At 38.8% G+C, this 72,089-nt stretch overlaps 1 pseudogene; it reads left to right on the top strand.

Annotated features, from left to right (window-relative positions):
• The first annotated feature begins 48,501 nt into the window (after positions 1 to 48,501).
• Positions 48,502 to 48,975, top strand: LOC149309395 (nucleoside diphosphate kinase pseudogene; annotated as a pseudogene).
• The last annotated feature ends 23,114 nt before the right edge of the window (positions 48,976 to 72,089 follow it).

The raw sequence follows: 72,089 nt of genomic DNA, 5'->3' as shown, positions 1-72,089 counted from the left end.
AAAAATGCAGACGTGAGGATGCAGCACATCTCCTATTCATTTCTGCTGTTTTAAGAATCTGTCATATTCAAATAATGCCTATGCCATTTCTTACCTCTGAAATGGTCCCATTTTATCCCCCCTCCCCCCAAATCTGGATTATAAAACCTCTTGGTCTATATGTCTATAATTCATACTAACTCTAATTCAAGTGGACGGGAACATCCTTTCTATACTGGGCATTCTACCATCAGCTATATCAGGGGTAGGCAACCCTTTTGAGCCGGGGGCCGGGTTGCTGTCCCTCAGACAACTGGGGGGCCGAAGCCAAAAAACAAATAATTAAATAATTTTTTTAAAATTAAATAAATAAATAAACCAGGACAAATGTAGGAGAAAATTTTCAAATGGAGGGCACTTTTTAAATAAAAAATGGAGGACACGCGAAAAAATTGCTGATTTTTAAAAAAATGTTAAGATAAATGCATGTTTCTGAGGCTTCTATAGACAATTGCTCCATCATGCCCCTCGCGCAAGACGCCAAAGGCCCCGGCGGCAGGACTGGGCTGGGGCCGGTTCCAAGGCCTCGCCGGGCCGCATCCGGCCCGCGGGCCGCAGGTTGCCTACCCCTGAGCTATATGATGGGACCTTCGCTATACTGTAAAAACAAGGAGAAAAGCTGCCTCCGATGCAGGGGGGAGAGCTGCAGCTGGTGCACGTCAGTATTTGGACAAGCCAGGACAGAGTGCATGATTATCCATCCCCTACAGCATGCTGGAAGTAGGATTCTGTGGGGTGAAGAAAAAAGTCAGTTGTTGAGATAGCAAGGGCAAGTGATACGTGGACCCTCCTTTCCACAGAGGTACCAGTACCATAAAGCAATTAAGCTGGTCATGTGCCTAATGGTGAATGGAGTGGGCAAAGGAAAGCAGCTCACCCATAGTAATACGGTTGCTGGTAGGAAAAAGAATATGTTAAAGGAAATAGAGGAGACTAGATTTCATCAGCTGCATTACTAAAACAAAAAAGTATTCATCGTGAAGGATGCTTTGGATTTGAGACTGAATAAGGTCAGACTGCAATGCACCACTATCTGCAATGGGCCTGATTTATGTCATAGGAGTTTATAGCTTTTTGTTTTTTAAAGCAACTTACCCCTTCCATCTTACAGTTGCTTATGGGATGCAGCCAGGAATTATCGTGTGAAAAATGTCGCTGACACCACCGCTGCCCAACTGCATCCTGCCTAAATCCCAGCTCCCAGCCACACTCACCTGGCTGATTTGCAAAGTCAGGAGCTTTCTGATTTTGAAAAGCAGTGGGCTAAGGGTGGCTAGGAACCCAGATTTAGGAGGGATGCAGTAGGTGAAAGAGTGTACGCTATCCAATATATAAGACTCGAAGATGATGGAGACTATTTTGAGTGACAACAGCTGTATGAGATAGCAATGCCTATTAATGAAAAAGGGGAGACCCAGGAGGCAGATGGCCAACTCGGGAAAAGAAGGATGAAGGTCTTACTCTTTCTCAGAGCAGTGACAGATCTCTTTATTAAAGATATTCTAGGTCTGTCCTTGAAGGGGATAACTGAGGTTGAAGAATGGAGATTATCATACAGCAAAGTACTGCTGGGATAGACATGGGATCTAAAATGCAAAGATGGATATATTGCATTTTTCCGTGGCCAGGCAGTAGGCAGCCCCGTATGCAATCCAGGCCTCTCCAGGCATCTCCTGCAGCTTTTCAAAAATTGGATTTCTCTGTTTTTTAAAAGTTACATGAGAAGCCTGGAAAAGCCTGGGTTGCATAGAGGCTGCCAACTGCCTGGCCACAGAGCAATGTGATATAAACCATGTTTGAATTTTAGATCCCACATCTATCCCAGAAATATGTTGGGGCATGTAGAGTCAGGTTTAAACATGCTACATGCAGAAGACATGCACATGGAACAGGAACGCCACTGGAAAGTCTCTGCTGTCTCTGTGCAGACTGCAAAGGAAAAATCCTCCCACGCAAAAGCTGCCGGCCAGATAAAGAACTGCTGAACTGCTGAGTTCTCACAAAGAGGAATTAATCTTTGGTTCTGGTATTTACAAACAGACTATCAAAGTGCTTTGCCAGATTCCTATATACAACACCACCACATTGAGCATTCAGCTCACTCTCTTATGTACAGTTTCCCTCCTGGGGTTTTGAGTCCTTCCCCCTCCTAGGATGTCACCCAGTTTCCTGTCACCCGACAACTGTGACTACAGAATTGAAGCCTGCTGGTTTTACCTCCTGCCTCTTTGTTATCAGCTTCCTGTGACTCAAAACTCTCCAAATGTTGAGTCATCATGTCTGCCACCTAAGCTTAGGATACCTTGTCACCTTTGTCTCAGTTCCAGGCTATAGCCACATCTCTGACATTTTCTGTCCAGAGTGCTCTCTAGTGTTTGAGCCAGAGCTCTGGAGTCTATGGTGGAACTGAGAGGTGGTAAAACTCCTGTTTATCTAGAGTTCAGGAAATCCACTGTAGATTTCTACTATTGTAGATGTTGCTGTTACTGTTACTACTGCAACTTTCTGGAATATTGAGCAGCCAAGCCAGGTGAAGCATGATCTGATCATGATAATCACACATCTGTTTTCTTGTCCACCAGCTACTGTCCCAAGTGACATGTTGTTTTCAGTTGTTTTCAAGTAATGCTGTCACACCTCCCTGCAGCTGTTTGGAGGTTGGGTTTGTAGATCAGATTGTCTTTCTGAAAGTCAGCCTCCATCTCATGTGCTTTCTCACCTTGACCAATGCCTCTGGATGAGTAAGCCTCATTCATGCTTTGTCACTGCCACTCCCTCTTTGATGCTATTCTTAAATATCTTGATTTTAAGTTATATTTTAGTTATATTTGCTTTGCTCCACTTTTGCAATTCAACTTTGAGGAATTAACCCCACCCCTGTAGAAATCAGATCATTCCAGATTTTGTCCCTGTCTTGGAGAGCCAGGGAACATTTTGTTCATCCCAGAATATTTTGTCTCAGGTCCCAGTAAGATCACATACTTGTTGTACAGTTTCCCAGATCAGTTTATTTTAAACCAGTATTTTCTGGGATGAAATAGATTGTTTAACTGGCTATTTGTTTGTCTTGAAGCTCTTTCCCATTAGATTTTAAGGCATGTGCATATCTTTTCCAGTGGAAGGGGGTATGGGGAAATACACAAGGGAGGGAGGAAATATGGAGATCAAGGAGAACATGCCCACAGACAAGCCAAGCACAATCCTATAAGAAAAAGAGGGAGTGTGAGTGAAAAGTGAAACATCAGTGTGGATCTGTGTGGGAAAAGCTGCCACTTTGAAACAGAAAACCCAAGATATCTCAAGAAATGTTTGGATGTGGGAGCAGTGATATATAGGAACAACAGAAACAAAAAATCCAGGAAACTCTTGATACTTTCAGTCAGCCTGGAGAGGCTCTATATTTCCCTTTCTAGAGCATGGCATATGTCTCAAATGGTAGCCTAAAATTTCCAGATACTTTAATTCTGTTTTTGAGACTTATTTAAGCATAGTCAGATCTACCATACTCATCTATTTAGCTTACTGATTTAATTATGTTTGTATATACTATTTCCATCATAGCCTTATTAATAGTGTTATTTATTTACACCTAGTTTAACAAATTAGAATTAAAATACACTCTCTGCAAAATTGTTTAACACACCCATGAGCAACATCTATAACATTTACTGAAAAGTCTTTCACACAGCAGTTGTTTGGTTAACAGTGGCAAGGTAATTAAAACCTGCTCTGGTAAGCATCATGTCACATTGTTTTTGATGGTGAGAGAACAATACCTGAAGGTGTAATTGCCCTTACGTTTTATGGATTCTTTTAAGATCAAAGCCATCAATTACAAGACATTTCAACAATAAACCAGCTCATCAAGCAAAGTCAAGCAAAGAGAGATCTAAAAGTACTTCAGCTTGAAAGGTGGTGATGGGAAGGGGAACAGATTTTCATTAAAAAGTTTATTTTTCCCCCCTTGGTATGCTGCCTTTACAGATCTATAAATGCCTGCAACATGGCTTGTATGTGTGAATAAGCCATAATAAATCAAATGCCGTACCAGATGGAATTTCAGTAGTATAACACAACACTTTAAGACGACTATACTTTTCAGTGGATTCACACATTCAGTGTTCACACAGATTCACACGTTCAGTGAATTCACACATTCAGCTGCCAGTTATCAAGGTCTGATACATATTGTTGTGAACCTGAGGGTTTGGGCAGAAATTTCTGTTAGGGGGATTGCTGATCCTCCCAATTGGAAGGAAGGAGCTAGAAAATCATGTTCTGTATGCTTCTCCCACTTTTATAGATCAGGATTGTGTTTGCTCTCTATCACTCTCTCATCCCTTCCGTGTGTGTGTGTGTGTGTGTGTGTGTGTGTGAGAGAGAGAGAGAGAGAGAGAGAGAAAGAAAGAAAGAAAGAAAGAAAGAAAGAAAGAAAGAAAGAAAGAAGGGGGGGTCGCTGTAGGTGCGGGGATAAAAGAAAACTATTTTGAATATTGAGTGGGGCATAGTTGAAGAACAAGCCAGCTATGTTTATGGATCAGAAAGGGTAAGCAAACACCAGGTGAATATCATCTCTCCCAAGATCCTGGTCACAAATTCAGGCTCTACAAACTAACAAGTATCCTTTATCACTGGACAAAGAAGAATCAAAGCATAGCACTGGCTCTTTAACAACCATAGAATCTAAATCAGAACTAAACAACTGTGGAATCCAAATCAGAACTGAACAACTGTGGAATCCAAATCAGAATTTCTTTATCTGCAAAATGTCATGCCAATTGGCTGTATAAGGCTATTAAATAATATACATTCTTTTCTTGTACATCAGGGCACAATAGCCCTTTGAACACCGAAATAAAATTGGATGCTTCTTTTTCCACCACTACTACCACATAGAAGGGCTTTACATGGATCCATATCCATCGATGATCAGGCTTGTTCCATATTTCCCAGCAGTGTTAATCTAAAAACTGTGCCATTTATTTCATCACGATCAGTGCCATAGAAAATGATAGTAGTTTGGCTCTACTCTGTGGGAGGCAATGATCAGTATTAATGATGTCTACTGTCCGTGATATTTTCCCATTCTACTAGGGCTTGAACAGAATTGCCAATGAAGCAGTAAGCCCCTAAGATCCTTAAGAAAAACCACTGGTTCCATCAGCATTTTGAGGTAGACACAGAGTTCTAAGTTCAGAGTTGCTCTGAGTCCCAGCGAGTCTAAGGCGGGTTATAGACCGCCGCTTTGAGGCGGTCTGCTGCCGCCGCTGCCATTTGCTCCGTAAGGGAGCCGTCGCAGCCACACCGCACGGCTCCCTTACGGAGCAAAAAAGAAGCTCCAAAATGGAGCTTCTTTCTGCGGCGCCTCTGTGACGTCACGAGGCACCGCGACACGTTCGGACGCACAGTGTCCGATACGTAAAGATGGCGCCGGCCGTGTGGAACGGCCGGCGCCATATTGTACGGACAGAGTCCGTATTAGACCCAGGGGCGTCTAGAAGAGTCGCCCCTTTTTTAAAATGGGACGTCCTGTGGACGTCCCAAGTGCCGGTTTGTAACCGGCCTAAATTTCTCCAGTTGGTAATCCATTGATGACAACAGAACTAGAGTTCCTACTTGCAGAGATCACCATTATTCCACTCAGCACAGGAAAAAAAAGTTCAGTATGTGCTCTGTAGGATGGCTGAGGCTAGATACTACCTTTCACAGGAAGTTTCAGCATGAATATGGAATTCACGCAGTACAACAAAACTAGCGATTCTAGCTACATCCCTGAGATTACCTTGGTTAGATCAGGAAGAGAAACCTCCCTATTCTGCCACTATTACATGTATATGTGTGTATTGGCTTCAAGTTGTCTGTCACCTGAAATTTATAGTAGTTTCTCATATACATAATTAAAACTGGGTGACTGGGAGAGAAGGAGCCAATACAGTCATGACAGACCACTGTGATCCCTCTCTCCCTGCCACACACAGAAATGCAGGCAGATATACTGTATATATGTGACTATAAGTCAACCTCATATATAAGTCAAGGGCAAGATTTGGAGCCAAAATTATGAATTTTTATAAGACCCGTGGATAAGTCAAGGGTAAAATTTAGGGGCGTATAGCAAAGGATCTAAAGGTTGAAGCAAAGGAAAATAATGTCAAAGAACATACAAAATTCCAGTAGCCATAACTCTTTGTGTTCACTCTTAAGGATGGATGGATGGATTGATGAAAGAGTAGAGAGGGTCACTGCTTCCAAAATAGTTTATAGTCTTGCCTTCCACAAGAGGATGGTTCTTTCTTTTAAATAAGAGTTAAAATACAGTACTTATATTGGCCCGTGGATAAGTTGGCTCAGTTTTTTGGGGTCAATCTTTTGACCTAAATTTCAAGACTTATACATGAGTATATACAGTATTTACCCTCCCTTCTTCCTCCAACCAGGTCTTTACAATAAAAGCAAGATCAGAATGCTCATTTAGGATCATGTCTTAGATAACTGTTGTTTTTCTATTCACTGACCTTGTATACTGTAGCACCATTTTCAACCTAGGAACCCTGTCATCAAGGTTACCCAAGCTGATATGAGATATATGTTATTAAGAACTGACTCTTCAAATTGTGCTTGGAAACAGCCTGCAGAGTAGTCAGATGAGCCTTTGTCAATTGACCACTTGCTGTCCCATGTATTATACAGAGGGCCCTTGGTATCTGCTGCGGTTTGGTTGTAGGACCCCCTGTGGTAGGGAATGAGAGCTACAATTTCTCTTCAGACCTTCCCTGTTAAGATGGAGGAACTGGGGGTAGAGGGTTAATACTGACATGTTCTCCTATGGCCTTTCAATATGTATGATTTTCGAATGACTGAATGGGGCTTGAGCCATTAGTTTTATGCTGTACAAACACTACTAATATAAAAATCATTGTTTGAAGTAATGGAGAAGGACTGTGATCACATCAGGTGTCTCTTCAAAACTTTTCCTTGGCAAGAAGCACTTCGATGTCAGATTGTCATATGGTGGTTGTAAAAAAACAGTTGCAAGTAGCAACATCTAGAAAGGCTCAACCAAATAGATGTAAAGGGAACCATCTTTCCTACTACACAATTACAGCATGTTGATACCCCTTTTAATTGCTATGGCTCCATCCTGGAACTCATGGGATTTGTATTTTTATGGGGTATTTAGAATTCACAGGCAAAGAGCTCTAGTACCACACCAAACAACAAATCCAAGCATTCCATATGATGCAGCCATGGTAGCTACAGCGGGATCAAACTGCTATATTTGTGGGGTGTGAAATGATTGTTTATCCATGACATTGAAAATGCAATTGGGCAGAGTATAAATGAAATGAATAAATAAATAATATATTTCTCTTTTCCCCCAAGGTCTGAGTTTATAATCAGCAAACCAGAATGTGAAAACACATCCTATAGCTATTCTTCCTTCTTGGGAGAGCAGGAACAAGACTATGTGTTCAAAAGGCAAACTGGCCATTGCCAGTACTTGCTATTATTGCATAACCACTACAACTGTGGCTGAAATACCATTTCGCAGGTTTGCTGAGAATGCCTGACATTCACAGCTTTATGAGCAAAATGTATTATGGGGCTGATGAGAAGACTGCGGGAGAAAACACAGCACACAGAAAATGCAGGAGCTCTTTCTCTTTCTAAAAGGTCAGGGCAGCTCTTAAACTGCTTGTTAGAAATGTTGCATACCATGAATTTGATTTTTAGAAATGTTTTGTTCCATGAATTTGTTTTACTGCAGTTTTATATGGAGTGGCTTATGTGGAAATAAAAATCAAAGTCACGCAAATGCTTTCACTGGAGTTGAAGTGATTTGATTCAGTTTTATTGATATAAATGTTTGTTTATTGTTTCTTAGTCCATCAGAGCCCACAAGGTGATGTTGAACAGATAAAATACTCCTGAAAACTTTAAATATAAACAGATAAAACAGACACAAACATTCTTTAAAAGCACACTAGGATAATTTCTATTAAAATAGAACAAAACCAGTCAGGAATAGTTTTGCAATTAGGAAAGACTGTCTCAAGAGAATTCTCTGCAAGGAAAATTAAAAGCATTAATATGTACATCAAGAATAATTTTAATAGCTACCAACAAAGCATGGCAACTACATTACTGTAGAGAGGTGATTAGACTCTGGTGGAAAACGTGTCATCCTAGAGCAATATACATCTCAAGGCTGTTTTTGCAGCACTCAGTCCCTCTAGACTACCCCTTTCCTGCCCCCTCTCCAAGTATCTATATGAATTGCTACTCCTGAAGTCTGCAGGAACATCATTTCAACTTTTCAGTATGATTGTGTGACAGGCAGGGGCAGTCCCTTATTCCTTCTTAGGCTGGCTCTCAGTCTCAAAAAGCCCTGGTCCTGTCTTTTCCTTGTTATCTGCTGCCTACCCCCATCAGACATCCCCTTTGTGTCAGAGGTCTAGGATTGCCCAAATAGGTTGGTGTAGTCAGTAGTGTATTTATGAATAATATACCACACAGACAGTCTTAGAGTCTTATCACATTAGAAAACAAAGTCAACACATAGCAATAGAGAAGCTTCTTTCTGTGTGTTTCTTCATATTACGTCAAAGCACGTTCATTGTCTTCTGGTCATAAAACTGTCCCTTTTGTCATGCTGAAAAAATCTGTTTGGCAAAAGGAATGACTATATGTCCCTCTTCCATGCTTTTATGACACAGAGAAGCAAACAGAAAGATTCTTCTCTGTCACCACATATTGGGTTTGTTTTGTAATGACATAAGGCTCTTAGGAGTTTATCCTATTGGCTTTGCTCCCATGGTAGATGTGGGATGTAACTTTAAGATGATGGATTTTATCACATTTCCCCATTGCTGGGAAATAAACAGCCTGTTTGCAACTGGGCTTATGCCACATCTTTTCAAGAACAGGAAAATCCCATTCTTGAAAAGATGTGGGAGGAAACCGGAGAGGCCTGGCTTTCATACGGACTGTGTACTCCCCAGTGATGGGTAAATGCAAGAAGATCTACCTTCTTAAAGTTACATCCCATGTCTATTGTGGGAGCAAAAACCAATGTGATAAACTCCTTAGTGATTATATGAACTGTAACGTTTATTGTAGTAACAACTATAAGATGTCTTCATCAAATTCCAGTTCAATAACAATTTTGTTATATTAGGTGTGGCCAATTATATAACACATAGTTCCTCTTCAGATACCACTTCCTCTGAGTCTTTTTCCACATTACCACACACAACCCTTCTGAAGGTGCTGTCTGTGACCTTACTTAAAACTTCTCTCTGAGGTTCCTCTCTGCTAACTCTCCTCCCTCTTTAAAATGACCCATTTGTCCATCCTCTTCTTAGAGTCCTTATACCTCCCATACACTTCCATTGTGATAGGCTGGGCACTTAGGGGTTGGACAGACCAGCACTTTGTGCTGGCCTGGGCCCAAACTAGGGCAGTTGGAGGGTGGAGCATTCACACAGTCCCAAGAAGCATGACACATGAGGGGTGTCATAATGCCATGCTGAGGCAGTTATAGTGCTTGTTCTGCAGTGCAAAAAGAAGCCCTTTTTCTGGGCTTCTTTTTGAGCTATGCACAGGTCACGGCGTATGGTTGCCGCAGCCTGCTTCCAGGGCAGAAAGGGGCGGCATCTCACTGACCCTTTCTGCCATTCTTTCCAGCCCCTACGTATGCAAATGTACTCATGTCAAGTTTGATTACAGTTCCTTAGGCAGATCTTCCAAAGAGGTCTCTGTGAGAGAATGATACATTGCAAAGCATAAGGAGCACCTTGAGATTAGATCTGCTAGATCCCAAGAAGGAAAACACAGATGTATTTATTTATTTGATTTTTATGCCACCTTTCTCCCAAAAGGGACCCAAGCTGGCTCACAAGATAAAAACACGTTAAACACAATTAAAAAAAAAACTCCCACACACAATTAAAAAAACCCTAGTTTAAACAGTATAAAATTAACATTAAAAACATACAAAAGTTAAAAATATAACTGAAACACACACCCCATATAAAAGCCACCCTATCATGATTTTAAAAAGCCTTCTTGAACGATTTTTTTTTAAAACTTGGGAACAAAAGGAAATCTAGGAGAGCCCCAGCCTAGCCTTCCGCAGATGGGAGTTCGAGAGGGTGGGAGCAGCCACTAGAAGGCCCTCTCTCATGTCTTTACCAAGCCATCCTGTGATGGTGGCAGGACCAAGAAAAAGCCTTCTCCTGAAGGTCTTAGGGCTCTAGAATCTGCTATATTGAATTTTTGTTATCCATGTGCGCCTGCTGTCTTGGCATGTGTGCATGCTCAGACTGAGCCAAACAGTTGTTTTTTTCTTCCAGTGGCCACATCATTTAGTGAGGGTTATAAACAAGTGGAAGGAAAACAATTCCAGTAATTTTATTTGATTTTGTTGCAGCTAAGAAGAAATGCATGGATCGTTTTTCAATTTAGTGGACCTTGCCAGTTAAGAGCTGCACATACCAAGGCCTTGCAGTGGATCTCAGTAAATTCACAGCTGCTTATTGTATAGATGTCTCAACAATAAAGTTGTTCACTTCCCCCATCTCACTTCCCCCATCTCTTACTGAAAAGACAAAATTGAAACTGTGTTGGAGAAAGTTTGCTGTTTCTTTCAGCACCGAGAATGGTCTTAATTTTAATGTTAATTGGATGCCACCAAGCAAATGTTAAGCATGCTTCAAACCATTTGAAATCAATTCAATTTAAGCCTCATTCCCAAAAATGTAGCCACAGATCAATGGAACTTCCTTTGAAATTTATAAGCTTAAAAATGGAGTGGCGGGTCTTAATTGCTTCAAGTCCAGTCCTATAGTATTTATACTCTTGTGAGTGCTCTGATCTGTTCCATAGACTTGTTCCCAGGTAAATGGATATAGGCTTGCAGAATTCTGGTTTTGTTGAAATTCCATTGATTTCAGGGTGGTAAACATAGTTTTATGTCTTTTTTAATGCTATGCAAACATGGTGCAGTGGTTTGAGCTTTGGAGTAGAACTCTGGAGACCAGGGTTTTAATCTCTGCTCACCATAGAAACCCACTGGGTGTCCTTGGGCAAATCACACACTCTCAACCTCCAAGGAATGCAAAGGCAAGGCACTATAAACAAATCTTACCAAGAAAACTCTGTGATAGATTCTGAGAGTGTGTGACTTGCCCAGGATCACCCAGTAGGTTTCCATGGCTGAGCAGGCATTCAAACCCTGGTCTCCAGAGTCATAGTTCAACACTCAAACCACTATGTCAGGTATCACACTTTTCTTTCTTTTTTCAGGAGGTAACAAACTGGCAACCTTATAAAGGTGGCATAGGGACATTCCATGGGGTAGAGTACTATTTCTTTTCATACTCTCTTAAAGGGCTATGTCTGCATTACAGAATATATTACTATAACCACTGATGTTTTAAAAAATAAAAATGAGAACCCAGTTTGGCAAGCATTTTTTTTAAAAAACAACAACAAGGAAGATTTAAAGCACAAAAGCAAGGGGCAAGAGAATCAATCAACATGATCCCTGCCTGGCATTTCTTTGCATTGAATCACTCTTTGAAAGTATTTCATTTGATCAGCCATGTAGTTGCCCCTCATAACTGAATAGCCTACTATTGGCTGAATAGCCTACTGTTTCTGAGGGCACATTGAGAAAGTGCAGAAAATGTTAGGAAATAGCTCTTGTGAAGTGAATTTTACTGACACTAAAACTTTTTTTGCCCATTTCCTGGATGTGAAGAACGTAAATTGTCTTCTTTCCGTTGGAATGTAGCATATGTACTGAAGAAGGCAAAAGGCCAACATTTTAAAATATTCACAGTACATTGCTTTATGTGTAACAAGGGACATGATTTCCATAGTCTTGTGGACGCTCATTTTCCATCTTTACCATTGGCATTATGCTTTGTTATATGTTAACACTGTGCTTTGCCTCTGGGAACTTTGGAATTTAAAACCAGTCTATTGGGATTAGCTAATTAACAAAGGTGTGGAAGATTTAAAAGGTTCCATTCCACTTACAAAAGGTGAAGTGTTTTCCCAGCCACAGAATCATGTTACTGCAGCAGTAAAATGTTCTGGGGGCATGGAGAGGCATTCTCATTCATATTTAATAGAACATTTCTCTAACTCTATTTGCAGTAAATTTGGTAACAAATACTAAATATGTGCACCACACACTCCCCTGTTATGTTTTAGATCATTTGCTCGTAGGTATATTGTGAATTTCAAACATTTTCTCAGCCTTATTCTGCATAACAGTGAAGAGACTTGGAATGAATTGGCCAGGAAAGCATTCCAAATTGGTGCTTTTGGAAACAAGAGGCAAAATTTTTTCCCTACTTACTTTTGGATGAAGAATTGGGTTGCTGGGATATCAAAACAAACTAATCTTAGGTATTGTAGAAAGTAGTGATGGATGAAAACAACAACAACAAGTGAGCTTGAAAAACTAAACTATACCCTGGCAAATATGATCTCAGTTAAATGAAAAGGGATAGGCCCTTTCCAGTGGCTATCCCTAGGGTATGGAACTCCTTTCTTATGGAGGTCCCATCCTTGCAGTCCATCATCAGCAAAAAAGAGAGGCTTTTTTCTCCTGTGAGGCTTTTGAAAACAGAAAGATTTTAAAGAAAGGGCTTGAAAGAGAGATGTTGTATTGTTTTTATTGTTTCAGCTGTAGTGTTCTTTTAAAATGATTTTTAAAACATTTTAATTGCATGATTTAAATTGTTTTTAAATGCTTCTGGTAGTTCAATTCTATTTTAATGTTTAATAAAAGTAACAAGAGCAACAGTATTATCAATCATAGACATTGCTCAGCACTCGCAATGATCCTAGAAGCCTTTTCCTTACACTTCCCACCAACCTATGTGACTGCTTCTCTAACAGTGTCAGGATGAGAAAGGAAGGCAAATGAGTCCCCTCCACCATCCATAAACAGAGGTACTATTGTAGGAGAAACCTGAGTGCCAGTAAAAGGTAAAGGTAAAAATTTCCCCTTTGACATGATTGTTTAGTTGTGTCCGACTGTAGAGAGTGATGTTCAACTCCGTTTTTAAGCCAATGGAGGCAGTGCACATCTCTGCTGCTAAGCTGAAGGTGCCAGCATTGTGAAAGATGACTACATGGACATGTGGCCAGCATGACTAAATGCCAAGGTGCACAGAACACTGGTAGCTTCCCACAGAAGTGATACCTATTTATGTACTTGCACTGTACATGTTTTTGAACTGCTAGGCTGGCAGAAGCTGGGACAAGTGATGGGAGCTCACTCTGCCATACATTGGGTCTTGAAATGCCAATCTGCTGACTTTACAGTTGTCAGAGTTGGTGTCTTTACCACGTCATGATGATGGTGATGAGTACCAATATTCCTATGAAAATTCCCATTTTCATTGGATACTGATTACCATGGGTGGATTGGAAAAGAAAATGACATTTTAAATGGGAAGAACATGTGTCATATAATTCTCTTTTACAAGGTTGCAGCTTTATCCTTATAGTAACTGTGAGGAGAATAAACCATATCCCACCAGAATATAACCAGAAATCAGGAGGACAATACATTCTGTCATTAACATTTTTAAAAAAGATGTCAGTGAAACTTGGAAGTGTAGAGCAGGCGGGTAGATTCATGAATGCTCCTTATCTGGATGAGATCCAGAGAGAAGTTTAAAGTTCAATAAGGGAAACTATTTGGAAACTATTAGTTGCGTGTTAGTTCAAGGGGAAAGTCTAGTGCACAGTAATAGTGCATCACATTCTTAGGTTTTTTTTGGTTAAATTAAAAACGTTGAGTATGTTGCACAAGCTCAGCACAAATCTATGTTGCCTAGCAACAGATTATAAAATAAGAGAAATACAGGCAAGGGAATAAGTGCTATTGCTTATATACTTACAATTTAGTCTTGGAAACAGCTGGCAACAGTTACTGTCAGAGCTAGTGAAATCTAAAATTGCACACAACCCCCACCAGGCAAGGAGAGATGTCTTCAAAATAAAGGGCACGCATTACACATCTATAGTTTAACTCACGTCTCGGAGGAGGATTGGGTCTGTTCCCAATTTAGCCCTTAGTAGGAGCAGTAGTTAATAGTGTCACCTCCTCCTCCATTTAGCTTTTTTTTTCCACATCAAAACTGCTGGGCCGTAGTGCTGCTGTTTGGCTTTTACCAGGCTCTGACCTCGTAATGGAATGAGACAACTGATGTCTTTGTAAGGGACTCAGAACTCAGTGATTCTACAAGGTGTGTGGCAGGTAGAAAGTTCAGCTTTACCTAGCTAGCTGATGAGGAAGCACCCTGTATTTGTGGATACTCTTGTGGTACCTCAGCTTTATAGAATCATAGAGCTGGAATGGAGCACAAGAGCCATCTAATCCAGCCCCTGTCTATGCAAGAAAACACAACAGCACCCCTGAAAGAAACTCATCCAGTCTCCATTCAAAGACCTTCAGTGGAGTCCACCACCTTCTGGGGTAGTCCATTCCATTCAATTGGCTCTTAACATTAGAAAATTCTTCCTAACATTTTATGGGGGGGGGGGGGGAGAAATCTTTTTTCTCACAAATTGAATCTACTGTTTTGTGTCATAGCCTCTGGTGAAACAGAAAGCAAGGTTTTACTATTTTTAACCTGACATTCATGCATGTCTTTAAAGATGGCTATAATGCCTCTACTCAGTTTTTTCTTCTCCAGGATAAATAGCTATATTCGTCATATGGCTTCATTTCCAGAATATTTACCTTTTTGGTCCCCTTCCTTTAGAAAGAGTTTAGCTTGTCAATAATCTTTTGGAACTGTGGTGTCCAGGGCTGGAGATATTATTTCAGGTGAGATCTGACCAAGGCAGAATGAAGTGTACTATTACTTCCTTCAGCCTGGACACTATGCTGTTGATGAAGCCTAGAACTGCATTGGCTTTTTGCCTTCCACATCACACCATTGACTCATGTGTATCTTGTGGTCTACTAAGTTCTCAAGATCATCTTGCCATGTACTATTCAAAGCAAGCCATTCTTACTGTAGTTGTATATTTCAATTTTCCTGCCTAACTGTAGTACCTTATATTGAAACTGACGCTTTCAAATTCATTTTGTTAGATTTGGTCCAGCTTTCCAAATTGTAAAAGTTAAGCAAAAAACAAAAAACAACCACCTTGAACCTGTCCTGTGGCATATTATCTACCCCTCCTAATTTGGTGTCACCTGCAGATTTGATAAGCTTTCAATCATTTATGTCATCCAAACAATTAATAAAGATGTTGAACAACACTGGCATTAGAACAGAACCTGGACATGCAGCAGTCATAGAATTGCAGAAACAGAGAGTTGGAAGGGGACTCATAGGCCATTGCTCAATGCCAGCCTCTTGCTCAGTGAAGAATCTCCAGCTAAAGCACAGATCACAATAACTACTTAGGTTAAATCCCCCCCCCAAAAAAAACCCCCCCTGTATACCTTCATGGAGCAGCAGACACCTTAGCAAGTGATCTGAATTGCGAATCAAGATTGATTAAGAGTTAGTCAGGAATCATATAGCTAGCCTAAAAAAGTTCAGATCTGTAGAACCAGACAAAATTCATCTCAAAGTACTGAAGGAACTTGCTTTTGTGCTCTCTGAACCACTTGCTATTGCTTTTGAGATGCCCTGAAAAACAGGTGAGATGGGCAAACATTGTCCCTTTCTTCAGAAAATGTAGGGGGGAGGAAAACATTCAGGAGACTACAAGCCAGTCAAACATCAATATCAGAAAAAAATATTAGAACAAGTTATACAGGAATCTGTCTGCAGATATTTTGATGACAAAGCAGTGATCATTCGGAACCAGCATGGGTCTGTCAAGAACAATTCCTGCCAAACTATTTTTATATCTTTTTTCAATCTGGTCTTTAGTTTAACAAGTGAATGAATGAGTAAAATTTTATTTATATCCTGCCTCTTCCGTTTTGAGGATCGAGGCGGGTAACAGCTCAATTAAACAGTATACAAAAATAAGCAATAAAACCCACCAAATCCCCAAGCTAGCCCTCCCCCATCCAATGAAAGCAGTGGGGTGTAGTGATTTGAGCACTGAACTATGACTATGGAGACCAGGGTTTGATTCCCTGCCTGGTCATGAAACCCATTGGGTGGCCTTCAGCAAGTCACACTCTCCAAGCTTCAGAGGAAGGCAATGGCATATCTCCTGTGAACAAATCTTGCCAACAAAACCTCATGATAGGTTCACCTTAGGGTTGCCATAAGTCAGAAATGACCTGAAGGCGCACACACACACACACACACACACACACACAGAGAGAGAGAGAGAGAGAGACAGAGACAGAGAGACAGAGAGAGAGACAGAGAGATTCAATACTTATACATTTGGTTTTTATGGCCTAAATATAGAATTTTGCATTTGTCCCTATTGAATTTCATTTTATTAATTTCTGCCCAATTTTCCACTTTCCTATTTTCCAATGTGATAGCCACCCTCACTGTTCTGCAAACTTGATAAGGATATCTTCAAACTTGCCTGAACCCTGGCATTTAAGTCATTGATAAAAATGTTGAAAACTGATGACCCTAGGACAGAATCTAAGGCAGGGGTAGGCAACCTTTTTGAGCCAGGGGCCGGGTTGCTGTCCCTCAGACAACTGGGGGGGGCGAAGCCAAAAAATTAATAATTAAATATTTTTTTTTAAAAAAATTAAATAAATAAATAAACCAGGACAAATGTAGGACAACATTTTCAAATGGTGGACACTTTTTTAAAAAAAGTGGAGGACATGCAAAAAAATTGCTGATTTTTTAAAAAATGTTAATATAAATGCATGTTTCTGAGGTGTCTATAGACAATTGCCCCCCTTGCCCCTGCGCGCGAGAGGCCAAAGGCTCCGGTGGCAATCGGCGGCAGGACCGGGCTGGGGCCAGTCCCAAGGCCTTGCCAGGCCGCATCTGGCCCGCGGGCCGCAGGTTGCCTACCCCTGATCTAAGGCATTCCATGCCAGACCTCTTTCCAGTTTGAAGTGCAGCCATTGATGATGATTCTTTCCGCATAGTTTTCCAACTATTTATGGATCCATCTAACAGTGTTCCTATCTATTCCGCATTTAACCAGTTATGCCATATTTGCATAACTAAAGATTTATTATTTTCTACACAAACAGTACTGAATGTGTTTAACCAGATTTCTATCTATCATCCAATAGATGCACTTACTATACTTCTCACTATACAGTGTAGAAATAGAGGAATCTGTTTCCCTGGGGGTCATCTTAGCCTGACAGAAAACAGAAAGGCATCTGCTGGATAAAGGAGTTCTTCAAGAATAATAATAATAAAAAAAAATCAAGAACATCTTCCATTTGCTTCCAGCCAGAAATCCAGTGCTACATAACTCTGGAATACCATCACAACGCCTCTAAGTTTGCCAAGTCCAATCCTCCATCTGGAAATGCAGCAGCTATTCCTTGTTATTTTCCCATCTTGTGCTCATTGCTATGATATTAACACAGTACAAGAACTGAGTAAAGCTTTTGCCTTATGGCTAGTTATACTAATCATCAACATTTAAACTCCTATAAATGAGCCATTTCTTATCCTTTCTACCATGGATCATTTTCAAACCTTTCTCCTGGCACTGTTGAGTTTCAAATCAATCTGACAAGCTGTTTTCTGAGTATAGGCCTAGAAATTACTACCCTGAATTTTCTGATTGTAGCATTGGAATTTATTTAGTTTTAATTAATGAGATTTTTGGAAAGCCTTTTTTTGTATTTGAGGATATAGCTCACATATTATTTAGGTGCCAACTGTACCAGCAGGAAAGAGACCTGTATCTTGGTCCATATATCAAACAATCAATGTACTGGGATACCCACATCAGAACAATATACTTCATGAGCAGTCAAGACTCAAAAATATCTTCATTACAGCTTGATATTTAAGCAAAGCAATACACATGAGATCTAGATATGTGGGGATGATTAGGGTAAATTGCAGGGGTGATGAAGAATTTTGATGTATGATTTTAAACCTTTTACACAGTCTTATAGAGTGATTTCTTAGTTTTGAATCTATATAGTTTTGTATCCATCTAGTTTTATTATATTTTATTATATTTTATTCTTATTCCCATATGTTTTACTCTTATGTTCTCTTATATAACTCTTATTTAGAGTTTTACACAGAGGTTTATATAGAATTATATAGAATTTTATCTATTTTGCATTTTGTATTCTGTATTGTGGTACTTTGAGATGGCCTATGGGCTAATCAATAAATATTGACTATATTTGTTTGGTATTATTTATTATTACCTCTCTTTTAACAATATTTTTATTTATACATCTTCTAACTATTGGTATATTATTTACAGAATCTCATATCTTTCCAACAAAATCATTTTCTTCCTTTTAAAATTTATTTATCTATACATAAAGATATATACCCTCCCAACATTCCCTTTACTTTCCCCACAAATTGTCACATTTTAATTGTATTTTTGACTCATTTGTTTTTCCATTATATTTAAATCAGAATTCTGTTTTGAATTAGTATTATTATTTTATACTATATTATTATTAGTTGTAATAGTATTTTTATCTATTTTTGGCAGCTTTTTGGTGGCGTGTAAAGAATAAATTAAATAATATTATATTAGTATAATTTCATGTGATTATAATGTGATATAGTTGTCTTTCTGAAAATATATAAATATTGTAGTGTACATACTCATTCAAACATACATATTTGTGTACAAAGTCAATCTCATGTATAAGTTGAGTGAAGGTTTTGGGCCAAAATCATGGATTTTTATATGACATGTGGATAGGTCAAGTGTAAAACCCAGGGGAGGAAAAGGTTTTAACATTGGATTGGGAAGTGGAGGGAAATGGGTTGTTTGGTGATCAGGGGAAATCAAGGAGGAGGAGGAGGATAAGAAAAGGTTTCAACATTGGATTAGGAAGTAAAGAAGTGGTGGGAAACAGGGTGTTTGGTGGTCAGAGAGATCCAGAGGAGAACGATGGGGAGAGAAGATTTTAACACTGGATTGAGAAGGGAATCACCACACATACACATATACACTCCTTCCTTAGCAGCTCTTTTATAAATCACTGCTGAGCCATGAAAAGTGGGGCATCAGGACTGCTTTTATTAGGACCTTTCTAAGCAGTATTACTATTTGTTGTTGTTGTTGTTGTTGTTGTTGTTGTTGTTAACTATGGTCCAGTCAATCTGGACTCATGACTGTACTGACCCATATATAAACCAACCCCAGATTTTAGGGTCAATTTTTAGGCATACATTTTTTGACTTATAATCAAGAATATGAGGTAAAAATAGAAGACATTATTCATTTACAGAACCTTTCCTTGTTTGGCTTAAGCAATTAAGCATAAACATCTCCCCCTTCTCCTGCTAATTTTTTAGCATCTACTTCACTTTGTGAAGTGGATTTAAAATGCATTATAACATATTCTTTCAAAGCAAGCTTGGGAACATTACAACGAACCCCTTGACTGTGAAGCAAAGTCATAATTAATAGCCTTAAATGAACTATCAGGGAAGCCCTTGAATCATGGACAGTTAAACTCATGCTTCATGTCTTATTAATATGATAGAGTGGTTTTAGTTGTTGCCCTCAATTACCCCCAGAGTAGCCATTCATGGAATTGTTTCCACTCCTCTTTCCCCTTTCAACCCACAAGTGTCTTCTCTCTCTTTAGACTTGCCATCCCAACATCCTTTGCAATAAAATCCCTTCAATAGTCTTTTCTTCTATGCAATAATTAGCATTCACCTTTGCAATGTGCATGGTCAGTTTAATTAACTGCATTCCTCAGAGGGATAAAAATTTGTTTGCATGAATGTATTTTGTTCAGGCAGTACTTCACAATTCTTTATGCCCTGGGCACTTACTAGAATAGTTCCAGTTGCTACATAATATGTAGAAGAAAGATGATTACACAGCCTAGTCCTATGTTTACTCGGTAACTCTAATTCGTTACTGTACAATACAGCTTTATCCCAAATATGTAGGCTTAAATTTAGAGTTATCACCAATGTTCTTTGCAGTGCAATTTTGCAGTGAATTTGTAAGTTCATACATAAGGAATGTTAAGAGAAACAAACAGAATCCCAGTAAGACCCATCTGGCATTAGTGATGGCACACAATCCAAAAACAGAACTTGGAAGCAACACAATACTTTTTTTGGGGGGGGGGGGTAAAGAGGGCACAATGATATGTGTAATAAGACCCTCAAGATTCCTGCCCTCCTGCAACAAGAACAAAAGTTTAATTCAAAAGTCCTTTACAAATGTCCTTGTAATCTTTCTTAAATTCTTCTTTCTTTGAACAAAAACTGAAGCTACTTACCTTCTGTGAAAAGCTACAAGTGGTCCACAAAGCCTATTGAAAGTGTTATTCAAGTTTTCCCATTATAGAGCTCTAGCTCTAGACTTGGAGCTATATATAGTCCCTAGCCCTCAAACCAAAGATATAGAGTTTCTCTTGAATCCAGAGTGATAGAGATTGTCTTGATGAGACAGTCCTGTATCCTTGCAGTTCTTTGAGCATCTACCTGACTGCATGGTTCAAGTGGTGGAAGGCACTAGAATGGTTGTTCACTAACTAGGGCCTGGAACAGATCACCCAGAAGGAGCAGCCAGAGGTTGCTCCAGCTACAATCGGGCAGAGACTGTGGCAACCTCATGGCCAACTCCTGAAGTGGACTGCTGCTGTGGTCCCAAATTGGTACCACCAGGAGTCAGATTTAATCTGTTCATTTTTGATCCAGTCCAAAGGACCAGATCATGGTGCTGGAGTGGCTTCCAGATGCTTTGGGGGCATGTGTTGTTTGAATGCCACACACCCAAAGCAGCTGGAAACTGACTTATTTGGCCTGTAAATTTCAGGCCTAGGGTTCAGTTTGGGGTATTAATCATCTGGGCTTGGGAGGTGGGAAATTTGTCAATCATTTCTTTAGTGTCCACAGTGGCAGTAATGTGACAGGAATCCCCCTGGAAAGGTGGAAAATGGGCTTTCACAAAGGTTTTGTGAGGCCCTTATCAAAATACTATTGAGGTCAGGGTCTTATACTGAATTCTCTTTTCTGATAATATACTTGCTGAACAGAAACAGGTGACTGCTCTTCATCTTTGTCCACAGTAGTGTGCTGGGTAGCACTTCAGCTCCCACTTCAGGCTCAGTTATGGCACAATGCTTGAATTTCAAGGGGTGGGGGGAGGCCTCAATTCAACCCTGTTGCAGGGAGATGTTGATCCAACACACATTGTAGAGAGATCTTGTGAGTTCTATTGGATCACCCACATATGACTTGGCCACGTTTCTGGGCACACAATTACAAACCCATATAAGGCAGACCACCCACTCCATCAAGGACTCGGCTCACTTCATAGGAAAAAAAATCAATAACCTTGAACTAAAACCCGGAGACATATTAATCAGCTTGGATGTGGTCTCCCTGTTCACCAAAGTCCCCATCATGGACACCATGACACTCATCCGACAGATTTTTCCAGAAGACATCACAGCCCTGTTCAAACATTGCCTCACCACAAGCTATTTCCAGTAGGACAATGGATTCTATGAACAGAGATATGGGGTAGCAATGGGAAGCCCTCTAAGCCCCGTGATAGCAAACTTTTACATGGAACACTTTGAAAAGCAAGCCCTGGAAACAGCACCGAAAAAGCCCACAACTTGGTTCCGATACATGGATGACACTTTCACCATTTGGAGCCATGGAGAAGAGACAAAGTATGGTAGAAAGAAGGGAGCTCCTTGACACTTAGGTAAAGCATGGAGAAGATAAATCAAAGAATGAAGAAGGGCATACAAAGGAGCTGATGCACTTGGCACATCTTGAGAGACTGTCATGAATATGTCGGCAACTGAATTTTTCTATTGTATGTCTACAACCTAGGATGGGAGGAACTTTGAGGGCTGCTTTAGGGCATGTCCTCATTTTGAGTCTTAGGATGCAAGGCAGCAAGGCATAGCCAGCCGGAGGTAAACTATTAGATATGCCTTGTCAGTGGCACCAATTGGTAGTTTGCCCATGGTTGATAAAGAGGGTACTCAAGCCTCATGGAAATTTTGAACATTTATTCAAATTAATGTAAACAGTTTAAAAAGCAACCCTAGCTACCTACTTTTTGTGTCCTGCCCATTTTGGCCAAAAGAGTTTGCAATTCTAGTGTACTTCATATTGTTTGAATCTGTTAAATGTTTTTTATATTGACTAGGTGGTACAGAATTTAGATTTTGACTTGTTTGCCATTTATTTTTGGGCTGTGAGATGTGAGGACAGGTCATTCTTTTTTGTTTTGTGCCCTGAACTACTGAAGTCAAACCAGAACTTTAAAATTTGTGTTTTGTCTTGCTTTATTGACTGTCTAGAGGACATATTGAATATCATTCGGAACAGTATACTTAATATAGTCTTCTGAGCTTCTGAGGAGAAGTACACTTCTTATATTTTTGCATGGTTATCAGAACATTTTTAACTGTTGCAATTTATCCTATAGATATTGATTGGTTTGTGGATATTCCTGGTGAACAGTTCAAATGCAGTTTGATATTTGTGAATGATTGCTTTCCATGGCAACACAGAGAACAACAAATTTTGTTATATTTTATTTACTATTTATTAAAAAATAATTTTAGATTACCCTTCATCCACATTGATGCCAGGGCTGTATATATACTGAAGGTGAATAAAATTAATCATAACAACAACATTAGTAACTTCTTTCAATGTGTAATGAGGAAATAATGCAGAAATTGTGTCACCTGAAAATAGAAATGAATAAATTTAAGCAATAAATTGAATCTATTTTGTATTTTAAGTACTGGATTTAACAGTATTCAAAATGTGATTGCTTCATAAGATAAAATAAAGTCACTACTCGACTGATTGTTAAAATGGGTTTGAAAATGCAATTGAGAATTTTCCTCCTTTTAGTTAACGTATTGGTTGTTAATAACTACTAGAAGAGAAGATTAACACTTTCAGGAGAAAATGGCATGGATGAAAGCCAATTCTGAAGTGTATTTTCTGTAACTCTGTCATTGGAATGCTGAAAGGTGGACACATTCAAAATGAGAATTGATTAAGCCTCTCCACTAAATTACTTTTTACTGAGCTGCTTGAACAGAAACAACTCTAATCTCTTACCCTCAAAATATTAACTGTTTAGTTTCTTGGGGGGAAGTAAAAATTACAGGGAAGCAATGTGGCATTTTTAAATTTCATAACAATTCATATTTCTATGTCCTTCCCACTCTGTGCTGCCTATGCTATATGAATAATATATTCTAATTAAGAATTTCCCAATGTCATTCTAGTTTATTTAAAGGCTAGGGAAGTGAAAAAAATCAAGTTTTCTCAATTTGGGTTGAATCTGGCAGTCTCAACATAGGAAGGTAGCTTGTTCAGGATGTCCCAGCTCCCAAGAAATTCTGTATTCAGCTTGAGAGGAAGATCCAGCACTTTTAAAAATATGTCAGTGTAAACAACAAGATTAAGACATTTATGTTATTTTGAGCAAAGGTGTTTGCACCTTTCGCCTGCATACCTCATATTTAGGCCCCATTAACTGTTAACACACTGGCAATTTAGTGAGCAGAAGAAGTGAATGGGCCTGGACCAAAAGTGGTTTGAAAAACACAGGAGGATCTGCTTCTGCCCTTTATAGTGTTACTTTTAATGATGAACCACAGCCATAGAAAATATGTTTTTAATTAGTGATGGGGCAAATGGGTGGAATTCAAAAGATGAATTCCACCAATCCCCGCCCCCCCAAAACCAAACCACCCCATTTTATTGTGAATCATGTATTAAGTCTGAGCTCACTCCTACCAGATTTCACTCCCACTCCTTCCACTAGTCAGCTTTGCTTGTCAGTTCCTCATTCCCTTTGCAAGCAAAAAATTCATCTCTGAGAATGGAAGGACCATGACTGGCATCAGGAAGGCAGTAATTAGTAAAGGCTAGAGAAATATTGGAAGCAGGGCATGTAAAGTTTCTTCTATCTTCAAGTGTAGGAAAAATCCTACACTTCTGGGCAGGAGAAGCTTGAGGTTAAGAGAAGCCTCTTGTCTCCAGAGAGGCGCTCCTGCTTCTGGAAGCTCCTGTTGCATCACAAAGCGTAGGCGTGCCTAACCCACTCTTGTTGAAAGATCTATGGCCTGTTACAGACTGCCAAAATAAAGCTGCTTTGGGTCTCTTTGGAGGTATGCTATTTAAATGATGCATGGGTCCTAAGAGTCCGGAGGTTGCGCCAAAGCCACTCTCCATTCCTAAGCACTGGAGTGCAGCTTTGGTGCAGCTTCCGGATTCTTAGGATGCATGCATCATTTAAACAGCATACCCCCAAAGAGACCCGAAGCAGCTTTATTTTGGCAGTCTGTAACAGGGCTAGGATAGCTCAAATAAGTCATAATTTATTTATCTCAGCATTCATGAGGAGACACGAAGAATATAAACTGAGGTGAGCGGAGGGAAGATTGATCATAATGAGGTTTAATTTAGAAGACTTTCCAACAACCTACACCCAACCAATGACATGGGATAAATAAATATATAGGTCGACAAAAACACACACAGATTGTAACTGTGGCCCTCAAATATCACCATATTTATGGTCTTCCTACATGATGTAATGTAAGGAAGTTGGACAAAAGAGCCTATGAGTCAGACTCCCCTTCTATTTTCCTATTTTTTTCTCCATCTTTCACATTTCTATTACATGTCTTTCTGCTGTGAGACCTTGAAGTTAATTATTTTGATCTACTCTGGTGGGAGATCACCAAGTTAACCTATGCATTAAACAGCTTTGGTTAAATCTCTTAAATAATGCTCTAGATACCTGGGAGCAGAGAGAGATATTTATTGATCCCCATATCTCTTCAGATAATCTGTAATATAGTAAGCATTAAATATTAAAAGAGCTACATAAATATTGTAAGAGTAGCCAAGACAGAAATAAGGCTCATTCTATTTCATTTGGAAATGCTTGTTTCAGGAGTAACAGAAATACATTCTAATGCTACTAAGAAAATATAAGAAGTGAATTATTATCCCATAGAGCCTTTCTAGAGCATCATATTTTTTATTAAAAGTAAATCTTTATGACTGACTTCTCAGTATGGGAATAACATATAAACTAGCCTATGGAAGAATACTAATTTGTATCTATATTGGCTTCAATCCCTCATATTATGAGGTGAGCAAAGTATGATTCCACTCCTGTCATTGAAAGGTTGCCAGGGTTCGTAGTCTGACGTACACATGACAAAGAAATGCATTGTGTAAATTTACAGCACTTTATAAATAAAGGATAATAATAATAATAATAATAATAATAATAATAATAATAATAATAATGTTGATGGCTTGTTGACTGAAATAAATTTTCTTCTTCTTCTTCTTCAAAATAATAATAATAATAATAATAATAATAATAATAATAATAATAGGGTTTCCATATTGATCTGAATTGACCAAATTCACACTTTCCAAGCCAATGTGTGCACTGAAATGCAGTTATTGAATTTTGACCAACAATTCTTTGATCAAAAATGCATATTTTTGGGGACCGACCCACAAAAATGAATATATTAGTGAACATAACATAAAAAAATACACCATAGCAGGGAAAAGCAATAGCAACATGTACCTTAGCAAAAATTGCATTCACAACATGTATACTGGGAGACAAGTACACAAAAAGGATATGGATTTTCATGTTGGCTTAGTAATAGAATTGAAAATTGATATAGGAAGACAAAGGAATGTACTTTGGGCTGGGGAAAAATCCTGAGAAGCTGAAATGCTTATTCATCTAGCCCTATCTGACCTAGAGATGTGTGAATTTCCTCTACCATAATCTGTAAGCAACTTTGTATGCTATTGGTTATGATAGTGTTTTGATATTTTGAGGTAGCTGGGATGTTTAAAACTGTTTTTCAGCTAAACCGTTGACTAAAATGGTTAAATTTAATTTATGGGAGTGCCTGAGAGTTTGGGGACTGCAAAATGGGGCATCTGTATGAAGTTGTTTGGACTAGTCATTAGGGAATTGGGGGGAACCAGTTTGCACTTAGCTCTGTTTCTCAGTTATATCAGTGTCTGGTGTGTACAACCCAGATCAGTGGCTACAACAGTGGTGGACTGAATAAGGGTTAAACAACTGATTTTGAAAATCATGGAAAGATGGAGGCCCTGTTGGTAGGTGATTCCAGGTCTGGGAAATGGGTAGTTACCTTTCCTGGATGGGATGGCACTCCCCAATAGAAACAGATGGCTGGTTTGAGGGTGCTCTTCTATTTCCATCAGTAGAGGCACAGGTGATCTCATGGTCAAAAAGCAACAATGCCAGCTTAGATTAATATGGCAGGTATGATGACTCCTGGAAAGGCTGACCACAGTGACCATGTATTTGTAACCTCAAATCCACCCTATTGCAACACAATAGATGTGAATCTGGCCACAGGCCTCAGTCAAAACTGTAACTAGAGTTGAATGTGATGGGTACACTTCTTATTTGGGTTTCCTACCATGTACATATAACATCTGTGTTGAAAGATCTTCACTGACTGCCAGGTGTTACTGTTCTCCTTCTCCTCTCTGTGGCAGTAACTAGCCTGGAAAGGCTCTGAGAGGAGCTATATAGAGCTAGACTATTAGCTCCACTCCCCCTAGTGACTCACAGATGTGACTCAAAGAAGCTCCACCCCTTCAGCAACAAGCGCACTCTCCCAAGAGTTTTTTGAAAAAATTCAAACACTTACCCCACTCAAAATGGCTGCCTAGAAACTGCTCTCCTTCTCTTTTCTGTGGCAGGAATTTCTTTCTTAGTAAACTCCCTAAAAACATTCCATATTCTCAAATCTACCTCCTCTGTATTTAATTCTAACTATTCTAAATCTGTCACCCCTAACATACCTTCTATCACATATCTCAGTTGATTAGCCTCATAATATCTTTTTATATTGGGAAGGCCCAACCCTCCCTCTTTTTGTGATTTATACCAAAGTTGTTTATTTAGTCTAGTTCTTTTCAGTCCATTACAATATATATTCAATAATTGTTGCCATTTGTTCAGTTCGGTTTCCGACACTTTTAATGACAGAATTCTAAATAAAAAAATAATTTTGGTAATATTTTCATCTTAATTAATGCTGTTCTTCCAAACCATGATAGTTTAATTTTCTTATATTTTTCTTTTTTTCTTCACTTCTTTCCTTAATACAACTAAATTCTTTCCTTTCATTTCCTTTAAATCTTTTGTTGTATTTATTCCTAAATATTTTATACTACTTGTTAATCCTATCTCTGAATTTCTTTGTCTTATAAATTCACATTTCTTTTCTTTTGTATATTTAAATAAGATCATTTCTGATTTATTCCAATTAATCTGCAACCCTGTCATCCCACCAAACACATGTAAATGTTCTTTTATTTTTTCCCATTAAATCTTTAATAGTTAATAATGTATCATTAGCAAATAAACTAATTTTATATTTTATTTTAAATCCTACTCCTTTTAAACTATTACCGTTCCTTATAACGTTCGCTATCATTTCTATCACAATTGCAAATAATATTGGTGATAACGGGCATCCTTATCTGGTGCCTCTTGTCACTCTTATTTCATTTGTTACCCCCATCATTTACCATTACTATTACTGAATTATTAGAATATAATTGATCTTTCTTTATCCCCCACTCCAAATCTTTTCATAATTATTTATAATGTTGGCCATTCCACAAAATCAAATGCTTTGAATATATCTAGTGCCAAAATCCCTGCTCTTATTTTCCCCCCTATTACATATATTTTATCCAATACTATTTGCCATTATAGCTGATTAAATCTTTGCATATTTATTTATTTATTTATTTAGATAGATCTATATGACCCTGGGTTTGTTAAATCTTTATCTACCTTTGTATTAAAATTATTAATGATTGATGCCATGATGCCAATATTTTCTCCCCATTCATTATCCCATTATGTAACTCTAACAATTTGGGGATTAATATCTTTTCAAACATTTTATAGTATTCTGGTCCCAATCCATCCATTCCTGGAGCTTTCCCATTTTTTAGTTTTTTAATTACCTCTGCTACTTCTGCCTTCTCAATGGGTTGTTCCAGTAATTCTTTATCTTCTTCCTTTATTTTTCCCTCCAATTTTCTTCCACATACTTCTCTATTTTATCCATAGGATTTTCCCCTGCTTGGTACAATTCCTTATAAAATTTTTCAATTTTTAAAATTTTTCTTTCATCATTCTGACTATTTTACTAGATTTATCCTTAACCTTATTTATCATACTTTCCATTTTCTTCTTTTGTGTGGATCTAGCCAACATTTTTGAGTTTTTATTACTATATTTGAAAAATTATCTTCTTAAGTAAATTAAATTTTCTTGTACTTCATCTTCCATTTTATCCAACTCCTCCCTTTTTGCTCTTAATTCTACATATGTCTGTTAACTATATATTCACTATATATTTATTTCCCCTCTAAATCAACTAATTTCTTCTTTCTTCTTGTCTTTTCTTAAAAAATGTTTCCTTTATATATATACCTCTTATAACTACCTTCATAGTATCCTGTAACAAACCTTTTGTCACATCTTTATCATTTATATTAAATGTTTCTTGCCATTCCTTTCCATTTTTTCCTATAATTTCCTTATAATATCTTTAACCTCCACGTTTTTACTTGTTTATAATCCTACTTTACAACAATTTGTACATTCATCAAGGCATAGTCTATTAGCTTTAATTTGATATTTCCATATTTAAAATTTTATTTATCGTATTTTTGATACAAAAAGATAATCTATTCTTGTATATGTCTTATGCACTGCAGAATAATATGTATATCTCCCTTTATTGGTTTCCATATGTCTTTAAATTCTCTTTTTTCATTATTTTATTTAAATTTGTTATTAAATTTTCTAGGAATTGTTTAGGTCCTTAAGTATGATGTTTGGTTAAAGTTGATCGTAGAGTTGCACTGGAGGACCTAGATATTCCTACAGATAATATATTAATAAAATCAGTGAATAATCAAATCTGCAAAAGTCAAAGCCAAAAATGTGGAGGGATAAGTGTACAATGGAAAATCTTTGTTAAGAATATGGAATAGATAGAATCATTTGTTATTGTTAACTGCCCTCAAGTTGATCTTGACCCATGGCAACCCTGGTAGAATCATAGAATCAAGAGACCACAGGGGTTATTGAGTCCAAGCCCCCTGCCATGCAGGAACACGAATCAAAGCACCCCCAACAGTTGGCCATCCAGCCTCTGTTTAAAAACCTCCAAAGAAGGAGACTCTACCAGAGTCTGAAGCAGCATATCCCACTGTCAAACAGCTTTGACCATCAGGATATTATTCTTGAGATTTAGGTGGAATCTCTTTTCCTGTAGTTCAACAGGAACTTCAACAGGAAAGAAGAGACCCTTGAAGTTAGCAAAGTTTGGCTACCAGTCTTGAAAATCTCTAAAATCAAGACCCACCAAAATGGAAATGTAAAACCACCCAGGGTCAGGGATTTTCCCAGCAGACAATGATCACTAATTAAACAGATACTAATCTTCTTTTATATCTTCCCACCCTGAGGCCATGAAATTCTACAACAAAACAATACACAGACTGACATGGAAATCACTCCTCCCAACCTAGGGTCACACAGTATATACATATATACCCCACTCTCTTCCATGCCAGCATTCTCTGAAGTTGCCAGCCACAGATGCTGATAAAACATCAGGAATAAACTATTCTAGAATGTGGCCACATAGCTCAAAACCTCAGAAAAAAACTCCACACTTTAACTAGCATCAAAAGATTTCTTTCTGTTTGTCTCAAGTTGTTTCTGACTCATTGTGAGCCTAAGCTGAGCCTATCAAGAGGTTTTCTGAGGCTGAGATGTGTAACCTGCTCAAGATCACCCAATGAGGTTCTGTGACTGAAAGGGATTCAGATCCTGGTCTCCAGAGCCATAGTCCCTTGCTCAAATCACTATACCACACTAGCCCCTATGAAGAGGATAGGCACTGGCAAAAAGATCCCTCACTGCCATTCCCTTCTGCTTTTGTGTCATGTCTTTTTAGATTGTAAGCCTGAGTGCAGGGAACCGTCTAATTAAAATAATAATTGTAAGCTGCTCTGAGAGCCTTTAGGGCTGAAGGTAGAGTTGCCATAATTCTCTACTAAAAACCAGGACAAAATGTAGGACAAAATTTAGGCCAAAACATAGGACAATTGTAGAATAAAATTTAGCCCAAAATGTAAGACATTTAAGAAAAATGGAGGAACTTAAATGTCCTACATTTCGGGCTAAATTTTATCCTATAATTGTCCTATATTTTGGTCTAAATTTTGTCCTACATTTTGTCCTGGTTTTTAGTAGAGAATTATGGCAACCCTAGCTGAAGGGTGAGGTATAAATACCATAATAAATAAATAAATAAGATGAGAGGTCATCAATCCATTTATCCTAAAAATGAATGAATTCAAGGCATTTGTGACATCTAGTGACATCTCACCTATTCTTCCCATTGTACCTTCAACCCTGTTAATTTTTGTCAAGATTAACCTAGCTATAATATTCTTACCATTGGATGATATCTTGCTAGTTATTAAATAAGAATGTGTTGTACTGGATAGTATCCATATCAGATACCTTTCCAACAGTAGACTTTCATGAAATAGTTCATACACATCTCAATGGCAAAAGCTGATTCTCATAAGCAGCCCAGCATAAACTGTAAAAGCATAGCATTAAGTCATAAAAGGAAATATAAATCAATTTCCCAACAGCTGCAAAGTCCACAGTTCAGTTTAGGTCCATTAGAAATCCTATGCACAGTACTGAACATTCCCCCTGAGGAGACTTTCTCATTCATATGTGTTTTACAAAAAGTTTTAGTACCTGAGAAAACTAATTGGCCAGATGGAAATTTGTATAGTTTTTTTTTTTTGGTCAACTGAAGGACAAATGAATTTTTAGATTTGGAAAGTGAAAAAGAGTATCATATATGATAAACTTTTTTTAGCTGTCAAGAAATTAATTGTATTATTGGACCACTGTTGTGCTTGTATGTAAAAGCTGAGTTGGATGAGGGGGCAGTAGTTGCTATTGCTTAATAGCAATGATTTGATCTGAAACATGATGGTGTGGGAGAGGTTGTTTTGAGGGTGGACTGTATTAATTTTGAGGGAGATGTTATGAGAAATGGCATATGTACAAGAATTTAAAATTCTGTGACTACCAGCAATTTGACAAATGTTGACTGAGATGTTATGTAAACCAGGGGAAGCGTAACACTAGACCCACATGGTTCCATGTCATCTATGCAGGTTCCCTCTGCCATGATTGTATTGACATTACTGTTAGCTGCAGTTTTTGTTTCTGTTTTTATTAGCAGAAATTAGTTTATTAATAATAAACCCTCAGGTCCTGAGCAAGCACAGGAGAGTTGGAGGCCCATATTTCCATGTGTATGTTTCTCCTATGTGTTTTTTATATGCTCCTTTTCAAATAAATGCATCCCTCCTGACCAATATATAGGGGAATTTTTTTTGCTTTTCACATTCCCATTTTTAATATATACTAGTATATAAATTTTGTGTAATAACCCCCCCCCCCCCATTTTTTAAAGCATATTCATTTTTGAATTGTGTTTAAATGCAGGGCTTCATTGCGATGCTCAGAAAAATGTTGTTCTGGAGAACAATGGCATTCCAGTTCAGGTATATGTTTGAAGAATGTAATTTTATGTTATTTCTTTTACTTATTACGTATTTATATATTGCCCTTTATCATGAAATTTTAGGGCAGCATACAAATAAAATCAATTTAAACAGTTTAAAATACCATTTAAAACAATAAAATCATTCAAACTGTATAAAGCATATGAAAAATTAACAATTTAAAGGAGTTTAAAAGGGCAAAAGAGTTTAAAACTATAAGCATATACATTTGGGGAAACCATCTATTAGACACCAAAAACATTTTTTTAGATTGGCAGGGGACTGATGTGAACTCTGGTGCCAGATGATCCTCCAGAGGGAAGTGTGTGTGTATTGTGCCTTCAAGTCATTTGTTGATCCCATGATTTTATATGGCTTTCTTACAGAAGGGGTACCCCGAGGTGGTTTTGCAAATTCATTGTTCTAAAATATAGCCTACAGCACCTGGAATTTGTTGGTGGTCTCCCATCCAACTATGACCAGCAACTAACCCTGCTTAGCATCCAAGATCAGATGGGATATGTGGCATCTAGTGTATTTACATAATCCTAAGGGAAGGCATACATGTGGAGCACCACAGAAGAGAAGGCCCTCCATGGTTTCCCACAGTGTATTGCTCTCACATTAAGAGTCCCTACAGCAGACCTCAGTACTCAGACAGGTATATACCAAGATAAATCTGCAGCAAAAGGTGAACTGAGCAAAATCCTCTTCCACCTTTATTGTTCATATCCCCATTTCCCAGTTTAGTTTCATTCTACCATTTAATTTTTGAATGCAAGCACACAAAATTAGATAGGCGAAAGAGATCTTCAGAGTACAAAAATACATGTGTATAACATTTATGCCAGATGGTGGTGAAGGTCAGTAATCAGAAGCTTTCGACTCTACAACCAGCTGCAGAAGATCAGAATTATACCCAAGAGTCTTTTCCTTTTGTCCTCTTTCATTCCCTGCCAGCCTCTCACTCTCTTTCTTGTATAACTGTATCTGACTCATATTTAGTCAAAATTAAGTCCTACTGATTTCCAAGGGGACTTGTTCTCAAGTAAGCATGCATGGAATAGATAAGATTGTGCCTGCAGCCTATAGAAACCAGGACAAGTAGAGAAAGACCATATGCCAAACTTGGTTAACAAGGGCCACCCACAACTTTTATTGGATGCAGCAAGGCACAATGTTCTAGACAATGATATTTCTATCTGTCTGAGAAACTCGAAAGAGACTAAATTATCTTCAGGAGAGGTCAGTAACACACTGTCCAATGTCATTTCCATCTTTGCTGTATTTGCTGATGCCAAAACTATCCAAAACCATGCTGCCAAAAATTGTAGCACTGCCACCAAAAATACTAACACTTGTTATGTATTCCCTTCCCGATGCATATTTCTATGAATCCCCTCCCCAGTGCACACATGTTCAAAAACCTCTTTCCAAACCAATTTCTAAAGCTAGCGGTACTGTACCTTGAATAGCAACAGTGTTAGTGCTTCTTGAAGTGTGAAATATCCTATGCAAGCATTTCTTACATGTTCTGGTGGTGGTGGAGCATGCTGTATCAGTAAAATGGAGTCTTTTATAGTAGAATGGAGATAGATCAGCATTGGCACTTTTTCTCTTTTTTTCTTGATGTACAGTAATTCCTGTACAGTGCTGGCAGAGTGCGGCTGGGACCCAGGTTTATGAGAAGTGGCAATTTAGCTACGATAATCCCTGCCTCCATCCCGCATCCTGGCTCCAGCCCAGGAGGCTGAAACCGGTTTTAAAATTTATGCAATAAGCTCCGTCTTTTGCATGTTGAAGAAGCAAGTGGAGCGTCTATAGTTGGCATGATGCATTTTGGTTGGCCAACCAATATATCATTTATTTCGGGATTTTGGATTTAGTTTTATTTTGCTGCATGGCCAGTATGGATATCCCTGAATATGTATGAGTACACATGGTTATCCACAGCTGGCCTTACTCATTCATTCTCACTTTGTGTCTGGTAGAAGAGGCTGAAGGAATGACTAGGAACATGATGGCTGAAGCCTTCCCTGTGGGTTGCTGATTCTCCCCGATTCTTCCTTTTTAGGGGGAAGAGGGTGTTTTATTTATTGATTTGTTGTTATATTGTTATAGCAGAATGCAGTAGCAAATGACACAATTGAAATGTGTTGAAAAAATATCACAGCACTGCTGCAGAGGTTCAGCAGCAAGAGGGCCCATTGGAGTGTGCTGAAGGAATGTTGAACAATCACTATATTATTTTTAAAATTAAAATATTTATATCCTGCAGCATATCCAGAAAACATGGGTAACATAGTGGTTTGAAAATTGGACGACAACTCTGGAGACCAGGGTTTGAATTTCCTTTTGGCCAGGGACACTCCCTGGGTGTCCTTGGGCAAGTCACACTCTCTCAGTCTCAGAAGGCGACAAAGGTAATTCCTCCTCTCAACAAATCTGGTCAAAAAAACCTGTGATAGGTTCACCATATAGTTGTCAGAAGTCAGAAACAACTTGAATGCACACAGCAGCAACACAATAAATAATAACAATAGTTTTAACAGATTAAAATATATTAACCAGTTTATCAATTAAAACTGGTTAAAATAAGAGGAGAGCCCATTCAATAGATCTCAGTTATCTGACAAGCATATACATATAGAGCAGTGATCCCTTAGGTATGAAGATCCCAAGCCTCAATACTAGTGCAATTTGCAGTCAATACAGTACAAATTAACAGCAGTTATTATTATTATTATTTTTAAAAAAGGAAATGTGTGGGGGGCAAATGATTTTCCTCACTTTGTTTCCTACAAAAAAAAATGAAAATAGGGCACTATGTTTTTTAGGAGGCCTGGACAGTGCCCTCTCCTCCACTTTTAGAGGCAAACCTGTTTGCCTGATATATGATGAGTGACTTGTGGTGATGGAAATGCCACCCATCAGACACATGGACTGAAAAACAAAAAAGATTTTAGAAATGTCAAAGCCAAGCATGTCTTAACATAATACGTACCCTGAAAAAAAATGATGTCTGGGCAGCAGGAGATTCTTGCTTTAAAAAAAAAAAAAAAGCTAAAGAGGAATATATAATTGTTCATTCAAGCTATGCCCTCTGTCCTTACACATTGCCCTTCCACTGGGGAACAATTTGTAATGGAGTGTCCACTGTTGCATTTAAAAAACCTGCAGTTCTTTGGGGATATTATATTTTCATGTAAAATAGTTTGGAACTGCATGAAGGACATATTAAAACTGAGAATGCACAGTAGGATTTTCATGTTCTACCCTCATGCCACAGAGGAAAGTATAGACCAGTTCAATTTATGTATCGGATCACATATTTTTGGAAGCAATACATGATAAAACACAAGAAGGTGTTTTGAAGGAGGCTGTTTCTCCATTTCAAGTCTGCTGTTTTTCTTTTGAATGTTATTACTACAGACAGAGGGACTGCCTGTCACAAATTAATCTCAGAAGGAATTTGTTTCATTGAAGAAAGACATCACATGTCAGAGGCTTTGATCCTGCTGATTTTATCATATGGCACTTCGTCATATGTCAAGATTATATTTGTGCCCAGTGCTCCTTGTACATGAAAGCCAGTATATCTGTATATTTTGAGAATTGTTTAGTTACAGTTTAAAGTTTTTGGCACATAACAGACAGGCCATCTCAAGGAATGGTGCAGCTGGTGCCCAAGCCTATATCCAGTTGTTAGTACCAACTAAAGTAGACTTACTGGATTAAAAGAATGGATTTAGGTCACTGAGTTGGAACATAGGAGATTAGACTTCCGGTGGTAATGGCTGAACGTTAGGTCGCTAGTAGATGGGCTCGTCACGGCGACCAGCAAGACAGATCAAATAGGGGCGCTGATCCCTATTAAATTCGGTTCCAGGGGGGAGCCGAAGAGTGGGGTTCGTCAGGAGACGCGGCAGCAACTGGAGGAAGAAGCTTGCAGGCGCGGGTGAGAGCCGACAGGAGCTGCGGGTCCGCGGAACGACCGGGTCTGTCTTGCCAGCCATTCTTGGCTCTGAGTTTAGCCTTCCACTTTTTAAGAAGAGAAGACTTTTTTCTTTGAACATTACTAATTTATCAGCCTGTTTTTCTTTTTTTTTGGTTAAATAACGGTGGACTATAGTTCATTAAACAAATCTGGAGGCTGATTAGACCTTCCTCACAAGTATTGGTTTTCCTTTGGAAGAAATGACAACCTGCCTGACGGGAAAGAAAGGTGGGTTTTAAAAGCGAAATAAGCAAGGAAATCCTGTTGATCTGGTATGGGGACAATTTATTAACTGATTAAGGAATCTTTCTGGACTGGAATATTTGTGGAATGATATGAATATCAAGCAAAACTCTGAGCTAATTTGAAGCTGGAGTATGAAGGGACTGTATAGCCAAAGAAACATTGTGGCGATTGAAGGGAGAAGTGCCAAGGAAGAAGAAGCAACAGTGTATTTAAATATTTATGAACTCAGAATTTACTATATTGAATTAGCACACTAAAGTGGAATTATTAAAAGAGTGGGAACACAAAGAAGTCTGAAGTAGAGGAGCCTGCAAAGGTCCCAAAATTAGGCTCTCAGTCCAGTGTTTGGGAACGCCATATCTGAGGAAAAAGGGAAAGAGGACAGCTGGAACAGATTGAGCAGTGACGTTGTTATTGTTGTGTCTATAACCAAGAAAGAGTGCGTCGGAAAGAGGACGGGGGAGGAGACAGCAGGAGTTGAAATCTTAAGCTTTCTTCAGAATCAAACAAAGGAACTCTATTTTATTAATTGGTGGAGCCAAGAAAGAGTGCGTCGGAAAGAGGACGGGGGAGGAGGCATCTGAGAGGAAGGAAAAATAATAAAAAGGACACAGAGAAGAAGCCTGGAGATTTGAAGTGGATACAAATTGGAGGGTGATCTTGAGCTTCCTCACCCTACCTGTTTTTTTTTTTTTTTTCTCTCTCTTTTTTGTTGTGACAGTGGAGACAGTGGGTCTTATACCTCTACATCTTTATTATATCTTTGTTATTATTACTGCTCACTGTTATTTTGAATAAGAGAAGGCTAAAATTAGTTTAAAAATTAGTCAGAATTGGGTAAGGGAAAACAAGGAACATTTAATATTGAATTGCTTTCTGTTTTGGATTATAGTGACATTGGTAAAACAAGAACTAACTTATTTACATGTTTACATATATAGAAAGAGGTATATATTTATATATATACACACATATATACATATTATATTTGGGATTATTTGTATTTGGATTTTGGGGGAAAAAAAAATCTTCTTTGTCCCTGTAAGCTACAATGGCATCAGGTATTAAAAAAACCACTCAAGCTTCCTCAGTTAATTCTAGAAGAGGTTCTGATGCAGCTCCTTCAAAACCAACAGATGCAACAGCGCAATTATTCATAGAGCAATTTAATTTATTTAAGGAAGAAATGAGAAAAGAATACAAGGACTCGAGGGAGGAGACTAAGGAGGACCTACAGAAAGAATTAAATTCTTTTGGAAAACAATTGGAAAAAATAACTAAAGATATTACAGGTTTGCAAGTGGAAACAAAGAAACTAGGAAACAAGACAGAAGAACTAGAGGAATCAAATAAGGACTTGAAGGAGAAATATAAAATTTTAGAAAAAAAAATGCTAATTCAAGAGGTCCATCATAGGGAACAAAGCCTGAAATTGAGAGGTATCCCCGAGGAGATAAAAGAGGATTTATATGATAAAATTAATACAGCCCTTGCAGAATTCATAGACATATCGGAGGCCGAGATGGGAGCGGCGATAGATAAAATCTTTAGATTGAACTCGGCAGTGGCAAGAGAAAAAAAATTACCACGTGACGTGGTGGTCTCTTTTTTAGGATCAAAATGGAGAAATGAGATTCTACAGAGAAGCTATTCAAAGGATTTTCTTATAGATGATGTGACGGTGAAGATTTTTAAAGATGTGCCTGTGGAGATTTTGAAGAAACGTCAAGACTACAAATTTTTGACTCAGGAACTAATGAAGAAAGGTATCCCATATTCATGGGATAGAATAGAAGGGATCTCAGTATTATTCAAGCAAAAGAGATATAGGATAAACTCAATTTTTAAGGCGAAAGACTTTTTAAAGAAAATAAGAGTTGAAACGGGGAAAGGAACTCAAGAAGAAAGCTCTATGACAACAAGGAGAAAAGAGCGTAAACTAAGGGAAGAAGAAGAAGCCAGAAAGAAGGAGCTAGATCGACAAGAAGAGGAGAAAAAGAAACAAACTGATGAGGATGTAGTAGAAGAGGAAACATAACGGGGAAAAAAAAACTATATTAAATCAGATAACAAAATGGACTTTAAGATAGCCTCGTGGAATATAAAAGGGATTAACTCCAAATTTAAACGTAGTAAAATATTTCATTATTTGTTGAAGAAAAAACCGGACATAACATGTTTGCAGGAAATAAAGATAAAAAAGAAGGACTCCAAATATTTAAGAAATAATAAGTTAGGTCAAGACTTCTATTCTTTAAATGAGAAAAGGAAAAGTGGAGTAGTGTTATATATTAATAATCGTATAACTGCAAAGAAAATTTTAGAAGATGAAGAAGGCCATTATGTGGGGGTAGAAATTCAATTAGATGATCTTAAATATCTTGTATTGGGAATTTATGCCCCAAATGAAAAGCAGTCAAAATTTTATAAAAAACTAAATGACCGATTGAGACAAGAAGAATATGGAAATATTATAGCTATAGGAGATTGGAATGCAGTGATGGACCCGGTAAAAGACAGAAAGTCTGAAAGGAAATTGAGGGGAAACAAAGGAAAGCTCCCACCCATCTTTTTTGAACTGCAGGAAGAGCTGAAATTATCAGACGCTTGGCGAGAATTATACCCTGAAAATCCTGGACATACATATTTTTCAGAGGCTCATAAATCTACCTCAAGAATAGATATGCTCCAAATTTCTAAAACGCTTATACCTAAAATAAAAAGCATCGAGGTCCTGCCCAAATTTATTTCAGATCACAATCTGATAATGATGGTTATGGAAGGAGAAAGAAAACAATTCAATTGGCGATTAAGTGACTTTTTATTGAGTAATAACAAAACGATTGAAGAAGCTAAATTAACTTTAAAAAATTACTTTCAAGAAAATTGTAATGAAGAGGTTAAGCTGAAAACTATATGGGAAGCGTCTAAAGCGGTCATGAGGGGTTTTTTTATTCAAAAGGGAGCAGGAATGAAAAGGAACCGGGATCAAGAGCTAAAATTTGTAGAAGATGAAATTAAGAAAACGGAAAAGGAATTAAACAAAGACCCGACGAGTGACAAATTGGATAAGCAGCTAAAATTTTGGAAAAAACAATTAGACAAGGAGGTGACAAAGCAGGTAGCAAGGAAAATCAAAATGTTAAGACAGAAACATTTTGAATTTGCTAATAAAAATGGGAAATGGTTATCGAATAGATTAAGACATCAGAAAGAGAAAAATACAATTACAGAAATTAATAATAAAGGTAAGATGATAAAAACCCAAAATGGAATAATGGATTGTTTTCAGAAATTTTACTTGGATTTATACAAAAGGGAAGACGTTTCAATACAAGAGATAACCTCGTATTTGGACAAACAAAAAATTGAAGAATTGTCTTTGAGTCAGCAGACGAAGTTAAATGCAGCATTCTCCTTGGAAGAGGTGGAAGAGGCTATCAAAAATTTGAAATCGAATAAAGCCCCAGGTCCAGACGGATTTTCCGCAAATTACTATAAAATATTTAGAGATGAACTTAAAATACCTTTACTAAACACTTTGAATGATATTAGAAATAATGATATCCCGGAAACCTGGAAAACTGCAAATATTACTTTAATCCCGAAAGAACTTAAAGATAAATCAGAAATGTCAAACTACAGACCCATTTCCCTTCTCAACACGGACTATAAAATATTTACGTTTATTTTGGCGGCTAGATTTAAAAAAGTTCTTCAAGATTACATCAACCCCGACCAGAACGGCTTTTTACCAACTCGTCATATGAAAGAAAATGTTAGAATACTAATAAATATCATGGACTTTAATGAAAAAAATAACGGACGGAAATTGGCTCTTGTATTTGCAGACGCAGAAAAAGCTTTTGATAAAGTAAATTGGAACTTTATGGTAGAAGTACTTAAAAGAATGAAAGTGGGAACAAATTTTCTAAACTGTATTGAAAAAATTTATACAACTCAAAAAGCTCAATTAATAATTAATGGTAAAAGAACGGAAACATTTAACATTTTTAAGGGAACACGACAAGGATGCCCTTTATCACCACTACTCTTCATTACGACTATGGAAATTTTAGCAAACAACATAAGGGCAAATAAAGAGATAGTGGGAACAAAAGTAAAAGGAAAGGAATACAAAACTAAAATTTTCGCAGATGACTTAGTGATAATACTAGATGACCCGGTTGACCAAATAGAAAATTTGTTTAGCAGTTTTGAAGAATTTGGAAGAGTGGCGGGGTTTAAAATAAACAAGAACAAAACGGCAATATTAACCAAAAACCTCTCAAAAAAAGAAGAAGAAGAAATTGAGGAAGTGACAAAATGCATGGTCAAAAGTAAGATAAGATATTTAGGGATTTGGTTAACGAATCAAAATACAGACCTCTTTGAAAACAATTATAAAAAACTTTGGGTTGAATTCAAGAAGGATTTTAACAGATGGTCTAAATTAGATATTTCCATCTCAGGGAAAGTTGAGGCAATCAAAATGATAATTCTTCCTAAGATAAATTTCCTGTTCCAGATGATTCCAATCGTCATTAAAGAAGAGACATTTAAGAAATGGCACAGGGAAATTAAAAACTTTATATGGGATAATAAAAAACCAAGAATTAATTGGAGAACTATGACAAATTTCAAAGAAGATGGTGGAGCTGGAGTGCCAAATTTAGAATTATATTACCAAGCAAATGTGTTAAATTGGATGTCCGATTGGATAAAACTTGAAAACCAAAATACTTTAAAAATAGAAGGTTTTAACAATAGATTCGGTTGGCACGCTTACACATGTTATGGGAAAGCTAAAATCCACAAAGAATTCTTACACCATGAAATTAGGAGATCTTTATTAACAACGTGGGAAAAAATAAAGAAGAAGATTTACAGGAAGTTGCCTCTATGGACCTCTGCACAAGAAGCTTTTTTTGGACGATGGGAAACAACAGAGAGATGGTTGAAATATGAAGACTTGATATTTAAAGGGCAAGATGATATTTCCCGAATGAAATCAATAGAGGAACTAAACCAATTAGACTTGAAAGTGAATTGGTTTTCTTATACCCAACTTAAAGAACGTTTCAAGATGGACATAAAATTATTTGGAATCAACGATAAAATGGAAGAGTTTGACAAATTATTACTTAGTGGGGAAAAAAAGAAAACATCGAAATTATATAAATTTTTGTTGAAATTAGACCAAGAACAAGAGATAGTGACAGATGCCATGATTAAATGGGCTACTGACTGTGGAAATGTTATTGATTTGGAGAGTTGGAAGCATGCGAGGAAGAAAACAAAAGAATTTACCCAATCTCAGGCTCTGAGAGAAAATTACTGGAAAATGGAGAATAGGTGGTACCTGACTCCAAATAGGTTAGCTTTTATAAGTAAGGTAGAATCAAACAAATGTTGGAAATGTAACTCAGCTAGAGGATCTTGGATGCATGTTTGGTGGCGCTGCCCCAAATTAGAAAAATATTGGAAACAAATACACTTGACAATCGGAAAAATATTGGACATTAAGTTTGAATTGAGACCAGAAATCTACTTATTAAATATGACAAACAAAATGCCAAGAGATATAGAAAGGAAATTTGGTAAATTAATACTATACATGATAACAGCTGCGAGAATACTTGTTGCCCAATATTGGAAAGAATCTGAAATACCAAATATAGATCTTTGGCTTTTGAAACTCTTGGATATGATAGAGATGGATAAACTGACGTTATATTTAAGAAACAAAAACATTGATAGGGCTGAGAAAGATTGGTTCTCAATAATTCAATTTTGTAAAGCAAAGTGGTTTAAGGAGGGGGTTCATTGATATTGAAAAGCATGGAGGATTGAATAACAGTAACAAGCAATAAATTTAGTCTAAATCGATATTTTAGGAACTCTTCAGAGGGACTTTATAGATTAAAAATAAATACAAGTTTAAGTTTTTGAGAATCCGACGATAAGGATGTTTAAATCACAAATTAGAATTACGGGCTAAGGAAGTAATTGATTGTTAAGAAAACTTTGGTAGGATTATATATGATATAATGTATAATCGTGAAAATCATGTAAATAGCTGTTTTTTAATTAAAAAAAAAAAAAAAAGGAACATAGGAGATTATCACACATGACGCTTCCATCACCCAAATGTCATCACCAGTGTGATCATGCCACTGGCGCTTCTAAAGTGAAACGGAAGTGTTATCACCATGGAAGCAGTTCTTTTCTTATTAACAGATCAATCCATTAATAATAAGAAAAGGGTTTCTCCACTGACAATTCCATGGTGCTAACGATAATGTTTCACTTTAGAAGCACCAGGCATGATCACACTGGTGATGCTTCCACCCCATTTTGATGATGTTTGGGTGATGGAAGTGCTGCATTTGGCCGATGGAAATGCTGCATGTGATAATCTCCATAGTGATATATCGTATGATGTCTAGTTGACCTGGCTGAATTGAGTATGTCTATGAGTTGAGGGTCACTTTCTGTTTTTCGTCAAGAGGAAGAAGAAACTTCTAGCCTTGGTGACCAGAAATGTCTTTATGGTAGACATTATGCAATCAGTTGTGACCAGCTGCAAAAGAAAAATCATATTATTTGACCTCTACATTCGCATTAAATGAAAACATCTGGTGATACTACAGGTGTGTAAAATGGAGCTGCAAAACAGTAACCTGAATTTCCGGATTCGTAAGGGACAGAAACTAGATTTAACTGCAGAGAATGCTCCGGAGTGCCAAAATTAAATAACTAGTATCCAGTTCCAAGATTTACAATCAAAGGAAGTGGAATCAAATATGTTTTATGCATCATTTGATGTTGAGCAGATCGAAGCTCTACTAAAGTTGTATTGTTAATTTAGAGAACAACAAAGTAACAATGACAGAGAGTGAGAGAGTTTGAAATGGAATTGTTTCTGTCAGGTTTAGGCCAGAGAAGGCTTAACTGGGAAGGCCTCTGTAGATAGCTTAAGCAAACACAGGTTCAAGAAAGGAAGCTGAGGGAAGAGAGCATGGATGGGGAACAAAGCTAGCTTCAGATAGAATACTGAAGAACTGAAACCCAAGTCCAACAATGAATGTGTAATATATTTTGTCCTCCCCTTGAAATACATCTTCCTACTACATATTTAGTTGCATTCTTACATAACACCTTTGCTAATTTGGGATTTCAAACTGTTACTTGGCTCAATCTGCAGGCTTTATGAAACATTAATAATATATATTTACAGCCACAATCAGGAGTCATTAGACAAAAATAAATGTACCAAAGAGAGCTGTATATGCAAGCTTAATTGACAACTGTGTACACAAAGATCTGCAATTTGTTTTATTACAAGCAAACATAACCTTTTGAAATGTCAGTTCTGCATTCTGTTGACCAGCATCTTAATTTAGACACATTCTTTCTGCTGATTATCCTCGTGATTATCATTTTATTTTCTCTTAACATTTTGATCATTAACTTCAGATATGACAAACTTTTTTATGCTGCACTTTAAGAAATGATAATCAAATTATAATAATTTGTTGCAGTACAACTGATGGGTAATGAGACGGGGGGGGGGGGAGGAGGGGAGATGAACTTCATCCAAGGATATTAAAAGAACTGGAAGATGTATCTCAGAATCAATGACCATAATCTTTGAGAATTCTTGGAGAATAGGAGAAGTCCCAGCACACTGTAGGATGTAGGAAATGTTACCTCATCTTCAGAAGAGTGGGGGAGGATCCATAAAATTACTGCCCATTCAGCCTGACATCAATACCAGGAAAGATTCTAGGGGAGGTCATGAAATAGACAATCTATGGTGTGGTACAGACCACCCCTTCAGGGGCGGCCTGCACCTGCCCCCAGAGGCCCCATCCAGTGCTTTTAGGGACCACGGAGAAGCGGCAAAATGCCGCTTCTCTTTGGTCCTGAAAAGGGGTGTTCTTGCGGCTTCATGCCCCAGAACACCCCAACAAACGCAGCCATGGAAGAAAGGGGCCACCCAGCCTCTTTCTCCCATGGCTTCATTCCCGTGGCCCTCTGGTTGTGACATGGGAACAAAGCTTGCGGTGCCGCAACAAAAAGGAGCTGCCTAGAGCAGCTCCTTTGTTGTGACGCTGCAACCAGGAAGTGGTGCTGTTATGATGCCACTTACTGTGCACCATGTTTGGGCACTCAGCGGCGGCACCATGGTGGGCCCTGTGTAGATGAGAGGCTGCTATGTTGCCGGCGTGGTCCCGTACTAGGGTTAGGGAGCATGTGGATGGTGCGCGCTCCCTAACCCTAGTATCGGTGCGAGTACGCCACTTTATGGCTGTCTGTACCACGCCTATAAGCACATAGAAAGGCATGCCAAGATCACTAAAAGTCAGTATGGGTTTTTCAAAAACAATTAATGCCAGACTAATCTTATCTTTGTCTTTGATAGCATTACTAGCTTGGTAGATGAAGCGAATACTGTGAATATAGCATATCTTAGTAAGGCCTTTGACAAGGTCCCCCTTGATATTTGTGCAAAAAAGCTAGTAAAATGTGGGGCAGACAATGTGACTGGGTGGTGGATTTGTAAATGGTTCACCAACTAAACCCAAAGAGGTGTGTGTGAAGTACACTGGGTGACACCCCAGGGGATGTAGAGCCGATGGGACTGGTGCAGCTGTTTGACAAGCAAGAAAAAGGATTGCCTCCTTCTTGCTCATCTAGCAGCTATACCAAATACTGAATGGGCTATCTGAAGGCTGCAGCAGTGTCCTTCCATTCAGGGTCTGGTGCACCTGCTCACCTAGCAGCTCTGCCAGAGTCTGAATGGGTCATCAGGAGGCTGCAGCACTGTTCTCCAGCAGCAATTATCCCCAGCAGTAGCCACACTAACTGAAGTGACACTACTGATCCCAAAGGATTGTTCACCAATGGCACCTCTTAAATCTGGATACACATGCCTAGTGGGGTGTCACAGGATTCTTTCCTGGTCCCAGTGCTGTTTAACATCTTTATCAGTGACCTGGATAATGGAATAGAGGGCATGCTTATGAAATTTGCAGATGCCACAAAATTAGGAGTAGCAGCTAATACCTCAGAGGACAGGATCAAAATTCTCTATGACTTTCATAGATTAGGAAGTTGGGCCAGAACTAACAAAAGGAATTTCATCAGGGAGAAATGTAAGGTACTACACTTGGGGAGAAAAAAAAAATCAAATGTACAGATATAGGATGTGGGACACCTGGCTTGACAATAGTACACGTGAAAGGGATTTAGGAGACCTAGTAGAACACAATTTGAACACGAGTTAAAAGTGTGATGCAGCAGTTAAAAAAGGCAATATGGTTTTAGGGTGCATCAAAGAAGTACAGTGTCTAGATCGAGGGAAGTAATAGTGCCCCTCTATTCTGCTTTGATCAGACCTCACCTGGAATATTGTGACCAGTTCTAGACTCCTTGATTCAAGAGGGATGTGGACAAACTGGAGCATGTTCAGAGGAGGGTGACCAAAATGGTGAAAGGTCTGGAAACTATGCCCTATGAGCAGCTTCCTAGGGTTACCGTGGGGAAGAGATGGTTAAGGTAGCTGTGTTTATATTTAAACATTTGGAAAGATGCTATATTGAAGATGGAGCAAGCTTGTTTTCTGCTGCTGTAGAGACTAGGACATAGAGCAATGGTTTCAAGCTACAGGAAAAGATACTCTCCGGCGGGATACAAACCGCCGCTTTGCGGTGCTTCCCCGCCGCCTGCTCCGCGCAGGAGCTGCAGCAGCCAAACCGTGCGGCTCCCACGCGGAGCAAAAAAGAAGCTCCATTTCGGAGCTTCTTCTTGCGGCGCACTGATGACGTCGCGAAGCGCCGCTGGCGCATTCACGACATCATAGGCGCCGCGACACGTCTGGACGCTATGCGTCCAGTACGTAAAGATGGTGGCGCCCATGTGGAAGGGGCGCCGCCATCTTGTACGTATAGGATACGTACTAGGGTTAGGGGGGGTGCGGAAGCACCGCCCCTTCCTAACCCTAGTACGTATCCTATACGTACTATATGGCGGTTTGTATCCCGCCCTCCTAAACATTAGGAAGTCTCTCCTAACAATAATAGCTGTTTGACAGTGTGCCTCAGAGTGTGGTGGAGTCTTTTTTTCTTTGGAGTTTTTTAAACAGAGGCTTGACAGCCATCTGTTGGGACTTGGGAGTGCTTTGCTTGTGTTTTCTTGCATGGTGAGGATTGAGCTGGATGGCCCTTGTGGTCTCTTCCATCTCTGAGATTCTAAGATTCTAGGTCGTCTTTTGTTGTGCTTCATCAAAATGTAGTAGATGGTTTGCCAAAGCAGTGATAATGAAGGCACAGCCTATGGGCCATATATATTCCCGCAGGCCATTTTGATTTCAGGACCTTTTTGTAGTCGTTTGCTTATTTTGGCCCATCCTGGGCTTTTTTTTCAACTAGTTATTTCTGTTTAAAAAGCACACATACACCTGTCCTGGCCTGCAACAGGTGGTGGTGGTTGTGGTGGTGGTTGTGATACAATGGATCGTTCAGCATGAACCTCATGGCAGATGCTAACTGTATTTAAAGCTACCTGTCTCCTCAATGCTTGGAAAAAAAGCAGTCTGGGAGGATGGGCTTGAGAAATGATCTGGGCCTCCCTAAGACAGGCATTGAAGAGACATGTGGTTCTAGATAGAGTTGGTTTTTGTGGGGTTCAGGCTGCCTCTTCTGCTAGTGGCAACATGCAAACTGTGAATGACTACAGCTACCATTTTTTGTTCATTGTTGTAACCACTTGTCTTCTTGTAGAGGCAAGTCTTTGATTACTTCCATTGTTGTTGTTGACCCTGTATGAGATATCTCCAGACCTCCCTGTCCTCCACTGCTCTGCTTAGGTCTTGTAGATTCAGACCCATGACTTTCCTTATTGAGTCTAACCATGTGGTATGTGACCTTTCACTCTTTCCACTGCCTTCTACCTTTCCTAGTATGATTGCCTTTTGTATGAGTCATGTCTTCTCATGATGGGGCAAAGTATGTGGCTGAAGCTGTCAGGCTATGCAGTGTTGCCCTATAGTTTGACATTATAGGATCCTGGCCAACTGTCTTCTTCTGGCTACATTTTCCAACTCAAAACTAGTAACAACATATACAAGGGAACACTGATCTCAGATTTACTTCCTGTTCTCAGCTATTACATTCTAGTAACTATCAGCCACCACCTATTCAGACAGCACATCTTTAGCAGTTAGCTGAACAATAGGCCATATTACTGTATTTACTGGCTACATGCCAATAAATTAGTTTCATTACTTTAGTGTTTCTCACAATTAGGGTAATTTTAAAATTCACTTTTAACCCTTAATGTACTGTGGGTATTAATTAATGAACTTTATTTTCATTATAAGGATGTTAAAATTTAATAAATAAATATCATTAATATTGTAATGATCACTTTATAATCTGTAAATGCAAAATCTGCTCATATCAAAACAATTGCTTTCTTCAGTCCTCCAAAGGCATTATGTAATTTGTGTTGATTCTGGTTTACTTACAAGACTGGAATAGTGTAAGAGACAACAAGCTATTATTGCTTTTGCCTCACTGGGCCACTTAGAACAATTTTTCAATCCTGCCAATGTCTTATCTGATGCAGCCATAAATGACTTGCTATTAGGGGACAGTTTATTCATTCACATATTTCCTGAAGCAGTGAAGGATGACAACCTATTTTCCTTTGGAAACTAGAAAAATGAAAGTGCATTTAAGATTACAATTAAACCGGGAATACATTGTGCATGAAAGCCCAATATTAAAGTGGCTGCTGTTTCTACATACCCCTCAGGATATTTCATTTATACTATAGGCAGAAATAGAGGCAAGGATACAAGATGTTTTATTTTGGCAACTGCTTTGGATTTATGCGAAGTTCAAGCTAGTTATGATGATACACCCCATAATTGTTCTGGTTTGCCAGGAACTGCCCTGGTGAATCATCTGCATTCCCACATTCTCAACTGTTAATTTGTTCCAGTTTCTCTCTTTTCCTCCCACTCCCCCTTTTCTCCTTTACTGACTTTAGTTGCTGCAAATTGAGTTCATTGTGCAAATGTAGTTGGATTCAATTCACTCAGCATGAGGGAGAGGGGAGCAGGGGATCCTTTAGTCAGATCCCTTTTAATAATTGGTTCTCTCTAATTTTAACAGCCAGTGACAAAAATTTTGCAACCAAGAGGATAATACTCATACACTTGTCTTGCAACAAAAATTGAATACAAAATTCAGAATGGCCGGGCTTGCCTCTCGATGGGGGGGGGGGGGGCAATTAGCTGATTATAAAAGACATGCTCTTGCTCTGCCTCTTCCCTGCAGGACTCGAGGGAGATGGTCACCACAGCCTGCTCTCCAGGCCCCACAAGGTCTGACACTCAGTGGAATAATGGCTCCAAACACAGAGCACACCTTCATCTCCATCAAGCCTGATGGAGTCCAGCAGGGATTAGTAGGTGACATCATAAAACAATTTGAACAGAAGGGTTTTCGTCTGGTAGCTATGAAATTTTTGCATGCTTCTGAAGAACTCCTCAAACAGCATTACACTGACCTGAAAGATAGGCCATTCTACCCTGGTCTGGTTAAATACATGAACTCTGGCCCTATAGTAGCCATGGTTTGGGAAGCGCTCAGTGTTGTGAAGACAGGCAGGCTCATGTTGGGAGAAACTAACCCAGCAGATTCTAAACCTGGCACTATCCGTCATGATTTCTGCATTCAAGTGGGCAGGGATATAATTCATGGCAGTGACTCTGTGGAGAGTGCAGAGAAAGAAATCAACCTGTGGTTCAAGCCTGCAGAACTTGTGGACTTCAAATCATGTACTCATGACTAGCTTTATGAATAAAAGACACAAGAGAACAAAATATGTGATTGAGTTTCATTTACTTGCTGTCCACAAGGGCAAAACTGAGCAGTTAAATTTTTAAGGTAAGAAGGCTGACTGAAAGATCCTGCATAATGAATGTTTAGGGCATTGGGAGAACAAGATGAGATAGGATTGGTCTTAAGACTGCAAAAAGCAATGTTCCAGAGTCACTGTCTTAGCAATTGTAGCAATAGCAAGTACATTTCTATATTGCTAATCAGTGCACTTAAGCACTCCCTAAGTGGTTTACAAAGTGTGAGCTAATTGCCCCCAACAATCTGGGTACTCATTTTAGCAACCTTGGAAGGATGCAAGCCTGAATTGAGCTTGAGCCCTTTGCTGGTATTGAACTTGCAACCTTATGGTTTGTGAGTGAGTGGCTGCAGTACAGGCATTTAACCACTGTGCCACTAGGACTCCTAGTAGTGCCATCTCATAGCCTAAGTTTATAAGTAGGGATTCTGAAAGATGAATGGATGCAGCTTTATGAACAACATGTTTACTTCATCTACAGATGTAACTATCTGCAGCCAGGAGATCAACCAAGCCCCTACCCTCTGTCCTTTCCCTCTCCTTCTCCTTCTACCTCATAATCCCTCTCCTGGGCTATCAGCACCTTATGCCTGGTTTCCCTGTCCTTCCTTCTACCTTCCTCCTTGTGTCCTGGGTCTGCACAGTCCTCTCCTTGAGTCCTCGTGGACCTGATATTTACCTTTTGCCCATCCTTCTGTCTGTTGGTCCTTCAGCCTCTGCCTCCCAAGTCTCCCTCCATTCTTGGTTTCTCTCTTCTCTCACCCTTCTCCCTCTTCAGTGTTTCTTCCTCCCTTGCTGCCTCCCGGAGCCCTACCCTGCCCTCCAGTTGCTTGCACAGCCATTTCTCCCTGCTCTCTTTCCAGTTGTGCTAGGGAGTTGTGGGCTGCCTTCTCCAGCTGTCCAACATCCAAGTCATCATGGTAGGTTAGGGCTTGGAGTTTGATCGAGACACCCTGATTCCTCCTCAGTCTGTCACAGTACCAATTATAATATTTTAAAAAAGGAATAAAAAATGAAAAAAGAATTAAAAAATAACTAGAGAACACACAGAGAGTAGCTACTAATAATACAATGAACTAAAATCACACAAGCCAAAAAGTATCAAGAAAGTAATTAACAATTATATAATCTTATACATAAAGTAACAAACAGTGTTTTGCAAAATTGATATCACTGAGAAACAGTACTTATTATACCAGTACTTGAGTAAATAGCTCACAAAACTACAAATCCCAAAATTCCAAAGCATTGAACTATGTGGCACCAAACTGCATTATTTCTGCAGTGTAGATAAGGCCTTAATCTCTGGAAAGTATAAAGAAACTAGATGACAGGGAGCAATTAGTAGAATTATCCGAAGAAGCAACGGATGTGAATCAACCTCATAGGAGTCTAGTGATACAGGAAGGCTCAGATTTTTCATATGGTATAACAGAATTTGAATCAGGTGGGGCATCTTTGCTAGTCCCATCCACTCCATCTTTCCCATCTGGATTTGGGCCTTAAGGGCCATAGCAAAGTGTGTGTGCACAGAGGATAAGGTGTGAGCAGGCACAATGGGTAATATTGCACACTATTCCTGATCATGGGACGTGCCTGTGAAGCCATCAGCTTCCAGCTTTATATCTTTGTGAGTCATAAGACAAACTAAGGAACAAAACCGACCAACCAAAAAGGGTGGATTGGGGCTGCCTTGGAACACCTCACCCCAGTGCTGTGGCAATCACACACATGTGGCCCCAATCTGCACTATCACCACTGTTTTAAACCAGCTTTTGAAAATGAGCATTTTTTCCTGCTTTTTTTCAAGCCAACTCTTCTGGGTTCAGACGACATTCGGGCAGCTTCTGGGTGCATTTGGGGTGTGTGTCATCTAAATGCCATGTCCCCAATGCAGCCCGATGGCACCCCTTTTGTCCAGTATGTTTCCGGCCTAAGACAGCCTTATCTCTGGTCTAACATCTGGAATATATATATATATATATATATATATATATAGAGAGAGAGAGAGAGAGAGAGAGAGAGTTTTATTCTATAATGTGGTATTTTACCTTTCTACAATAAAGATGCAGCACATATTTTGCACTTCAGTTCCACTGTTCATTCCTTTGTACCTCAGTTATAAGGACATAGATAGTTACTTAAGTACCTGTAAAGCAACCATCAGCCATATGAGATAGTACTGTATTCTTTGGTGCTGAGGTGTAACTCAGTACAGAACAGCTCCATATTTTAATATAATTTTAAAATAAATCAAAGATAATTACTTACTTGCTAATTAGCTTACTTGCTGTTCACCGCTTTGATCTTTGGAATAGCGGTATAGAAATAAAACAAATTATTATTATTATAATTTCTTCTAGCTTAGGAAAAAAAACCACATTTCTCAAATGGCTCTCTCTTGCTTGAATATTTGCATATTCTTGCACATTACACTTCACCTAAGACCTAGAAGACTGAAAACTATAATCCATATATTTTAAAACAGATCGCATATCTCAGTCTTGCAGAATAGAGTTAAGTGTAAAAGACATTAGAATGGTTTACTTTTTCTTGGAAGAATGATTTATTATTCAGGCTTACTGCTATTTTGTAAGCAAAGGGGCATACCCAATATGCATCTTTCAATAGCTTTTTCAAACAGTAGAGATATATTAAAGATGACTTAGACATTTACTTCATGCTTTTTTGAGTTATATGATAAATATTTAAGAAGTCATGCAGAGTTCTTTTAGTGTTAAAATTTCTACTTCAGCAATCCTCAGAAAGTACACATGCCAAAGGCTGTGCACTCAGTATCTATTTAAGTGGATTATATATCCCTTCTTCATGCTCTTTGAACATCCTACCATAAGCACTGCAATCAGTAAAGGATAGACTATCATGTACACACTTTCACTGCATGCTTATGGTGGGTCAACATTACTTAATACCACTGTGAGGAACACTGGAGACACTTCACCATGGTGAAATCTTTTGCTACTGAAATACATCACTCACGTGAATAGGGCTAACTAGTATGTCATAAAGGCATTAATTTGGAAATGGAGTGAAAGAGTCTACGTAGATAACACCTGCATAGAGTATTCACTGATTTCAGCATTCACATATAAACTCCCACATTTGATGCAACTGAACAGATGGTAGATTTTTCAGTGGCCACAGCTCTCAATTTTCTCACTGTTTCAAAGCTTTAGGGGGTATTCTCCTGGCTTCTGCTTTGTAAAACCTCACCATTCTCTGTCTTTGCTTAGAGACCCTTTTATGTTAGTGGGAGTAAAGACCTACTGTGAGCCTAGCATCAAGCATGCTTTCCCCAGACATTCATATATTGATATAGACAGTTTGCACTGAAGGAGGCTATGTGTGAGAACATGCCTCTCTGCTGGCTTTCTCGATACAGTCAATCCAAACCAAAGAGCAACTATTGTGGGTCAGGCCAGCAGAGTGGCTGGACACCAGGGTTGGGGTGGCAGAATTCCAAGCACAGTAATAGTGTGATGCTTTCCTCATGAGATTCCTGCATGAAGGAGTATCTGGACAAGTGATATTAGAATTACAATTAGTCTAAGGTATAGTAGAAACGGGCGGGAAGCACCGTAAACGGGCCGAAACTAGGGTTTGGAAGTGCACAGCAACAGCACACTTCCAAACCCTAGTGCGCGATGGTGGCACCATTATGATGGCCTCTGGTCCACATGGGGGCCACCATGATGATGCAAATGTTGCGCAGTGTTGGCACATCACAGACAGGAAGTGGTGTCATGGTGGTGCCCATGGTGGCGCTCTAGGCAGCTTCTTTTTGGCAGTGCATCGGTGCTGCAATGTGTGGCTGCTGCAGCACCGACTTGGGTCACAGAGCTGCCCGTCTGTCGAGCCCCTAAGAAAGGGATGTTTGTTATGACACAATCTGTAAGGAGGAAAATGTCACAGAAAGCAGAACAAGTGAAACAAGGTGAATATGTTTGTAACAAGTACCAACAGCTGCAAAATCTACAGTACATTCTAATAGTCACAAAAATAAAACACAACAAAAATAGCAAGTTGCACTGGTTTTGCCCTAATTTCCATATTTTAAGGAAGAAAATATAACTTTTCCATAATATGAGCTGAATATTAAACCATCTATCACAGCACCCATTTGAAAGCAAACAGATTTGTCTTTGATAAAGTAATAATCTTTTTATAATTCATTTATTCATGAATAGATGTACTGATTTTTTTAAAAAAGATATTCATATTCACAAGGGGGTGAAGTATATTTACCTTAATTTACATTAATGGCCAGAGAGACGGCTTTTTAATTTATTACTGTACAGATAAAGAGAGTAAGCCCATCAATAAGTTCAGTTAGCACATTATTCACTGCTTATAGAATGAGTAAAATGTAAGTCACTACTTTTTATGAAAAGCAGAAAATGAATGGGCTTTTTTTTGTACAGTTCTGCTTGAGGACAATGTTAACTTGATTTTTTTTTTAAAAAATTATCTTTTGCTCAAGCTGAATGTAACAACAAATTGTGCCTTAAAGTGAAAAATTATGATAAATTCAGTAATTCCTTGGAGAAACATTGGAGAAACATATTCTACAGGTCCTCAAATAATTAGCACTAAACTTAACAGTATAATTTTCATGGTGATCACACATTCTTTTTCTCACCACACATGGGCAAGACTAAAGCAGACAAAATCAACCGCAAAATACTATTTATTTATTTATTTATTTATTTATTTATTTCCATTGTATGCTGTCTTTTTCCAAGAGTCAATTAAAAACCTTCACATTATTTAAAGAAAAATCACCATATAAAACAGTATAAAATTATTTAAAGGAGAGAAAAAAATTAAAAACAAAATAAAATTTCCCAGTAAGAAGGTCTACTGCTTACACATTAAAAGCCTGCTTATTTGTCTGCTGGAAAAAGGAGAGCAAGCAAGGGGCCAGCATAGCCTTCCGTGCTGAGCAGTATGGAACTGAGGGGCCTGACTGAAAAGGAAGGCGTAACAGCTATGTTTTATAGTAAGGGCAGAAAATCTTACATGTCACCGTGTATTCCTTAAGAGAAGTGTTGAATAAAAATGACCATATAAAAGCACATGCTACTTAACAGATCAAGTATCAGAATTTTTTATCACTGAGGGAAAGGAGAAATAATATAGTCCTTGAGATTTTCATGGAGAGCAAAAAAATTTAAAACATGCAAAGCCATGACTAATAGGATGTAAAAAAAAAAATCACCCAATTTAGGTTGTATTGACTTACAAAACACTTGATGAGGAATCAAGTTCTCAAGAATCCAGCATCCAAACCGCAAGGCTCCTCCGCGCTGCAAATAAGAAGCGCCAAAATGGCGCTTCTCTTTGCGGGGCAGATATGACGCCGCAATGCGCCAATGGTGCACGGGCAGCATCACCGTGCGGACGCAGCGCGTCCGCTACATAAAGATGGCGGCCCCCGTGTGGAACGTGAGCTGCCATTTTGTACAGACTCAGTCCATGTTAGGGTTAGGGGCCAGACGCCCCTTTCTAATCCTAATACGGACCCAGTCTGTACTTTATGCCCGTTTGTAACGGGCCCTAGTTTCCAAGGGAAAGCAAAGGACTGCTATTGTTTCTCATCAAGTTCTCTGTAATTTATGCAAACTATCTATGCAAAACCATATCCTTCATCTATTGAGAAGGAAAGCCCAGAGCTATAGTCAGCACACATTGGGGCAGTACAGATGGATGGCTCCGTGCCACCCATCTTTGCCCCACATCTGTGCTGCAGCATCCACATGCTGCAGCACAGACACACTGTCTAAAAGGAGCCACTCTAGGCAGCTCTTTTTTGCGCTGTCATAAGGACTGCATGATGGCTCTTCCTCCCAGAGCCATTTGGGCTCCCGGCGCCCTTATGTCACGAGGCTGTGCCCCATATGGATGGGGCCGCAGCCTTCTAGTGGTGCAGTGGTTAAATTCCTGTACTGCAGCCACTCACTCAAAACCATAAGGTTGCAAGTTAAATCCCAGCTGAGGGGGTTCAAGCTTGACTCAGGCTTGCATCTTTCCAAGGTCGCTAAACTAAGTACCCAGATTGTTGGCGGCAATTAGCTTACCGTTGTAAACCATTTAGACACCATTAGTTCAGTATGAAGCGGAATACAAATGAAACTGTATGTTTTGAAGGTTCTGATGTAATAGCATCGATAGTAGGGTTTGGTGCATATGGATGCTGCACTGAATCAAGCCCTACTATTGCTGCAAATGGCCCGTCTGTACCAGGCCATTGACTGGCTGATTGTGTGTGTGTGTGTGTGTGTGTGTTTAAATATACAGACAGTGTGATACACTGACTCTAATCCTTAAAGTCTATGTAACAAAGAAGCAGCCATTACCATTTTGTTCAACACACAATTTGCTTGATTTGTGTTGTTTTGCTTTAAAACTTCTACACCAAACAAAATATAGTGGCTATTTGCCCTGAGACTTTTACTGGATTCCATGTGGGAATCAGCAACTTAAATAAAGTGTGATGGTTAGGTGATAAGATTATATGGCAGAGAACCAAAAACAAAGCAAGAGAAGGTTTTTTTTTTAAAGCAGGGTGGACGAGAAATGAGGTTTTCTAAATTCATGCACCTGCTTCTTCCTCTCCAAGGTTAAGAACAGGAATGTGTTGGTGAGGGAGGAGTAAAATAGCTGAAATTTTCCAGCTTCGCTCTGGTAAGGCTTTTAGTGTGAACAATTAAATTAAACTTAAATGGACATTTAGCATCTATCTATCTAATGTTCCCCTTTTAACATAAATGTAACCAATCTAGATTTTTAAAATTTATCCATGACTAACTGACCTCATGAACCTTTTTCTAATGACATTTCTATCTCTGGTTACATAAACGTACAAACACTTGCTTTCTGTCTGAGAGTCTTTTCTTGTAGGAATTACTGAAATGAGCTTTCTGGCTTTTCCTGGTTATCTAGGGTGGCGATAAACTGAGCAATTATGCCTGTATTTGCATGCTTCCCAAATGTATATTGTATGTGTGGGTGATTTCACAATGGGGGGACTGTATCATGTCAAGGGTTATCAGAATCTTTATATCCAGCTGGAAACTGCCAGTTTGTAAAAGATGCACGGGGCAGTTGAAATATGATCATGGAAAAGGAGTTAAGCATAAAGTATTCTTGATGAAAGGATGATATTCTGATCCCCATAAAAATGAATGAGCAGTTTTAAGTGTTTATTAGTTATATCATCTTGATTGGCATACTAAATATTAGATACAGTGACAGCATTGTCTGAAGAAGCCATGCACTGAACACATCCAACACTGGAAATCTCACTATCATCACAGGAAGATTTTTTGCACCTGAGCACTCTGATTTTTTTGGTGGGATGGGGCAGAAAGTATTTTTAAATGCCTGCTCCATGGGACTCTTGAAATTCTTTTAGTAATTGTGTGCAAGATTGTGATGTGTGGAACAGCAATACCAGAATGCTTCTACTTTTTTGACTTAATATTCCCCATGTCCAATTGATAGAAATGACAGTGCTACCTGTGAGGTGACAAGATTAATTTCCCAGTGGAAATAAATAATTTCATGCCAGAAGCCAACATTGTATTGACTTGCATCAGGCAATCTCTCTCTTTTATTTGACTTTGTTCCTTGTCCTCCTTTTCACAGCCAGACTTTCTATAATCATGTTGGAGATACCATGCAGGGTTAGATTTTTATAACCTTTAGCACAAAGCATGATATGACAGAAATGTATGCTCTGTTAACTGGGAAAGGCACAGGTGTTGCAAGATGTTTTACTCTATCTTTGTCATTCACTGAGTTATATAGTTCTTAAACCAAAATATTTCCTCCCACACATCAGTTCACCAGTGCAGGAGAGATGGAAGAAGGGGCTATGTCGCTCAAAGGCTTGACTCCAGGCTGTGGAGTTTGTGAGCTGGTGATCTCTTCACATTCACAGAAGGGCTGCCAATCCAGTGGTGGTGGTAGTGATTGTGATAATCACCCTCTTCCATTGCCTGTTTTTCCAACCTTGTGGGTACTAGTTGGAACATTTTAACATCTTGGCTGGAATTTGTATTTCTGAAACTGGAATTTTAACATAACCAATGTAGTTTTGCACAGAGACCCTCTCTGTCCAAAGCTGGACAGAGAGCTGGTTGGGATGATTTGTTAAAAATGAGTAAAGCATGCGTGAGAAACAGCATGGAGGAGCATGTGTTAACCCAACATTGGACATAGATCAAGCAGCCTGTTCAGCAGAATACTCTGTTAAGCTCACTGTGCCGTCAGTTGTCCTCTCTGGTGCTTCCTTCTTATCCTTTTTTAACAGTACAGCCTTAGGTGTTTTTTTAAATTGATAATGACACAAGTAGTAATTTTGGACAAGGTTGGCACAAGGTGATACTTTTTCTGTCTATTCTGCACTGTCTACTTCAGGCCCTTTCACACTATGCAATTATACTGCTATGATTCCACTTTAGCTGTCATGGTTCCATCCTATGGAATCCTGGGATTTACAGATTAGGAGGGCACTTAGATTTCTCTGCCAGAGAGAACTTACAGACTCACCATTCCATGTGGAATCACAGTACTATTTAACTGTAAAAGGTCCTCCGGTAGGATAAACCATTTAGTGCCTCGTAGCACCATGTAAGGTTTTTTTAGGAAAGACATTTGATCACAATTATATGGCTGTATGGACAAGGAAATTGAGACACATAACAACACAGAAGATCAGTCTAACTCATTTTAAAGTAATAGAATTCATGACAACCTGACTTTCAGAAGTGTGAAACCAGGGGTGGGTACAGAAGCCTTTCAGAGAGTGAGGATTATCTTGGTTACAGCTGTACAGGCTTGGATTCAGCATGGATTCAGATTCAGGGATCAGCTTACCCACCTGCCAACCTATGGGCAGACCATTTACTTGCTATGGAAATCAACTCACACAGCCCACCTGCTTTGGAATGACAGACTTGAGGTTCCACATGGGTATAAGCCACTACATGCATCTCCTGCCACATGGGGGTGGGTTGGACCATAAATTTGGGCATGACCCTGGTAGCCCACACTCCCAATGTTCTTTTATAGGACCCCCAAATGAGTTTGACAGGCTCCAATGCCTTGTCTACCCCAAGCTGGATCTGAGAGGCTCCATCAGCGGACAAAACAGCATTTGCTTCATTCTGCCTCATTGTGACACAACTGGTGCTTCTTGGTGAGTCAGAGAATGCTCATATCCCCATCCATATTCAAGACAAGCATAATCCTAAGGAGACCCCTGCACTAGTGGTTACAAAGATTTTGGTGGTACCTTAAACGTGTCACTGGATTTTTTGTTTGCTGTGCTACACTAACATGGCTACTTACCTGGCAACTTATGATTGCTGCAGATCCTGACTGTTGCAGACCATCTCATCTATGTTTGCAAGACCACACAGAGAAATCTTTGGACTTCGGGGCTTGTTTAACCCACCTTCTTTTTCCAGCTAGCATTTTTGCCCTCCCACTCCTGGTCCAGCTATCTATATCTTTGGATCAAAGTTTTTGTCTGTGATACATTTTTTTCCACCAATGCATTTGGTCAGTCACTTTCATCCCAAAAGATAAATTGCTTTTGAACAGATGGTAAATCAGAATTGAGGTGGCAGCAGAAGGAAAGAAAATGAGAGAGCATATGGTTATAGTCAATACTCTTTGGAATACATGGCAAATATATTAAATGTTTCCTGATGTACCAAGAAACTAAAACCTATCACTGGGACTTACTTATTTTGGAATGTAATTTCAAAAATATGGACAGAAATCTAGAGGCAAAATGACAGTGTGGCTATAGCTTGTGAGCTTCAGTTTTAGGAAATGCCAGCCCATATGAAAGCTTCAAGATTTATGGAGGTCCTGCTTGGATGCCTTTATCTGTCTGAGATTAGACTGCTTACTAGTATTTACTCCATTTGGGGAATGACTATGGTGTCCATATTATGGGGCACAAAAAGTCCATGGACCCAACTGCATAAAGACAATTAGAAAAGTAAACACAGACTTCCAGTTTTGATCCACAATTTAGAATGCTAACCACTGTATTTGCAGAGTGGAAGGCATAATTTCTGTCGTTTCTACCTTCCTGCATGTGCAGTTTGGAGGAGTCTAGTGTTAATATTTTAAAACCATTTCCCTCTTTTGGTCTTTAATCTGTGCAAGATATGATTATTTTATTACTGAGTGCCACCTCACATGCTTACATAGAAGAATGAAAGTGGAATATAAATTGAATAATTAATACATAATTATTATATTGATTCAGAATCAAAATTTTCAATATTTGAAATGAGCTTGTTTCTCAAATCCCAATCACCTATTCAAGGAGCATAAACAAAACTGCATGGCAAACTACTTTGGAACTGAGGGCTTTTAGAAGATGTCCATGGTAAAGCATGAAAACATGTGCCAGGTTATCTATGAAAAGGCAATAGATTACTTTAAAAAACAACAAAAAACAAAAGGAACAACAACAAAATCAAAAGAGAAGAAAAGAAAATATCCGCATGCCCAAGTAGGCTTTTGGATCCTGTGATCGGAGTGTAATGAAGACTTCTGGCAAGATTTGTTCTAAGCTAAGAGGAACATCTTATGCTTGTAGTTTTATGTGGCATCTAAAACTCAATCTAGATGGCAAGGGTAATGCATATTCTCTATGATTAATCCGTTTTTCCCCCTGCAGTGGGTTTTTACCCCCTAAGATATGTGCCTCAGCAATCAGATTAAGTATTTAAGCCCATATTTTCAATCACAAAACAAAGGACACTAAATGCAAAATATAAAGGAAAGGGAAATAATATGCTACGACAGATGTCTATCACCAGTTGAAAAATGTCCTCTTCCTAGAGTGATATAGTGAGCATCAAGCATCAAGTGAGACCTCTCTCTTTTTTAATGGTAGCTAAAAGAGTTATATGGGTGAAACATCTACTGTAGATTGCTGAAAGAGTTCTGGTAGCAGTAACACTTTCCCTTGGATAGACTGTTACTCGTACATACCCTAAGTTACACCCAAGTTTCACATGCTACAACACTTCCCTGAAGGGTCTTCTATGAATAGAAAAATATCAGGGATTTTAAAGAAAGCACAAAGTGATTTAATAAGCATAGTGATATTTATAAAGGAGGGTATCTTCCACCTTCTTTGTGATTAGTGCAACATGAATATACTTCACTTGATTAGTATAAAGTCAGTCTATAACTTGCATATACAAGTCACAGATATAACACCAAAGACAGAAGTTTAGTTTTACCTCATATCACCTCAGATATGTGGTTTTCACATTTAGCAACTCAGGGCTTAGTGTATTGTCATGAAGAAAATGCTGGACCTTAGTGCTGGGTGTATCCATCTGGAAAGTGAATGGAAATGTTGGGCTAGAAGTTAAGGAGAAGCAGTAGGCTAGACCCTTTGTACAAAGCTAGCCTGTACATGAATCTAAATTAAATAACTTTGTCTCATTGGGTTTTAACAAGAAAGAGAGAAATGCTTCAGATGTATGTAGAGCAAGGTGCCTAGACTGAATCAGAGCTCCTTCAAAGCAACTACACCCAAATCTAGGCTTCATTAATGATTCAGATTTATAGGATCACAGAGGCATACATAACGTGTCTACAAAAATTGAGACATCTCTCCCCAAACTCTGCATATAAGGGAAATAAATGACTGGGTGGAAGAGAGGGTTATCTTACTAGAAATTCTAATTTCTAATAATTTTAATTTTTAATATATTTTTTTAGAATATATAGTCTCAGTAGTTTGGGGAATGCTGAACTTAATATATTGTAGGACAGATTGAGTTCTTTGCTAATTATCTTTAAGAAACATAGCATTAAAAAGCCACATATTCACCTGGTGATTCTAGGTGAGTTCACTATGTCTGAAAACAGCATCCAATTATGATAAACATACATAGTAAACAGCAATGAGGCCCACAGCTCACTGAATCAATTCAACAATCTCTCTCAGACTGTATGAAGTAGGAGGATTAAACAAGAAATTAAGGCACAGTACAGACCGCCCGAAAACAGCAGTTTGCAGGCTCCCATTTTAACTCTGGTGGGATGCCGCAGCCACTAGACCACATGACATTCCTCCAGAGTTAAAAGAGCCTGGTTTTTCTGGGTTGTTTTCCCAGAGCCCTGGTTACATCTCGAGTGCGCCAATGGCACATTCATGACATAACGGACACATCCACTACATAAAGATCGTGGCACCCATGTAGATGCTGCCATTATTCTGCCACCCGCACGTAGTAAGGCTCGAGATTGTGTGGTTGGTGCACGGTCCCGAGCCCTACTATCACTGCCACAACATCATGTCCAAAGAAAGACAGAGCAGTGCTTTGAATGGTAGTCAGCTTCAAACAAGTGATACCAAGGAAGGCTGACGCTTGAGAAGCCCTTTCTGGAATCTTCTCTTGCTAACATAAAAATACACCTTGACACTAGATTTAAAAGTATGATGGCTGAGGACGCACAATATATCACTGAGAAGAGTAGAGAAGAAACTATCAACCTTTGGTAGTGGCTATTGTGACCCTGCCTTATACACAGTCAGAACAATCTAGCTTAGTATTGCCACCACTGAGTGCAAGCAGCTTTCATGAGGATTATTTCCTAGCCTACTCAACAAGTGGCAACATATTGCCTGGTGATGTTCTGTCCAAATACGAACCAGTTCTCACCCTGATTAGTTTTCAAAATCAGATGAACATGAGTATATTTAGGGTTCTAGGATGGTACAGTTCCTTACTCGTAAGACTGGAAAATATTCTACTGTATCCAATATCCTTTCATCAAATAGACTTTAGGTTCTGTAGTATTTATGGTAATAAAGTATTGGGTAAGAGGCTGGTGGGAGACTCAGGGTGATTCCTGGTGAGCACGGGTTATTGCTCATTATAGAGGCTCTTCACTGACATTGATAGCAATGAACAAGTTGTAGTTCTCTGCTTACATTTTGGCAATCTATTTAATTATACTGGTTATGGGTAAAGGGGTTGTTTTTAAGTATCAAATTCAATGACCTATTGTGATGATATTGCAAACCACTTGCCATTACAATAACTCCTATTTGATCAATCTTATGGGTTTGTCAAGGGTTCCTGCCCATCTCATTTTAAAAGGTGCTTTCAGCTTGTCCAATATGAATAAGTGGACAAGTTGCTTAGAAACAATGATGACAATCATCTGCTTGTTAGATCTGTATGAATCCTTGCTAATAATTCCCATGCTAATAAAAGCTGCCAGAGAAGGGCTAGACAGCTAGGGGTGGTAATAATGAGTAACTGCTTTCTTCGAGGAGGGCAGTGCCATGTTTTATTAAAGAAAGCACTTGTAAGTAGAGCTTGGAAGCACTTAGTTTATTTTCCATGCAAACAACCTTTTGTCTATTGGGTTTCACGAAAGAGTGTAACTGTTTTTTCATACATATTCGACTTGAAATGTGTACTCCCACCCTCATTTTATTCCAAGCCACGAGTGTCATGCCAAACTGTTATTATGATGTCTTACTATAATCCCTCCTTGTTATTTACATAATAGCTGGTTTCAGTTGGTGAAACTTTTTTATGTGATCGAAAAGAAAATGAAGCATCAATATGATTTTCGTTACCAGCAGTAAGATACAATTAACCAAATGATGCTTTAATGAAAGAATCATGTTGAGGTAACTGTGTTAGGGGTGGGAGCTATTTTAAGACAGTGAGACAATTTTATAGTTTTTTAAAAAAACTATACAGGAGATAGTGCTTCCATTAGCATATCACTTAGTAGTTGATAGCATCATTGCTTTTCTTTCCACATTCTTTAATTTTATGTTTAAATTATTATCAGGATAAATGATGGAGAAGCGAGGAGTGTTTTCTTCCTTTGCTCTTTGACTAAAATTATTTGTTTTCCTTTTCCAGCCTTGCAGTTATTGATTACCAGTATAGTAAAGTCCATCAGCTCCCCTTCTCATCATTATATTGGGAATTTATTCCATTATTCTGGCATGGTAATAGGTGGTGTCTTCTTTATGCACAATGGTTCCAAAACATATAACTTTATTTTGAAGAAACAATTCTGTGCAAATGGCAGGAGCATAAGGTGACAGTGGAAACTACAGAGAAGTGGTTAGAAAAAGCTGTGGATGTGCTGGAAATATGCAAAATATTATACATTCATGTAATTGTAGGACATACACCACATGGGAACTATTGTGTCTCCATGCCATGTCCTATTCACGAGGATTATCTGTGGGCAGAGATAAGTATCCAGACAGCCAGAGCTTCTCTCGCCCTCCTTCTCTCCCCTTTTATCTGCACAAGTAGGTTTCCTCCACAATCAGATATAGTAGAACACCTCTAGCCAGAAATGACCCCTGTTGGGGTCAACAACTGGGATTGTTATATACCCCTATTTAGCAGGAATATTAGGAAAAGACTAACATGGTGAAACAATCCTGTGCTTAGAGCATGCAGAGGAGATGTCAGATTATCTGTCTCTTTATCTGCAGTCAAGCATAATGTATCCCATGTCCTTCTAGAGCACCCACCAGTTTTCAGGAGTAGCTACAAGGAAAGGGAAGTAAGATAACCCAGTTCCACAGTGGCCCTCCTCTGTATCCCATTTGTTGGAGGCAATGCACTGTGAGTAGATGTAGAAGTCTTCTGAGTCTAACTCTGCTTTTCTTACGATGTTTTCAGCATATAAATTGAACAAATAAGATGAAAGAATGGTACAGATTTCTCATCAGAACTATCAAATGTAGTGGCACCCCCATGTCCTTGAGTGCATTCCATAGCTTTTCATGATCTATATGGTCTAATGCTTTGCTATAGTCTATAAAGCATATATTGAGTCCCCCCCACCCCCCAGAATTCCTTTGTGCGCTCCATTAACATTCTTATGTTTGCTATGTGGTTTCTAGTGCCTCCTCCTTTCTTGAATCTCACCTGCACCTCTGGAATTTCTCTCTCCACGTATGATTGGAGTCCATGCTGCAGAACATATAGATCCCTGCAGTTACTGTCCTCTCACAGGCTCCTTTGTGCTATAATTTCCTTAAATTTAAAGGAGATGTTGGCATTGTGGGTGGGGACCTCCAACACACCCCACCTTTTCAGCTAACATATGCATGCTCAGTATCACATTCTGGAGGCAGCTTCTAGTGCTGGCTTGTTACCAAATTCACAAAAATGAGGAGTCACTTCAGATTCATTGTGGATGCTCCTCGGAATGAACCCCCATAGAAAGCAATCACGTGAGATAATACATCATGTTATCACATGAATTTGCATTGCTGGACCCGCAGTGGCTTTGGATCAGAGCTGCAAAAACTTTGGTGTGATAAGGCTCTTTGAAAAACAAACCTCAGTATTTGAGGCTTTGTTTCCTGAAGTAATTTTTTGTTGGAACTGGGAAGCATGCTTGATAAGGCAGGTGATAGGCAGTAGTTGTAAAATAACAAAAATAGATTTTAGTTACAAACAGAAAAGGATTTCCATATAGTTTAAAAGCTCACATATCTGTATATTTCAGCTCTGATGTCATTTCTTTCTAAAGGATACTGCCAAATTGCTTCAGCATGCAATCATCTCTTCTCAGTGCTTAAAAATAGAATATGCAATTAACAGATCTCCCTGAGAAATTATATGTAAGATGACATCTGCTGAAATGCACTGAGAGGCTGGTTAAAATGTATATGCTCAAGTTCACTGCCAATCATTCATCCAGGAGAAATAGGAAAGCTACAAGAGCTAATCTACCTGAATTAATCCATCTTCTATTACATTCCCTGACTGCGAGCAGTTGTTGAAAAGCAGTCATACTGCAAACTGTGGCACTGTGATTCCACTTTTAACTTTAGCCATGAAAAATTCTATGGAATCATGGGTTTTACAGTATGGTGAGTCACTAGAGTACCTTCATCATGCATACTAAGCAATCCTCCCTAAACTGCAAAACCAAGATTCCATAGGATGTTGCTATGACAGCTAAAATTGAATCATAATGTTATAATTGTGTCTGTGAAAGGGTCCCACAATGGTACTCGAATCTATGACTGGGGAGAAAATCAGTCATATAGTGGGTGACCCTGGGTTAGTCACACTCTCTCAGCCTCAGAGGATGATGATGGAAGAGTCCTCCATTACACCCATGAATCCATGCATCCCAGGGGAGAATCCTCTAGCCTCAAGCCTCCCCATGTCCTCCAAGTCCTTTGAGGCTGAGAGGACATCACCTCAAACCCTCATGCCCTCCAAGTCCCCCATGTGTTACGTCCCTCCCTGAATGTTCTCCATTCTGAGCATAACTTAGAGAAGCTCTGCACCAACATTCCTAGGAGTGATTTTTGAGTTTTTAATTTGGGAACATCTTCCATATATGTGCTTGTGTGTGTTTGTGCGTGTGTATTCCTCTGGAATGTCCTCCATTTTGAGCATGACCAAGACATTGACATTCCTAGGAATGCTTTGGGGTTTAATTTGGGGATGGCCCTCTACTGGGGGGTGGGTTTGCCTGGTTCTCCCAGTCCTCCCTTCCTCCTTCTCCTTCCTTCCTTGCATCACAATGACACATAGATGATTGAAATGCATTTTGAAGACGCACAAACTAGTGATAACAACAGTCATACCAAAAAAAGAAGTGATTACAAGGGAGTAATGAAAAGATCCACTTTCATAGAAGATACCCCCATTTCATATGATGCTCATTCCATGATATTAAGTTGTTCCATTTGTCTAGTGCAAATGGATTGAAGGGTGAGGCCTTCAGATTTTAGACTAACACAAAACTGCATGATGTGAGGGAGTGGCATGAGCCATTACTGCCTAAGACCAAGACCAAGACCCAAAACTAAGAAAATTCCCTGACTGAACGAATATTCTTGATTCTACCAAGAGTATAATGGTCCTGAAAGTGTCATTCCTCTAGAAATCCAGAGCCTCTTGCACATTTGGTCTGAAATTGGTCTGGTGTTAGCTATCTGAAGTGCTCTATCCATTTATGGAAGAGAGCACTGTCAGTGCTCCTGTTCACCCCAGTGACATGTGGTCATGTGAACACCAGTTGCATTGCAGATGCCTAAATGTAAGATCCCTAACCAGTCACATGAACCTGGGTGAATGGGACATTAGTGAGTTGATTACATGCATTGTGGTCAGGTTGTCACACCAGGTGGACAGAGGAGTTTGGTAGCTCGTCTATCCATAACCATAGCGCTACCAAAAAAATTTTGGGAGGGGAGGAGGGAATCAAAGAATGAAAGATCACTAATAATACCTTCCACCTCTCATTCCTATGACTGTATTATTATTATTATTATTATTATTATTAAACATTTTTATAGAGCGCTGTAAAATTTACACAGCGCTTTACATAGCCGTAGTTGTCCCATTGCTGTGTACATCTAAACGAAATCCCCAAACCAAAGGAACCTGCTGCATGTGAGATAACTTGGTGCATCCCATATCTTCATTTCTTCTCCCAATATGAATGTTCATTAAACTGGCTGACAAAGTCAAGCCACATCCTCAAGTCCTCTTCTCACTGAGGATTCCTCACTGACCCAGAGCCTATGATACAACCTGTTTACCTCACTCTTTCCCAATTGCTCTTTCTCCTTGTCATTATTCTACTTCTTTTTCATATCATGAAAAAGAAAAGTAAGATGTCAGTAAAATGACCTTACAAATATTCTCTCAAATTGCTTGGAGTAGGTGGTCACCTAAATGGAAGTGTCTGTACCACTATGCAAGGTGATTTACTTGACTACTTAGTGGGGGGACTCTTTCATCTCACTCACCTCTTTTTGGGAGACAGCTGCAATCTAATTCAAAGTGAATCATCAATGTAATTCAAAGTGAAACTAATTTGGGGGCAAGGATGATGAATTAGCTTATCAAGCCCCTTTTGGCTTTGCATATCAATCTCACTCTGAGTAAAGATCCCCACCCACACAAACTGCATCATGCTGGAGAAAGAGTATAGCTTCCAGTAGTGCCACCAATTATGCTGAAACCACTTTTAGTCTAATTTTATCATTTTACATCAAGTGAAAAAATAATTATCAAGGGCTGGATTCACACATTCATGGGCAAGAACCTGCAGAGTAGGAATGAAAAAATGGGGATGTTGATTTGAATGTAGATGGGCAGTGAATCCACTATATATTTTCCTTGATACCTTCAAGTGGCTTTTGAAGGGGCTGAACCTTATCCAAAAATGCATTCTGCAATATGGATTTCTCCATTAAATTCGGGACTAAAAGATTTATTGCCTTACATGATTGGAGTTACATACAAATGTGCATCATGTTGAAAGCAAAGGAAGTGCCACAGTTCTGTTGCGCTCCCCTACATTCAGAGAAGCTATGTTTGGAGGAGTTTTGATCTGTCTAATGGAACAAACAGCCCATGCAGATAACAAGTAAATAGTAGTTCATAATCACAGTAATACAGACCTCATAACATAATATAGACGGTCAGAATGAAGAACTTAACTGTGCAGTTTTCTTTTGAACTTGACCCAAGGAAGCAGGACTGGATATGGCTAGAAAGAAAGTGATGAAAATCACATGAGCATGTCTAAATACAAGTAATAGGCTATTATCAGTCATATTCAGAGGTGGTGCTGGAAGAGAGGAACAGTATGGTTCTTCTGCCAGCTGAGTGTCATCCGGTGGAAGTTCTTGGCGATGGGGTCTACTTCAGTCTGGCTCTCTTGATTCAAGTATAACTGGAATGGTACACATATTAACCCTGAGGGACACACAAGCTCCCTGGAACTAGGTCAGGTGTGTGTGTACCAGCTATGGGCAAAGCCAGAGAGCTCATTGTTCTGTGCCTTTATGTCATTTCTGACTTATGGCAACCCTAAGGTGAACCTGGGAGCTAGCATATTGTAGTGGTTTGAGTATTGGACTATGACCCTGGAGATCAGGATTTGAATCCCTGCTAGGCTATGGAAACCACTCAATGACCTTGGACAGGTCACACTCTCATCCTTGGAAGGAAAAGGCAAACTCCTGCTGAACAAATCTTGCTGATAGGTTTGACGCAGGTCAGAAATGATTTGAAAGCATACAACAAACTGTGAACCTATCACCTTGGTTGACTTTGCCTCCCTTGGGGACTGAGTGTGTGACTTATCCAAGGTCACCCAATGGATTTCCATGACTGAGCAGGAATTTGAACCCTGATCTCCAAAATCATAGTCCAATGCTCAAATGGTTACACCACACTGGTTCTCAGAAGAGCCCATTCTCTCACATATAGCCCACTTTGCTATTCCCACTCGTTCTTCACTCCTTTCTTGCATATGCACCATTCTCACACAAGTGCATGTCCACATTGCCCTAACATCCTTCAGGTATGACATCTTGAATATATTCCAGGCACCTTGAGATGATTTCTCAATAACTGATGTCTCACCTTTTTCCATAGTTGATGCAAGATAAACAGAACTAAATAAGACAATAGCTAATGAAAACACCTCTAACAATCAATTGGAACAGTCTATACAGCAAATATGTATAGAAAAATTATCCCAGTGTAATAGAATGTAATAGAGAGCCAACATAGCTTAGCGGTCTCAACACCAGACTGACTCTGGAGATCAGGGATCGATTCCTGGCTTGGTCATGAAAGCCACTGGGTGATCTTAGGCAAGTTACATGCTTTCATCCTCAAGGAAAGGCAAAAGCAAACATCCTCTGAACAAATCTTGCCAAGAAAACACCATGATAGGTTTGCCTTAGGGGCTCCATAAGTCGGATGCTACTTGAAGGCATACAACAACAACAAAATAAAAAAAAATGTAGAAATATATAAATACCAAATAAAATGTATAGGAACTGCAAAGGTAATATAAGTAACAAGCCTGTGAATAAAGATTACAAAAACAGATGAAAACAGTAATTTCAAATGATGAGCTCAGCGACATCAAATAAATAGCCCAAGCTGATAATGAGCAAGTAATGGTTCACAGTCACAGAAATGAACGTTTTAAATAGAATCCCATCGAATCATAGCACAGAGTGTAGAAACACTTAATAAAACTATTACATCTACTCATAACATCATCTGTGGAAACAAATGAGAAACTCAGGTCTATGAATACTGTCACTAATTCCAAAAGATATTAGAACAAACAGCCCATGCAGGTAAGAAGTAAATAGTCATTCACAATCACAGTACTACAAGCCTCATAACATATAGTCTGTGGAAACACAAAACAGACTACTCAATTTATTCATAACATAGTCTGTAGAAATACACATTAACTAGGCTCAGATGAAAATGTAGGTCCAAAAGGATACAAACTATGAAGGTTGGCAGAAATTGTTTAAAAATCTGAGAACTATTTCTAGGAACCTTGAACTGTTGAGGGCAATTTCGACACATCCCCTCGACTGCGAGAAGTGAGCTTCAAAATTGGTAGTGAATTCCAGTTCAGATCTTTGCTTGGAAATAGATCTATTCAGAGCCTAAAATTATGGTGCCTGTGATGTCAGGTCATGTTCTCTGGTGTTATTTGGCTCACTTACATTTGGAGGGATGGAGATCTGGCTGGACATACTGAACCAGTTCCCCCTCGAATCTGAGGCCCCACAACATTGCATGAAACTGAAACTGGTGGTTCACTTTTAGCGGGGGGGTGGGGTGTACAATTTGACTTTAAAAGAAGGTGGGAAGATGACATACATTTTGTTTTTTAATTTATTAGTATGCCTAGGAAGATTTTGAAAGTGTTAATTTGCTGAAAAACAATGTGTACACTCCTCCCATCCCTTTTCTGAAATCACACCTCTCTTTTTTCTCCTACCATAGAATTACCAAAATATGTTGGGACAATGATGCGAGCCACCAGGGCCCACAAAACAAGTGAGAACATAGATGCACAAATCATATTTTTCCCACCCCATTTTACATTATAAATTCATTCAGTTGATTTTCGTAGTCCTCTGTCAGTCCTGTATTAAAGGCATAGTAATTCATTGCCTGTAGAAAATAAAAGCAAGATTGCCTGCCACCATTGGTTCAGGAAGGATTTTTTTTGGAGATACATGCTCTTCAGAAACATGAAAAATACCCTCTAACATTTCATCTCACCAGAAAGCAGGTGCTTGAGAGTTTGTCTATTTTACCAAGTGACACTGGTTCAGGAATAATAGTTGAATTTTATAGAATCTGAATCAGACTGCTTTACAAAACTGCATGAAATGTTCAGGTCATCCAGACTTCAAGATAACCTTAGGAAGCCCAGCTCTCGAACAAAGCATTATGGTCAATGGTGTGTAAATTACCCAAGTCTAAGGAGTTACTGACTTTATCAGTAATGGTTGTATGGCCAGTAAGTCTGTTTTTTGCTGCAGTTTGCTCTCTCTCTCTCTCTCTCTTCCTTGCAGCCGCAATAGCATAGAAACTAAAGATAGAGGGGAATGATTAAGTGCAAATTTAGATTTATTGGACTTGAAAAATCTCTTGACTGTGAAACAGCTCTGCAAACAAATCCTTTCTTCAGCATTATTGTCAATCAGTCAACGGAGGAAACTAGCAAAGCTGTTACATGCCTTTAAATGAACATCTTTTAGAAGTGAACCAGGAAATGCCTTCTGTTTCTGTTGATTTCATCTACAGTTAAAGGGAGTCCTTTAACAAATTTTTGTATGGCTCTGTTTTCAGTGCAATAAACAACCTCCTCCCCCACAACACTTTAAATGAACCAAAAAAAGGCTTGGAAACCCTCCTCTGTCACCAGTGTTTTGCTGTACTTTGCTTCATTATTATTTTTAAAGACCATATATGAGTGAGCATTGGTGACTAGCCCTCCAAACCAACGGGTCAGTGGAAACGTTTTCAGTGCTCTTTCCTCAAACGTTGTCTGAATTGAGTCTGGATTGTCAACCACCATCTGAGAAAATCAAATGCAAAGAAAATGGTGTCCTAATTCAAGTTAGTTTTTTAAGGAAAGGAGATCAATCTCCATAGAGTTGCCAGAGTGAAAAATGAAGAGGGCTCTTGTATCTTTAATGATTGTCTAGAAGAAAAGCTGATTGAGTGACAAGCAGCCATATTCCATGCTTTAGTCTCTCATACCGTACTTATCAAAAGTAGATACTATCCACTGAATCATAGGGGTTATTCAGATGGTGAAAATAATACTGGTAGAATGTGGGTTGAATTTTTGTTGTTCACGTGCATTTTTGAATGCACCCAAGCAAGTTGGGGGGGGGGGGGCTACCCAAAAAATCACGTAACCCGGAATAATTGATCTTGGGTTTTCCCCCTGAATTTTCCAAAAAGATTTGCATTGCCAGCAAACTAGACCCAGGATAAACCAGGATAAAACTATGAATGAGTTGAACATGTTTAGAATACATCCGCATCATCAACTCAGTCTTTATTCACAGTGCTGACATGCGTGAGAACCAAAACTCACAGAGATACACATAGATGTGGTTCTGATCAAAAAAGTGTGAACAACAAAACCAAAACACGTGAGTGAGATTATTTGCATATTTGCACTAAAAACAACAACATCTGAATAACCCCATAGAATCATAAAGAAGAATATAGTTGCACTTAAGGAATTTAAATAATTTTTCTGAGGTGGAGAAGCATTGATTTTCAGAGTGGTAGCCATGTTGTAGCCAAAACAACAAGGTGTCTTCTAGCATCTTGAAGACTAAGATATTTTATTTGGTTTGAATGAAAAACAACAACAACTGTAGGAAGTCTCTAACATTAATAAAATTCATTGCATACCATCCACAATGCAAAACGGACCAAGCCCAGCAATCCCCTCCTCCAAAAATTGAAGTTTGCAAAATGGTCCTGAATTTGGACAAACATGTGCGAATTTCATCAGATGCATTGGATAAAACAAGCTGTTGCCCATAAAAAGTGCAAAGAACTTTTTGCATGTGTGTGCAAAAACATTTTTGTTTGAAAAGTAGTGTTTCCTCCATAAAGCCTTTGTGAAATTTTCATTCCAATGTCCTGAAATATGACAAGATGTTCAAAAAA

The sequence above is a fragment of the Sceloporus occidentalis genome, unplaced genomic scaffold (genome assembly GCF_023333645.1).
Source record: "Sceloporus occidentalis isolate IW3139 unplaced genomic scaffold, rSceOcc1.0.p SCAF_7, whole genome shotgun sequence".
Lineage (NCBI taxonomy): Eukaryota > Metazoa > Chordata > Lepidosauria > Squamata > Phrynosomatidae > Sceloporus > Sceloporus occidentalis.
This window is presented reverse-complemented; position numbering and strand designations above follow the sequence as displayed.